Source organism: Bos mutus, chromosome 14 (genome assembly GCF_027580195.1).
Source record: "Bos mutus isolate GX-2022 chromosome 14, NWIPB_WYAK_1.1, whole genome shotgun sequence".
NCBI classification, from domain to species: domain Eukaryota; kingdom Metazoa; phylum Chordata; class Mammalia; order Artiodactyla; family Bovidae; genus Bos; species Bos mutus.
Window position 1 is genome coordinate 69,318,005 of NC_091630.1, and position 59,658 is coordinate 69,377,662.

A 59,658-nucleotide genomic window follows, 5' to 3' on the forward strand; every position below is an offset into this window, starting at 1 on the left:
CTGGGGGCTTTCATCCTGAGGTTATGAAGGCTGACAGTGCTCCCCAGAAGGGGGTGCCCACCTCAGGTGATCCCACCCTGAAGCAGCAGGTCTACTGCAGGTCAGGCTTTCCTGCTGTCCACACCAGTGGAGTCTGGTGGGCCTGTCCCCTGCCAGGGGTGCAGACAGCTGTGCTGGCCCTGGGCTGATCCAGTTTGACCACATGTCTGCAAAGATTTGGAGCCTCTTAGCTCATGCCTACCTACCTGGTTACCAAGGGCATTTGCTGGGGCAGGAGTCTATGTTCCTTGGTTGTCTGAGCCCAGCACAGCCCTGCCATTCATCTTTTCAACTTGACTCACCCTGTCTAGAGCCTAAGGGCTGGGGGTGGCCATGGGAGGTTCTTATTCCTTGGGTATCTCCTCCCCACAACCAGCCTGGTCCAGCTACCAAGGAAAGCCTCCTCAGTGTGGGGACATGTCCCCTGAATCTGGAAGTCAGGATGTGGAAAGCAGGCTGCAGGAAGGGGTCTGCACTTCCCATTTCTCTAGTGGCATTGAGGAAGGCTTGTTGTTGGTTGTCAGGCCTGTTGGGGCAGCAGGAGGTCTTAACAGAAGAGTGAGGATACCCCAGGCCACAGGATTTACAGGCCCTGCTGTACCCACTGTGGCCGTTCTAGATCAGTCCTGGGCTAGACTTGACTTAGGCTCCGCACTTCCTGGCACAGAGAAGATTTACCTGCCGTGGGAGGAAAGCCAGCTGCTTTGCCTTCAGGAGTGTCCTCTTGCATTTAGTCTGCCGAGCCGGCCCTCCAGGGTGGAAGACTGTCCTCTTGCCAAAGAAAACACATGCCCAAAAGGCAGCGGTGAGACTCCAGGGCTGCATGGGTAGACTGCCACTCCCAGCGCAGGGCCTGCACCTGCCTGGCCTCTGAGATGCTGCAGGCCCAGAAAGATGCCCCCCAGACTCCTCAGTGTCTCCTGCGGCGCGGGCCCAGCCTTGTATACATCAGCCCGACACTCCAAGTTCTATCAAGAGTGGCATTTATTCTCCTCGTGGAGGTGCGGCGCTCCGGGGAGCTGGTGCTATTGTGCTTAGGAAGGAGGTCTGTCCGTCCGTCCGTCTGTCCGGCCGGCCCGGCCCCAAACGGGGGCGGAAGAGGGGCGCAGCCCGAGTAAAAATCCCGGCCTGTTCCGGGTGGGAGTATGTACAAGGCGGCGGGGTGCAGGCGGGGGTGGGGGCAAGGCAGGCCGGCGGCCGCAGCCCCCACCCGAGGGCCCCCGCATCTCGGGCCCTACTTATAGAATCAGTACAAAATAGGTGCTACCTAAACGTTCCTTCTACCTGAATTCGCTAAGTCGGTTATTGTGCTGCTTAGTTACAGGGGCGGGAGGGGGCCCATGGCTTTCCACGGCGGCGGGGTGTGGGGAGAAGCGGGAGACCCTGGCCGGCCCACGGCCCTCCGGCCTTCTCCTTAGGTAGGTAGGTAGATAGGCGTGTAGGGTAGGGTGGGGCACCTGTGTGTGCCTGTGCATGCGGGTGTGCCCAGCACAAGTGGGCAGGCCCCGGCCTGGGAGCTGTGTGAACACTGAGCTGGGATGGAGGGGTCTTGGACATGAGCCCTGCTGTGCCGGGCCCTGAGGCCCGGGTCCACCCCTGTGGGAGCCGCTGGGCCTGGTACCCACTGGGATAGGGCTGGCCAGGTCAAATGCTCCAGCATGCACCTTGTCCTCTGACCTGGGACCCTGGCCTGACGTGACAAAGCTGCCATTGCCAAGGGATGGAAGGAATGGGATTCGGTATGGGTGGCACTGGGCCTTGGGGCCCGGGTCTGTGCCACCTGAGCTGAGGACCCGGGCCCAAGTCAAAGCAGAGCCCCCTGTGCCTAGCACTGGCCCCAGCTGGGGTGGGGAGGACTGAGGGGCCCACGCTTGGGTCTAGGGACCGCGGCTCTCTCTGCACCTGTGACCATCCCTGGCCCACCGAAGCCGGTTGGATCCCTCATCAACATGCACCTTCCCGCAGGTCGCCGCACCCCTGGCGGACTCAGCAGTGGGCCTGGCACATAGTAGGTGCCTAATGAAGTATGGGTGGGTGATGGACGACTGAAGGAGGGGTCTTGGGGACAAACACCCCGCCCCGCCCCTGAAACCATTACACCCGCCGGCCTCTGCCGTGGGAGGGGGGGAGGGGAGGGAGGGAAGAGCAGGAGAGGGGGGAGAAAGTCTGCGCGTCCGGCCCCGCGCAGCGTCCCTGATCTAGGGGCCTATGGGGTGGGTAGGGCGGGGGGATACCTGATTCTCAGTAACTCTAGAGGCGGCGGCAGCTTCGCATGCAGTGCGCATTATTGCTCTATAGTCGGCTTCGGACTAACTAAGAGGGACTGGGAGCGGGCAGCTCCGGGAAGGGACGGGAGGGGGACTGGGGCTGCATGCAGTGACGTCACAAAGGCGGCGGCCAATGGGGCGGGCCCTTGGGGCGGGGTCGCCGCCGAGGCTTTGGCATAGACGGGTGTAAGTTGGCAACAGAGTGAGGGCGGGGTCTGGGGCTCCGGGAGGGGGCCGGCCTTTGAGAGGCGGGCCTGCGGCTCCCGAGAGGCGGAGCCCAGGTGGGCGGGGTTCGGGGGCGGGGAAAGTGATCCTGGACATCCCAAGCCCCCGGCGTCGGCGGGAAGGATAGGGGCCTCTGTGCCCCTTCCCGGACCCGAGTGCAATCCGTTCATAAATAAAACGTACAAATACAGAAAGAAAACCCGACGCATCCGCAACCCCCCTAGGGGGCTTTACCCGCAAAGCGAATACAGAGAGGTGTGTAGAGGGCCGTGCCCAGGCCTGCCTGCCAGGCCCCAGGAATCCGTCCTCCAACACCGAATGCCCGGGTACGAGGGAGGGGGCCCCAGGGCAGGGCGGGAGCGGGATCTGAGGAGGTCGGATAAGTCCATGCGGTTTGATATGCGTCATTATTATTCGTTATGGAGGACAGAGCCCGGGAAGCTGGGCTGGAAGAATTCGGATTTGGCAGAGGATGCGAGGCAAGGGTAGGAAAGCGGCTCGGACTGAGGCCCCGGAAGGAACTCAAGGGAGAGAGGTGCCGCCGTCCGCCCCAGTCCCCGATCCGCACTCGTCTAACACTCCCGGGGCTCAGCGGACACCGAGAAGGAGGCGCAGGTAGCCTCTGCGCCCCTCACCCTGCTCCTCCCCCGTTGTTGCTCCCCGACGTCTAGGCCGCAGGCCGGGCTCTGGAAGGCTTGGGAAGGGGTGGGGAAGACCTGAGTCTCTGCCACGCGATCCAGGGGCGCAGAAGAGGGAGGAGGGGGCGCTCCCTACCTCACCCCACCCCGGTCTCAGAGACCTAACTCGGAGATGAGGTTCGGTTCTGGGTCTCCTCGACCCTATTGCTGGGAAAAAGCCTGGGGCACCCTGGAGGGGAAGGGAGGGGGCTCGGGGTGGGTCTCCCCTCGGGACCCTATTGCTTGAAGGGGCCGGGAAGGCCCCTGGCGGGCGGGGCGGGGCCGGGCCCCCTCCCCCTATTGCTGTGAGGAGGGGCCCGCCCTCCGGCCCCTCCGCCTGGTCGCCGGCGGAGACCTCCCTGGGGGCCCGTATTGCTGAGAGCCAACCCGGCTGGCGGAGGTACCGCCGCCCTAGGCCTGCACAGGGCTAAGCTGCGGCGGCGCGGTGGGCGCAGGGGCCGAGGGACCGCCGGCGGCGGCGCCCTTGAAGCAGGCCGACTCGTAGTGCTTGTTGAGATAGGACTTGAGCGCGAAGCTCTTCTTGCAGCGCTTGCACTGGAAGTGCTTGAAGGCGGAGTGCGTCTGCATGTGCGCGCGCAGGTTGGAGCGGTCGGCGAAGGCCTTGCCGCAGTGCGCGCAGCCGAAGGGCTTCTCGCCGGTGTGGGAACGCATGTGGCCCTGCAGCAGCCAGGGCCGCGAGAAGGCCTTGCCGCACACGCCGCACTTGTGGCGCAGGTCGTGCGTGAGCAGGTGCATGGCCATGGCCGGCATGGACACGTACACCTTGCCGCACGTCGGGCAGCGCCGCGCCAGCTGGCTGTCCAGGCTGCGGTGCGTCTGCTTGTGGCGGCTCAGGTTAGACGACGTGGCATACGTTTTGCCGCACTCGCCGCACGCGTGCCGGCCTCCTGAGCTGCCGGCCCCAGGCCCCGCGCGGGCCTCGGTGCCCGCACCCGCGCGCGCGCCGCCCCGACCCCCAGCCCCCGACCCCGCACCGCGCGTGCCCGCCCCGACCCCGCCTCCGCCGTCGCCGTCGGGGGCCGGCGCCGAGGCTGCGGAGGGGGCGGCGGCGGCGCTGGCGTTGGCTGCCTTACGACGGGAGCGCCCGTCGGTGATGAAGAAGGCGTCAGCTGCGTAGCCCTCGCTGACCGCCGCGTCGCCGTTGATGTAGCCACCAGCGGCTGTGGCCAGCTCCGGGCGCGGGGTGGGCGGCGGCGCCGAGCCCGCGGCCGCCGGGCCCAGCTCTCCCCGCACGGCCGCAGCGTACATGGGCTCCGGGGATGGCCCTTTGAGCAAGGCCGCCTCGGCATCGCCATCGTAGACGGAGGCGGGCCCCGCGTAGTCGTTGAGGTATCCTAAGGGCCGAGGCGGACAGACAGGCAGACAGCGGGAGGGGAACAGGGCAGCAGGCAAGACACACAGGAGGGTGGCAAGAGACACCAGGGCCGGCCAGAAGGGAACGGGGAGGACAAAGGAGAAGGGGCCGAGGGAGAGCGGGGCAGGGAGGATGGCGACGGCGGGGAAGGGAGGAGAGAGAGGAGAGATGAGCCAGGGCCCGGCCGGGCTGCACCCCGCCCTCGCTGGAGGAGGGAAAGACTCGCATCTTCGGGCGCGGCTGCCCCCCCCCCACCTTCCGCGGAGCTTCAAGGTCAGGGGGGAGGGGCGGCGCTTCCCTCGCCCTCCTTCCCCTCCTCCCCTCCCCCTCTCCCTCCCCCTCGGGTTCTCCCCACTTCAGCAGTTTTCCTTGATTATGCAACACACTGCAGAACCGCAGCGCACAAAGCCAGGACCGCCTGTCCAGGGACCCCGTCGCTCCTGCTCTCACGGTTCCCACTGGCTCATCCACCGTGCCCAGAGCCTGTGTCCAGCCTCGATGCTCACCTGTTCTGGTGCTCGGGGTCTCCCAACAAGCCCTGGAGAATTCTACCTCCCTTTCATCTTCCAGGTCTCCCACTACTCACTAGATTTGACCAGCTTCCGTTCCAGCCCTGTCTCCCTCCATCCACTCTTGTTTCTCCCCACCACTCCTTTCCGTCATCCTGCACCGTTGGGTACCACCTTGTTCCACATTACTCCCTCTCCCCAGGCCCTAATCCTTTGTGGGGCCTTCCTGAACCCCAGGAAAGGTGACCAGGAAGACACTGTGTTGGGGGCAGTGCCAGGGCACGCACCAGTGGACACCTTCACAGAGACAGGCTGCAGGCAGGCAGCATTATTCATGCCTGCAACTGCGGTTGTTCTCAAGGCATGAGATGGATCTCACAACCTCAAAGTCACAAATACACACCCCGCACGATGCAGAGTCTGGCTTCTTCAGAGTTACCCTCAGCCTCTCAGACTGTAAATTCTGGAGTCCCCTCAGGGTGGGCCGCACCCTGAGCCAGGCCTGCACCACCTACTCACGCAGGGTCAGACATGTAGCCAACCAGACACACTCTCAGCTGGGGTTGCCAATCACATGGGCACATCGCGGCCTCAGAGTCACATGGTCCCATGTAGTGGCACACAGACAGGCACACACTGATACAGGGTCACACACAAGTGCACATAGTCACATGGCCACACGCAGTCACATGTGCACACAGGCTTGAACACAGGCTTATGCTCCTGCAGGTCACACTTGTTTTTCCACCCCAGGCTGCTGGCACTCCCAGCCCCCTTGCCCACTTGCTAGCAATTGTCCTTGAATTTGGGCGCCCTAGCACAAAGAGCCTCCCCCTGCCTCCAGCACTTGGACTTCCCTGCCCACAGCCCACCTGCCCACACCCTTCTCCCTGACCCTGCTCCAGGGATGGGGGCACTGCTACTGCCTCTGCCCCGACAGGTGGGCGGCCCCCACTGGACCACATGGCTACTCCCTGGAGCTCCTAGCACTTCCCTGCTGGCCCTAGAAGAGGGGGCTAGAGGTGCAGCCAAAGAAAAGAAGAGGGTTCTGAGGCAGGCTGTTTCTGAGTGTGGTTTGCATACATTGCTGGTTCCTGACATGGCAGCAGGGTCCATTCTGTGTTGGTCAGGGCGCGGGTCAGTGTGTTCCTCCTGTTCCTGACCCCTGTTCCCCACATTCTTTCCTGCATCCATGTTCTCCCTGCTCAGCCTTGGCTCCGTTCTGGCCTACCTCTGCGTTCCCCTCTCCCCACCCCCATCCCCATCCCCGTCCCCTCCCAAGTCCGCTTCAGACACTGCCTCCTGCTGGTTCTGATTCCTCCGAGCCTATAGCCTGGGGTTCCTGGTCCCTCCAGCCCCACTCTCTGACCCTCTACCCCTTCCAGCACTGAGCCCCTCGCCCGCCGCCCCAGCCCCATCCCAACTCGCACCTTTCTCCTGCAGTCGCACGCCGAGGTCGCTCCGGGCGCGCCCGTAGGAGCTCTCGAGGTCTGCCGAGGAGAACGTGTCAAGTTTGACCTTCTTGACCAGGAAGGATCTGGGCATGATTCCTGCGGGGCTCCGGCGCTGTGGGCCTGCGGAGCCGGGACGCGGGGGGGCTGCGGCCGCGGCGGGGCCCCGTCACCATCCGAGGAGCGGCTGAGGCAGCACGGGTCCCCACTCTGGCCTCTGGATGCTGCCGCGCGGTGCCGTCCTCTCTCCTGCCTGCCCGTCCTGCGTTTCCTCCTCTGCTGCTCCGGACCCCTCTTTTTCTCCTTCCTTCCTTCTCTTCTTCTATTCTTCACTGCTCTTCTCTTCTCTCTTCTCTTCCTTCCTTCCTTCCTTTCCTCCTCTGGTCCCGGCTTCCCAGCCCGCAGTGCCGCCCCTGGACAGGCGGGGGAGGAGGCTGGGGGGGGGAGGGGGGGAGCGGCTCCGTCCCGGGCCCGGAGGCTGCGAGTGGGTGCAGGGCTGGCCCGGCTCCGCGGCCCCCTTCCCCCCCCCCGCCGCCGCGGCGGAGCTTCAGTCAGCGACCCCCCATGCCCCCGGAGGTAGCGGCGCGGGGCCTGGAGAAGGCGGCGGCGGCGGTAGCGCCGGCAGCTTCAGCACCGCGGCCAGCGCCGGCCCGGCCAGCACCTCGGCCAGCGACCGGGCGCGCACAGCCAGAGGGAGCGGCGAGGGGCGGGCCGCGGGGGCTCGGCCGCCGGGCGGGGGTCCTCTGCGGGGGTCTCTGGGAGCCTTGCTTTATTGTTCTGCAGCCGGAGCGAGCGGCGGCGGCGACGGCGGCGGGCGGGGGGCGGGGGTCCTGGGGGGGAGGGGTGCTCGGGGAGGGCGGGCCGAGGGAAGGTGGGAGGGAGGGATGGGGGCTTCGGGGGCGGGGCTCGGCGCTCGGACAGCTCCCGGGCCCAGCCTCCTGCGCCCGCGGCCGCCTCTGCCTGCGGCCCGGCCCAGCCTCCGGCTTTTAAAGCCCAGGAGCGACAGCAGGGGGAGGGAGGGATGGGGGAGAGGACGGCGGAAATGGCTGCGCGGGGCCTGGCCCCCGCCAGGGTCTCCTGGGAGGGGTCTTGGGGATGCCGCGGCTCCAGCTCGTGTGGAGTTCCCCCGAGAGGTTCCGGGAACGGAGGCCCAGACGTCCGCAGCATTGTGCGGCGTGGGAGGAGAGGTGGGAGCAGGCCTGGGGCCCACGAGCCCGGACTCGGGATCTTTGAGGGAAGAACACAGGGCGGACCCCAGAATGGTCGGTCCGGCCAGCCCAGCTGTCGGGTGTGGAGGCGAGGGATCTGCGGGGGCAGGTGGGGGAGGCGAGCGGAGAAGCAGCGAATGCTGAGGCAGCGAAAGCGCCGTGTGGAAGTGCTGCGCGCACCCCGTGCCGCAGTGTGTCCCTGCCGCTCGGTCACCCGGGCTGACCCCGTGCCCGCTGGAGAGGCCTTCTGCACCCCCGCCCTTCCCCCAAGGGGCGGAGGTCGAGCGCAGCGGCGTCGCAGCGAGAGGAGTGTGAAGGCGGAGAGGGGCTGCTGTGCCCTTGCTCCAGAAATTCGGTTTCACTGGTGGTTTTCCGCCCTCCCGCGCGCCTGCAGCTCCCCCACGCGGCCCCGCAACCAGGCGGATAACCCTTCCCCCGGCCGCCCGCCCAGAGTTTGCAGCCCGCATGACGTCAGGCCCAGCGACCAATGGCTGGCGCGGGGGTGCGGGGAGTTCCGGGCCGCACAATGGCCGCGCGCGGGGACATATGTCCCCAATTAGGGCCCGGCGCCGCCATTGTCCCCTCACGCACCCCCGCCCGTGGCTCGGGTCTCCCTGCTCCGAGCGCGCCCCCACGCGGCCCGCTGTCTCTGGGGACCAAGGTCGCAGGGGCGGCCCCGGGAGTGTGCGGGCGCGCCCCAGCCGGGAGCGCGTGCGAGGCGGGGGTGCGCGCACCCGTCGCGGCGAGCGGTGACCTTGTGTGGGGCTGCTGGTCGGGCCCGCGGACCCGGCCGGGCGCGCGGCTGGAGGGCCGCTCTGGAGGCGCGCTTTCGGCGGCTCCCCGCCCTCCGCGGATCTCTCGGCTTTACCTAGCGTCGCAACAGAGGAGCCGAGCGAGCGTGGCTGTAAGCGAACCGGCCCGGCGCGGGGCGCGGCAGGGACCGCAGGCCCGCTTTGTGGCGGCGGCGGGATATTCATCTTGCGTGGCTGGTGCTCCCGAGGGGCAGGGGCGGGACGCGGCCGTCCCCTTATCGCGGAGCCGCAGCCGGCGGGACCGCAGTGGGGGTGGGGGCAGGGATCCCCCTCGGCCGAGCGGTTCATCTCTGCCCCTTCCCGGGGGTCCCAGCGGAGGCGCAGCCGGAGGCGCGGGGCCAATTAGCATTTTGATTGCGGGACTGGGGGCCCATCTGGACCGAGGCCTAATTACCGGGCGAACCCTCGGGGCGCCAGCGGGACGTGCCAGGCGCAGTCCCTTCAGCCGGAGCTCCCCACCTCCCGCAAAGTCCGCCCCAACACTGCAGTCGGACCGCGTCCCTGTCCCCCTCCGTTGGTCCCATCGCCCGGTCGTCTGTCATGCGCTTTTGTTCCTCCACCTCGTCCTCTTTCACTCCCCTGGCCCACCCTTTGGCCCCACTCCGCCACCTCTTTCCTCAGTCCCATTCCTCCATCGCCCTCCACTTTTCCCTCATTTCTGTCTTCCTTCAGCCAACTTCTCTGTTTCTCCTTCCCCGGCTCCTGGTTGCCAGTTCCTGCCTCTCTGTCAATTTCCCATCCCCTGGCTCCCAACGCTCTTGATGACAGGGCGGTGTCAGAGCACCGACACATGTGTCCCCCGGCCAGGCGCTCCCAAGGGGATCGTCTGGGCCGCCCTTGCTTGCCCTCGTGTGGGTAGAGCCTGCAGCCCCTGGGGCGCCCAGCAGGGAGGGGCAGCTGGGCCTAGGCCCTGGCCATCAGTCCAGAACGGCCGTGGTGTGGAGCACACATGGGGCCCGTGAGCAATTACTTAGTCCTCCTTGCCTGCCTCTTTTCAGGCATCCTAAGGTTGAGGTCACTGTGCCCCACGATCGGGTCCAGCCCACCAGGGAGAGGCTGGGAAAGGACAGTTGGAGATACTAACACTTTTGGAAAGTTGCAGCCCCTTCCCCTCAGGCCACCATGAGTCTTCCACTGGGAGCTGGAGGTATAAGGGGCCTTGCTGCAGAAGAAGAGACCGGGGTCTCAGTGGCAGACCCAGTGGTTCCGCGCACTCCAGCACCCCAGGTGTATGCACATGCTGCGCCCCGAGGAGCCTCTCAGCCTGAAGGTCTCGGTTGCCCCGTCCTGTTTCACACTGCAGCAGCAGCTCCTCATCCATGTCAGATGGGAAGGATTTGGTGTTGGTTCTGTTCCTCTGCCTGCCTCTGCTTCTAGGCATGTGAGGCCTGGCAGGTCCCAGGTAACCAAAAAGTTAGACTTTAGCGGGACACTGCAGGTATCTTACTACACAAGAAATGAGACTTCACCAGAAAAGACATTAAACAACAAATATGCAAATTCAGGTTTGGGGGTTTGTTTTGTTTCTTTTTACATTTCATTATAGAAAATATTAGATATGCACAAAAGTGTAGAGCGTCAGACTGTGTGCCTGTCACCACCATCACCTAAGACCAGTTCACAGCCAATCTGGCTTCCTTTCTGTCCCTCCCCCCATCACAAAATGGCACTTTTCTCTTAGGAAATAAAGACATGAGAGCAGGTGGGTCTGGCTGTTGTATCAGAGACCCCCTGCCTCCTGCTGTGAGTCAATCTAGCCCTGCCTGGGGATACTAGGAAGTCCCACCAGACCCTGCCTGCTTCCTTTTTGGGCAGGAACATCCCCTTAGCCTGCTGTGTCCAGGGTCTGCAGCTGGTTATTGGAGAGGCCAGCCTCCCCAAAGTGGCCCAGGTCCCTCCTCAGTCCAAGGGATCCAGCTGCCAGAACTGCTCACAGCCTCTGTCTCTCATCCTCAGCCTGAGCTGTAACTCCCAGAGAACTGAAACATCTCTGTGTTGAGTTCCATGTGTTAACACAGTGTCTGCCCGATCAAGTCACGGGGCACTTGAGTCCAGGAGTGTTCTTTGGGGAGTTTTAAAGGAGACTCCAGAGCAGGGGCAGAGTGAGCCCTGGGGAGGAGGGAAAAGGTGACCGACCAGAGGAAGGCCAGCAGCGGGGCCACCAAGGTCGGCTCTGGCAGCGGGCAGCCGGCTGCCATCCCGCCTGCACTGCAGAGAGGCTTGTTGGGTGGTGGCCTGGCAGCCTGTACTTCCTGATACAGTGTGGGCCCCGTATGCTCGCTTCCCTGACTTTGCCATGGGATTGCCGCTTTCATTCAACATCTGCTCTGGAACTTCGTGCCCATGGCCTGGAGCAGGCTCCTCCCCCGGTCTCCCCAGACTGAGGACCAGGCTTGCGGCCTTCTCTCTGCTGCCGGTTTACCTTCTCACTCTCACAGGAACCTGAGACCACACTTCTCCACCAAGGGCACTGGTCAGTCTTCTGAACACTTGCTGGCCTATGTCCCACTCCCCATTGCCACTCCTGGGACTTTTCTCTGGGGTGCACATATGACACATGGTCTCTATTGTCCTCCTGGGAAGGACTCTGGCTCCACTGCCTACGGGGGACACCTTCAGCTGTCAGAGGCTCCAGGGGTTGCCTCTGGCCCCACATCCCAGCCTCCTAGTGGTGGCCAGCACCCAATGGCTGATCAATGCAGGACGCAAAGGCCTGGCATCTCAGCCTGATGCGTGACGTCTCTGGTGAGCCATTCTGACGCCTCAGCCCTCGCAGGGTGCTGGGCTGGCCTCGGCCCTCCTGCTTCCTCTCTTTCCTCCTTGGGGTTGACCAAGGGGCATGTCCTCACACTGCTGCCTCAGTGGTTCCCTCTTGGAGAACCCAGACAGGCATCAGGAACAAACACTCCAAGAAGGCAGGCAGCAGGAACTTGGGCAGACTCGCCTACTGCCTGGCTGGCAGCGAGGACCCATCCATGGTGCAGGCGGAACTCAGACAGGCGGAAGCAGAAGGCCGAGGTCCGATGGTTAGACCTTTGGCCAGTGGTGAGCAGGGATCACACAGCAGGGAGGAAACGCGGCAGCGGGCCCAGGACCTGGTGTTCGGGAAATGGAGGAGCAGCAGTCACCGAAGGGCTGGGGGTGGGATGGCTGTGGTTCAGTTCTACTGATGCCCCAGAGGGAGGACAGCAAGGGCCGGAGAGTTTTGTCTAGCCGCTGAAGGCCCAGCCCCTTGGTCGCCTGCACTGAGGCAGGCTCCCAGCTCTTCAGCCAAAGTGCAGAGGGTGGTGAGGGTCAGGCCTTGACTTAAGCATCAGACTAGTTGAGCTCCAGAGGAACTAAGGTGGCTGTCACTTCCAGCACAGAGTGCAGACAAGAACCAGATTTGCCACCCTACCTGGAACAACTAGAGAGCCAGACAAAATAGGGCTTCCCTGGTGGTCCAGTGGTGAGGAATCTGCCTTGCAGGGGACACGCGTTCGATCCCTGGTCCCAAAGGATCCCACACGCCACAGAGCAACTAAGTCCATGCAACACAGCCACTGAGCCTGTGCTCTGTAGCTCACAAGCCACAACTACTAAAGTCTGGCACCCTAGAGCCCATACTCTGCAACAAGAGAAGGTACCGCAATGAGAAGCCCGAGCACTGCAACTAGAGAGTAGCCCCTGCTCTCCACAACTAAAGAAAGCCCACACACAACAACAAGGACCCAGCGCAGCCAAAAATAAATATTTTTTCAAAACTGGACAAAATAAATGAAACAATGGGCCTCAAGACATTGGTACTGGGCAGCGAAGGACAGTGACCCCTGAGAGGGCCATACCCAAGAAAGGACACCTGAGAAACCTCATCTGTATGTGGACTTGACTTAGATGCAAGATCTCGGACTTGCAGTCTGAGCTGAGTTCTGGGATGGGAGGAGATGCTGGAGGTCTTGGGAGGAGCCAGATGGTGGACTGTGGTGGGCTACTTACATTCGTGGCTCCCAGGATCCTGCTGGTGTTCACACATTTGGTAGACCCTTCCCATTCTGGCTCTGGGTTTGGCCACATGACTTGCTTCTCCACTGGGATGTAGTATGAATGATGCATGCAGATGGTGCACACTATGGCCCACTGGGTCTTGTCCTCTTATAACACTCCCTCTTGCAAACCAGCAGCAAGACAGGCTGCTGAATATTGAGACACCACTTGAAAAGAGGCCCTGGAGGATGGGGGTCATCTTGGACATTCTGGCCCCAACTGAGATCCCAGCTGATGCAGCCATATGAGCAATTGCAGCTACACATACGGAGTGGAACCGCACAGCTGAGCCCAGCCAGCCCACAAAACCATGACAACAAGTACATCATTGCTGTTTGAAGCACCCAAGATCAGGGTGCTTGTTTGTATCCACTTGTCCTCCACCCTTGAGTCCTTCCTTCACTGTTCTGCGTGCCCAGCTCAAGTCCCACCCTGGATTCCTTTCCAGCCTGCATCCAGCCCTCCTGCAAATCCTGTCTGCTATGGCCTCAATGGGGCTCAGACCTGCCTACGATCCTCTCTGTTCCCCTGTGCCCTTCTCTCCCTGCACAATTCCTGCAGCCTCCTGGTCCTTCCCCACACCCTCCTCAGATGGCAGTGCATCTGTGCTTACAACTCCCCAGTGATTTCCCGAGGCCCCAGTCCCCTTCCTCAGCCCAGCCTGTCTTCTCATGTCTTCTCCTACATGTCCAGTTCTACCCTGCATTGCACCTCACACCTCCTCTTCCCAGAAGTCTCTCCCCCAGAGCTCCACAAGATCGCAATTTCTCGTATCAGCTCAAATGCTGAATCCTTGCAAAGCCCTGATCCCCTAGCTGAAGGAACACCACCCTCCTCCAGCCACTTTGCCAGCAAAGAAGTAGGTGCTTCAACCTGGGTCACCCTTAGGTCATCAGCTCCAAGTGGGAAGAGGCTTTGGGTCACTGGGTGGAAACAAAGCCCACCCTAAAGTCTCACTGACTGACCGAGCGGAGCCCAAGCTTTGGGAGCCCAGGCAGCTGGCATGCCTTTCTAGCCCCTGTCCACATCTGACAGGCAGCCTGGGCATCCCAGGCCTGGCTTGGTCACAGGCACTCACCCAGGCAGCCAAGCCCCTGGCTCACATTCCACACTCCATGCCTCCCTTGCTGCACTGACCCCCAACCTATCCCAGTACCTCCACAGCTGGGTTCTGCCCAACCTCTTGAGCCCATCTCCTGGTAGAACACCTCCTGAGAAGTAGGGGTTCCTAGCCTTGAGCCATGAACAACAATTGCTCCCTGGGATTGCCTAAAGCCATTCACCTAGCTTCTGGACTCCACTCCAGAGATGGGCAGAGATGCTGGCAGCCAAAAAGTGAGCAGTGCTGAGCCAGGGTTCCAGGCAGGGGCAGCCGTCACGAGCATGTGACATGAGGTCCAGGAGCCAGTGCTTGTTTAATGCTCTAGTGCTGCCATCTGGAAATTGATAACTTTTTAACAAGGACTTCTGCATTTTCATTTTGCATGGGGCCCTGCAAATTATGCAGGTGGTCCTGGTTCCAGGGACACTAAGCTGGCATGATGCACAAAGACCAGACCGGGGTCATGTTGAGCATGGCCCTGAGGAAAAACCCTGACAGGAAACCGAAGTGACTTCTCTGCTCCCACAGCAGCCTCCAACACCCAGGAAGCAAAAACACCCACTGCTCAGAGAACGTGGAACTGGGGCCACACAAGTCAGGCAGGAGCATGCTCCAGGGGCACCATGGGTCTGTCCTCCAGCAGGCCTTGAGCTCTGGCCTCGGGCGCAGCAGCAGCAACTCTGGGGAGTGGAGTCCACCAGAAGACACAGGGCTTGACCTTTGGCTGTGTCCTTGTCTCATTTCTGATTGGACTAGAAAGGGCATCTGGCCCAGACTGGACCAATCAGATTCTGAATCATGGATTCTGCTCATTGGTCAGCACTTCTACTGACCGTGAAAGGCAGTGTGTCCCACACATGTCCTAGATGCCTGACTGCTTGTCAGGCTCAGTCCCACTACTACCATCTTCCAACCCAAACTCCCCATTGCTTCCTGGCAGGCTCCCTGAGGCCCTGTGAGCTGTGCAGGAGGGGAGGATCCTGAAGAGGCAGCCCCAACTCGCACAAAGAAAACCCCCAGGCTTGAAGCAAGAGGTCACTTTATTGAGAAGAAGGCCAGTGGTGGGGGTGGAGGCGGGGGACTGGAGGGGAAGGCAGAACGCCTCTTGGGGTGGGAGAAGGGTGGGTGCCTGCTGGCAGCATCACACGTCCGGGTCCCACTGAGGGTTCCCCCCGTAGGCACCGGTCTTGCGCAGCACGATGCCCGGGCTGAAGGTGGTTCCCAGCGGCCAGTGGCGGACCACGTGCCGGTACGATGTGGCCAGGCAGTCAAAGTAGTTAATGTTGAGCTTCCGGGCAATGTACCGGCCCAGATATTCCATTTGCTGTGTGAGCGGGTGGCGAGTGGCAGTCAGGTCAGCTCTTGCTCGTCCCTCCCCTTGCCAAACCGCACCTCCAGCCCTGACCGTCAGCCCTGGCACCCTCTCTGCCAGCGACCAGCTTGAGGGCCCGGGCCAGGAGCCCGTTGTATGCACCATCCACCTGCGAAATGTCCCCATCTTAAGAGCCTAAACAGTGGTCGGAGTCCCGTTGGACCGAGAGGGGAGAGGAGTGTCTGTCGGACGCACCTCATAGCGCTCCGACAGCTGCACCAGCACTAGCGGCTCCAGCTTGTGGCCGCACAGAACCAGCTGGAAGAAGCACCTTCGATAGGCTAGTAAGGGGCAAGTTGCTCAGCTCCCGGACTCTGGTGAGCGGGGGTGGGGCTCCGGGGACGGGGTATGGGCCCGCGTGTCCGCCCCTCCCCACTCCACGTGGCTTCCCGTCCCTTGCGCGCCCTCCCCTAGTCCGCGGCCCTTCCCTCGCATCACCGTCCGAGTTGAGCGCCAGGCGCACGTAGACCAGGTGCATGGGGCCCTGACACACGGTGCGGCCCTGGATGGAGAAATGGTACACGCCACGCGCGTGGTTCAGCACCAGGCGGCGCCGCGGCAGCGACGAGATCATAAGCCACAGGCCCACGCCCACGCCGTAGGCAGGGAAGCCCCAGGTCTCCTGCTTCTGCACCTGCGGGCGCCGCGGGGACTCCCTGAGCCGCCGCGGGGCCGGTGGCGAGACGGGGCCGGGTCCCCGGGGTAGGAAGGTCGTGGGGGCGGGCCCGGGAGCTCAGACCTCGCTCACGAGACCGAAGCTGATGAGCAAGATGCATACTATGAAGAGCAGCGTCCCCTTCCACAGCGTGTCCAGGTAGTACTCGAGCACGAAGACTGGGGGCGACGCGGCGAGGACGCATGAGGACACCGGGCTCCTGCTCGCTGCCCGAGGTGGCAGCGCCAGGGCTCGGGCCCGGAACAGCCCGCCCCACGTAGGGCCCGGGCCTCGGTCATGGTCCAGCCTGCGGTTCCGGAGCCTAATCGGGCAGCAGCAGGCCAGGCCCGGGGCTCTGGCCCAGCCCCTCGCTTCGGCCCCGCCCCTCCCCGGGCTCTGGCCCCGCCCCTCGCGTCAGCCCTGACCCAGGCTCTGGCCCCGCCCTTCCCCGCCCCTCCCCTCCCTATTCGGATTCCAATCCCCGCCCCGCGTCTCCCCGCTTCAGTGTCGGAGTCCCAGTCCCTGACTTCGGTCCGCGCGCACCGTTGGGCTGCTGCTGCATGAACGGGTAGAAACTGTTGTTCTTGAGGCGCCTGGCGAGGCTGCGCTCGGTGCAGAAGAGTCCTTGGGCCCAGAGCTGGAAGGGCTTACCGCTAGAGGTCGTAGGCAGTCCGCTGAACCGGCCCTTGGGGGCCTGGGTCGGGTACGGACGGTCAGCTGGGCGGCTCGTCTGTTGCCACTACCCACTGCCCACAGCTACGCTCATACCTGGGAGAATAATGCTTCCAGGGCTGCGGTCAGGAAGGAGCAGGAGCTCTGAGGCGAAGACAGGGGAGCGACACCAGGTGGCGGTCTAGGCTGCGCGGCGCCGGGTTCTAGAAGCTCTGGGCAGTGGGTTCTAGAAGGGACTATTCTGTTGTGGTGTGCGTGAACTTCCCGGCTAGCCCCTGCCCCACTGGAAGCCCCCTATACAGCCTGACTCACATCACGTGCTCGAATCACTCCTGCCGGCCTGCACGATGTGCCATATCAGGGTCAGTGCTTCCTGGGTAGCAGGTGGGCAGGCTGGATGCAGGGATCCTTCCCCACCCAAAGCTCATGCCCACAACTCTCACCTCCAGAGCTGGAGCAGCTTCACCTGGGCCTGTACGGCATGTCAGACCGGCTGACTCTAGCCAAGGAAGGCAGCCCTCTGCTCACCCAGAAGTGGTGTCACAGACTGCGGGAGCTGGATTTGAGTGGCCAGGGCTTCAGTGAGAAGGACCTGGAGCAGGCCTTAGCTGCCTTCTCAGGCACCCCTGGGGGCTTGCACCCAGCCCGTGCTCCCTCAGGGCTCGGGCCCGGAACAGCCCGCCCCATGTAGGGCCCGGGGCCGCCTGCAGGCGGGTTCAGCCTGCGATTCCAGCGCCAAATCCGGCCACAGCTCTGGCCTGGCCCCTCGCTTCGGCCCCGCCTCCACCCCAGTCCCCGCCCCGCATCCCGGCCTTTTAGTCCCTGACTCGGGTCGGTCAGCCTTAACAGAGAGACACCCCAAGCCTAAGTTGGAGAGAAATCGGCAGGCAGGTGCCCACAAGGAGCCCATGACTGGGCGTGGTCACTCTCTCTCCATTGCCAGCTCTGTCCTAGTCAGCCTCACATACTATCAGAGGCAGCTCACCTTAGTGCCCTAGGATGGGGCACACAAGCACAGGCACTCAGTCCAGGAGTGAGCTGGCAAGGCACAGCCTCCCTCAGGGACAACCCTTGTCCCCTCACTCTGATCCCAAAGACCACACAAGAGTTCCAAAAAGGGTTTTATTATAACAAAACACTCAAATATCCAAAACTGGGAAAAGAGGCAGAGCAGGGCTGGCTGGCAGAGGGGCCTGAAGCTGGCTAGCTGGGGGAGGGGAGGCTGGTGAGCAGCTGCTCCAGGCACCATTGGACTTCCTCTGGGCCCCTGTAGGCCCGCTTCAGGCCCCGGGGAAGGCAACGGCAGGACTCCAGGTTGAGGTACCGCAGACCTGGGCAGCTGCTTATCACAGAGCTGTGGGGGCAGGGCAGGCCACAGCAGGTTAAGCACCAGCAGGGCTGAGCCAGTCTAGGGAGCCCTCGCTGCCCTTGCACCACAGCTGGCTATGCCCCTTACACCTATCAAGGCCCACCCTCAGTACCCTGGGTGTCCCTGAGGCCAACCCCAAGCAGGGACTTGGCCAGTATGGGCTCCGTTTTCTGACTCCTGGAACTGGCAAGCCACGCAGGATGGGGGCTAAGCTATACTGGCTCCACGGAACTAGGGGGTTGCTAACCTGACTGTGCCCGGTGTGACCCGAGTGCCCCTGAGGTTGAGGGAGCACAGGGCCAGGTGGGAGCCCCCAGGGGTGCCTGAGAAGGCAGCTAAGGCCTGCTCCAGGTCCTTCTCACTGAAGCCCTGGCCACTCAAGTCCAGCTCCCGCAGACTGTGACACCACTTCTGGGTGAGCAGAGGGCTGCCTTCCTTGGCTAGAGTCAGCCGGTCTGACATGCCGTACAGGCCCAGGTGAAGCTGCTCCAGCTCTGGAGGTAAGAGGAATGGGCATGAGCTTTGGGTGGGGAAGGATCCCTGCATCCTGCCTGCCCACCTGCCACCCAGGAAGCACTGACCCTGACACGGCAGATCGTGCAGGCCAGCAGGCGTGATCCGAGCACAGCCGCGCAGATCCAGCAGGCGCAGGTGAGGGGAGCCGTGGAGCAGGCGGCCCAGGACCTCGTTGCTCACAAAGTTACAGGTGGAGCTAGCAAGGCAGAGCTCCTCAAGGCTGGGAAAACCTGGGCCAGGAGTCATCGCTCGCCCGGAAGGCTTGGGCAGCCACATCAGGTTCAACAGCCGCAGCACCTAGGAGCGAGGCCCAGGCTGCAGATGGGGAGGGGGGTGACAGGTGCAAGAGGTGGGGCGTCAGGTACCTGCAGCTGGGGGCAGCCTTTCTGCAGGGCCTCTACAGGCAGCTGGAGGGGAGTGATGTTGTGGTTGAGGCCAGTGCTCACCTCCAGGACCTGGAGCTGTGGGCAGCAGCTGCCCTGTAGAGGTGGGGAGAACACGAGGTCGGGCGTCTGGCAGTCCCTGGCTTGGCACCCAGCTCTGCTCCTGGCTGTCACCAACCTACCAGCAGTGCACCCAAGATGGCTGTTGTCTGGGAGTTGTAGGTCAGCCACAGCTTCTGCATTCGGGGTCCAGCTTCCTCCAAGAAGCTTACCACAGCCGTGGACTCCACCTAGGGACCCAGCACAGGGGTACCTGCCACCTCAGCCCAGGCTTCCTTGGGGCCCCTGGGGACATAGGGCTCACCATTGAGTGCTGTATGTCCAGGCTGTGGAGCTGAGGGCAGGCTTTGGCTAGCATGATCAGAGCGTCAGGGGTCACACCATGACAGTCAGAAAGCTTGAGGAAGCTGAGCCGAGGACAGGACTCGCTAACCAGCTGTGGAAGACAGAGGGCCAGCTGGGGGTTGGAGAAGGGAAAGAGACCAATGGCTGGTGCCAATGCCACTTCACTGTCTCAGCAATGAGCTCCTTTCTGGCCATTCCAGGCCTACCTGGGTGCTCCCACTTCTCACTCCTCCCTCCTGGAGGAGATGCCAGGAAAAGAAAACCAAGCAGGCATCCTCATGGGGCATCACTGGGCCCCCACGGTACCTGACTCACTTCCTGGAAGTACTGGGCAACCCCAGAGTGTCATGGCTGGCGTGCAGGGCAGCCTCACGCTCTCACCTTCAACACAGAGTGTAGCTGGGACTTCCAGTGGATGAGAGTCAGCCTCTGGAGCTGTGAGAACCTGGGCCGACAGCAGAGGCAGAGCTGCAGGCCGTTTCCTTGCTTCCCTTCTGCCAGCGTTCTCCCCGCCCATCCCCTTGGTGCAGGAATGCAGGAAGGGGCCTGGAGCTTTCACACAACACAAAAGTGACGTGAGGGAGTAAGAAAAAGATGGAATTCCTCACCGATTGGGCATAAGCCACTCCAGGGAAGAAAGGAGCTTTTTCTCAGCCTTGGCCCCACTCTTAGCGGGGCGGCCAGCCAGCGGGGGAGACAGGGTCAGGGTGTGCCAGAGTGCAGGCTGGGAGGCGGCCTCGTTCCAGCGGCGGCACACGCGCGCAGCCCTGGGAGAAAGGATCTGGTGAGGGGCCGGGCTTTCTGTGGCCGACGCTCGCCCTCATTGGCTGCCGCTGTGGGGTTTCCTAAGAGGGACCTGCCCCTCCCAACTCTCACAGCGGCGCGGTCAGTTCAAAGTGTGGCCCCGGGTGTTCCAAGTAGACCCTGAGAGACTGCTGCCGTGGACACGTGTGTGGGCGCTCGGGCCCCCGCTGCGTGCCTATTCGGTCGGCCTGAGCTACGGCGCTGCGCGCAAAGGGTAGGGTACCTGCCGAGAAATGGTATAGGCCCATCAGCCGCCACCAGCAACCCGAAAATTTGCAGCAGGATTTCCAGGGGAACGCGGTCACCCCAGCCCGGGTCGGGCTCCTGCAGCGGCGTGGGCGCGGGCGCGGTCCTGGGTTTGGCCTCAGCCGCACGGGACCCCGGGGACCGCAGCCGCTGAGCTCGGCGGGCGGCGCGCCTCTGCGCGCGGGGGCGAGCGGGCCCCGGGCCTGGCAGCACCAGCAGCATGCTGTCTGACTGCAGCAGGTGGTACCCTGAGCCGCTCGGAGCAAGTCGATCCCACCACCAGTCTTCCGCCGAGCGGGTCCGCGCCGCGGCCGGGTGCACGACCCGGACTCTGCGGCGGGCCCGCCCTGCAGTCCCTGAAGCCATAATCGCCCGCCGCGCTCCAGATTCCGCGCCGGGGACGGAAGGGGCGGGGCCTGAGGCGGAAGGGCGTGACCGGGGCGGGGCCTGGACATCGGGCCAGCCCCTCGCTCGGGCTCAGCATCTAACTTCCGGGGCGGGGCTTCCGGCGCTGGGGCCGGTCGGGAGAGCGCGTTCGACGAGTCCGGGAGGGTGAGTTGAGGCTCTCGCTCCGGCTCAACTGCGTCTTAGTACTACTGTCGTGGCCCTGGGCGGAGGCGGCGCCCTCAGAGTGTGGCTGGACGGACGGCCGCCGGGCCTGGCAGCGCGCAGGTTCAGGACCGGGAGGCGCGGGACCTGGGCGCACCGGTCGGCACTCCGCGGCTCCCCGACGTAGGGCGGGGCGGTGCCCGCCGCGGTCACACCGCCTAGCCCCGACTCGGCTCCGACTGTCCCGCGGCTCGCAGAAGCCGCAGCGGTGTGCGGTGCCCTGTCCCGGAGTCCTTGTTCCGTGTCCATAGGTGCGAGTGTGGTGGCGGCGGTCTCGGCCACTCAGACCCGAAGGTCATCCTCCCTCTTTTACTCATTCTGCCCTGGGCTTTGGCGCTTCCCGCTACTCTGCCTGCCCGCGGGGGTATGTGTATCCTGGTGTCGTGTCCCGGGTTTGCTTGGCCCCTCCTACCTCCCATACCCCACCCCTGGCACCCCACTCAGTATCCCTGGTCTTGGCTGCTTGGTCCTCTCCTTACTCCGGTTTTGTGTTTTTCTGTCGTGATCCTGCATGCGAATGTGTTCCCTTCAAGCCAGACCAGGTTTTCAGTTCCCAGAACCGAAGCATCTTCTTTGGACCTAGGTGGGGAAAAGAAGAGCTGGCTGTGACCTTTGCCCTGTCCTGGAGGCGCCAGCCTTGGTCTGAATGGCAGCACCCCCGCTGGGCCGTCTGGTGTTGACCCACCTGCTCGTAGCCCTCTTTGGCATGGGCTCATGGGCTGCAGTCAATGGTATCTGGGTGGAGCTCCCTGTGGTGGTGAAGAACCTACCCGAGGGTGAGTGGGGGGCGGGTTGGGGGGTGCCGAAGCTGCAGCTCCTTTCCTTTCCTGGGCGTCCTGCCTCTGATACAGCTGCCTCCTTTCTTTCCTTGCAGGTTGGAGTCTCCCCTCCTACCTCTGTGTGCTTGTGGCTCTGGGGAACCTGGGTCTCCTGGTGGTGACCATGTGGAAACGGCTGGCCCCGGGCAAGGGCGAGCGGGTCCCCATCCAGGTGGTGCAGGCACTGAGCGTGGTGGGCACGGCCCTGCTGGCCCCGTTGTGGCCACAGGTGACCACAGTGGCGGGGCAGGAGCACTCTGTGGCCTTCCTGGCACTGGCCTTCGTGCTGGCGCTGGCCTGCTGTGCCTCTAACGTCACTTTCCTGCCTTTCCTGAGCTGCCTGCCGCCTCCCTTCTTGCGGTCCTTCTTTCTGGGCCAAGGCCTCAGCGCGCTGCTACCCTGCGTGCTGGCTCTAGTGCAGGGTGTGGGCCGCCTCGAGTGCCCACCAACCCCCACCAATGGCACCCCTGGCCCCCCCCTCTACTTCCCAGAGCGTTTTCCTGCCAGCACCTTCTTTGGGATCTTGTCCACCCTATTGGTCATTTCAGCTGCCGCCTTTCAGGGTCTCCTGCTGCTGTTGCCACTGCCGCCGTCTGTACCCACGGGCGGCCCAGGGCCTGGCCTGCGGGTGGGAACCCTAGGAGCGGAGGAGGAGGAAGAGGAAGAGGCCTCGCCCCTGCAGGAACCCCCCAGCCCGGCGGCAGACGCCACCCCCAGCCCAGAACGTGTGGGCCCCAGGCTGCTCTCCACCCACGGTGCCTTCCTGCTGGGCCTGTTGGCCGTCACCAACGCTCTGACCAACGGCGTGCTGCCCGCTGTGCAGAGCTATTCCTGCTTGCCTTACGGGCGCCTCGCCTACCACTTGGCTGTGGTGCTGGGCAGTGCTGCCAACCCACTCGCCTGCTTTCTAGCCATGGGTGTTCTGTGCAGGTACACAGGGAGCCCAGGCCCCTCGGGATGGGATTTAGGGGTTAGGGCCTGGGCCAGGCACAGCCAGCTCTGAGTTTTGACTTGCCCTTGGCAGGTCCCTGGCAGGGCTGGGCGGTCTTTCTCTGCTGGGCATGTTCTTTGGGGCCTACCTGATGGCACTGGCAGTCCTGAGTCCCTGCCCACCCCTGGTGGGCACCTCTGCAGGGGTGGTCCTTGTGGTGAGTAATTGGGACAGGGCAACAAAAAGGGTGGCCATCAGGAGGGGTTTGCCTTAGAGCAGGGCATCTCCGCTCAGCCTGCTACTATGTTCACCCTCCCAGGTGGTGTCGTGGATTCTGTGTCTGGGCGTGTTCTCGTATGTGAAGGTGGCTGCCAGCTCGCTCCTGCATGGTGGGGGCCAGCCGGCGTTGCTGGCCGCTGGCGTGGCCATCCAGGTGGGCTCCCTGCTCGGCGCCGTGGCCATGTTCCCTCCCACCAGCATCTACCAAGTGTTCCACAGCGGGAAGGACTGCGTTTACCCCTGTGGCCCCTAAGCCTAGTGTTGGGGGGGACTCTGCTCCCCCCACCTGTCTTCAGGGTGCCACAGAGACTTCCTGTCCGCTGCCTGGAGAGGCCCACCTCACATGCGGCCTGCTCACGGACAGTTGCACACTCCACAGGCGAACCTGGCACTGCAGGCAGGTGGAGGACACAGCAGGCTCAGAGCCATGGCCCATCTGGAGACATGGACTTGGCCCAGGATTTGTGTGGGGTTTGTACAATAAAGCATTTTTATTCCGTGAGTTGGAGTCGATCCCAGGAACAACTTTTGCGGTGCAGATGGACTTCCTCTGATCTGGAGCCTTGGTCTGACCTATTCAGGAGGGGCTGCCGCTCCCTGGGGCAGTGTCTGGAGATCCCGGGTTCGTGGAAGTTTGTCCTCTACACACAGAGAAGTGCCCAGAGGGACAGAGAAGGCCTGCTCCCGGGGCCTGGGGTCTGGGCCAAGGACCCACACAAGTTACAGCAGCCAGAGGCTTTGTGGTGGGCCAGGCCAGCCAGGCACAAGGGCCCGACCGCATGGGCTGCCTGCTGGTCGCTGGGTCTGTGGCCCAGGTGTGGCAGCATTTCCCTGCTGCTTTATGGAGGATCCTGGGGGGGATTTACACCAGGGGCTTGTTGCCAGGTCCCTGCATGGAAAGGGCTCTGTGAGCGGGACTCAGAAGACTGGGATGTGAGGGTCTAGCCAGTCTCGGGATCCTTCTGCCCAAGGATGTCACCCCCTCCCCCAAGCCACCTGTCCCATTTTTAGCTCCTGTGATCAAAGCTGCCAAGCCCCAAGCCATTGTTAGGTGAACGTGACAGCGGCTGCCTTCTCTCTGGGTTGCTGGCAGATGGCCTTGGCTTTGCACAACCCACACTCTGCCCCCGAGGCCCCAGGATGGCCGTTTGGGCCTCTGCTTGTTGGTGTCTGTAGGGAGCCAGGCTGTCCTGTACTTGCGGGCTCCCCCACTCAGGACTGGCGCAGCCTATAGAGAGCCCTGAACTGGGAGGGGCTGGGAGGGGATTTGGATGGAGGCTGCTGTGGGGCTGGGCCTGGGCTTCCTCTGTCTCCTCTGTGCCTCTAGGGCAGGTGGGGAGCAGAGAGAGGCCTGTGGAGGACAGGCTCCCAGCGGGGCCCTGAGCTGTGGTCCAATGGGACCGGCCTGGTATGGAGACCCTGTTCTCACAGACCAGGCACCCGCTTCCACAGGGGGCCCTGAGGCCTAGGGTGTGGACTCGAGGCAGTGGTGCTTGCCTTGCCACCCAGCCCCTTCCGGATGCCCTTAACTTCAGAGGCTGGCTGTCCTTGACTCGGGAAGCACGTGGGCTTCTCAAGGCCCCGGCCTTGGCCGGACCAGCTGAGCAGGAGGAACTTCCTGGTGGGAGGGAAGAATTTCCAGGCCTTGACCCTCCAACAAGCATTCAGCTGGGCCACACTCCCATGGAGCTCAGACAGCCCAGCCCCGAAGACAGGCCCTAGTGGTGCTAACCACCAGGCCACTTGACCTGACGGGACTGGGTAGGGGGCAGCAGCAGCTTGACTTGCCTCTTGCATTTGGGAAGCAAGGTGACAGGCAGCTGTGAGTTAGGGACACTGCTTTTGGTTGCAGCGAGCAGAGGCTGAGGGCATGAAATGGGTGGTGTATCCTTCCCCGCACCCCCTGACACTGCCCTTGTCCCTCCCTTGCCCACCCTGGAATGGCTCCCAGTTCCTTCCTGCCCGCACCCCCTCCCCCTCCACGTTGGGAGTCCAGGGAGCCTCTGCCTGCCTCTGTGTCTGCCAGATGTGCCAGGCTGCATAGAACGTGCATGGTCTCCCGAAGAGGAGGGGGGCAGGGGAACTGGAGGGGGTTTGAGGAAGCAGCCGCCCTTTGAAGTCTCCAGGACATTCCGGCCAGCGTCCCCGAAGCAAACAAGTGGGGGCCCAGATGACAAGGGGAGGAAAGGCCACAGGGCCAAATCCTGGAGAGCCACTCGCTTGCTCGGCACACCCTTCCCACTCTCAGCCACCCAGGGATGAGGGCCAGAAGCGGGGCAGCCCACCAAGCCAGCCCTTCAGAGCAGAGTGTCCCCCAGGACTGCACCCAGGCATGATGCCTCCAGCTGGATGGCATGTGGCCAGTCATTCGGCCTCCCAGCCCTGCCCAAAGGGTGTCTCAGACTTTGAAGGAGACCCCAGACATTCTGTCCACTGCACTTTCCAGGGGTCTCGGAGGCAACTGTAGTTCTAGTGGGTTATTAATCACAGACCCCTCTGGCCCACACCCTGTGGCTGGGTGGGTAACCCAGCTGATCCAGCCATGGTGCCCACACCAATTGAAATGGGGGAGGAGAGGTGACCCTGTGGAGCAAATGAGGACCCAGTAGATTGGTATTAGGCGTGTCAGTTGTTCCAAGAGTTGTAAAAACTACCCAAACTACTCAGTGCACACCAGACGGTGAAGATACCACAGAGGGAACAGAGCAAGGGGTGGAGGGAGCCAGACCCTGACATCATCCTGCAGTTGCCTGGATCCAGCTGTACCTGAAGCTAAACCCCTTGGACTTACAAGTTATGTCAGCCCAAAATTTTGTGCTTATTTTAGTTGAGTTGTCTTCTATCTGTCACAGCTGCAAGAGTTGTGAGGTCCTCTCTCGTCTCTGAAGCATCTGGGACCATCCAGAAGTTTGCATGCCGAGCACTGGCTGACCTTTCCGTGCCTGGGGGAGGATCAGTCACCGTCCTGCAGACTCTCCCGTTGTACTCCCCATGTCAAGAGCCCTAGGCTCCCCCACCAGCTCCTGAGCAGGATGCTTCGCTGACCACTTCCACCCTGGAAAGGAGAGTTTCCTGGAGATTGGACCCTCTCAGAACACCTTGAGCCAGGCCGGGCAAGGAAGGAGGCAGGACCTTCTTCAGCTGGACTATCTAGACAAAGCCCTGGAGGGGGTTTCTGTTTTCATGTTTCCTCTCCTTTGCAAGTGTGGCAGGAGAACTGAGCTCGTTAGAAAGCAGACTGCAAAAGGGCCCCTACCTGACCCCTCACAGGCGTCCTGCTACCCATGTCCCCCTGCAAGTGCCCACCCCACCCCACATGGATTTAGGTCAGAGGGATGTGAAGAGATGCAGCGGCCAGGGTGCTCAGGCATCCAGAGGAGAAACAGACAGATCCCCAGATGAAGGTGTCTGCTCTCTGTCTCCATTCAACGTTGCACTGCGGGTCCTGGCAATGATGGTTACACAGGAAAAAGGGCATCCAGGTGGGAAAAAAAGTAAAACTATCCTCAGATGACAGGGTTCTATGTATAGAAAATCATAAGGAGTCCACAAAGAACTTGTTAGGACCAAAAACAAATACAACCAAAATTTGCAGAATACAACATCAATATACAGAAATCAGTTGTATCTTTATACATGTTCAGCCGAAGATCTGAAAGTGAAATTAAGGAACATTTTTTTACAGTAGCATCAAAAAAAATAAAGTACCTCGAAGTGAATTTAACAAAGGAAATGCTAAACTTGTACATGGAAAACTACAAAATGTTGACAACAATGAAAGACATGAGTAAATATTCATAGATCAGAAGACTTCTGTTGTTAACTTGGCAATACTGATCTACAGATTCAAGTAATCCCTATCAAAATCCCATCTGGCTTTTTTTTGAAAAAAAAAAAAAAACAACTAATCCTAATATTCATAACAAAACAAAATGCAGGAGACACGGAATAGCCAAAACAATCCTTTTTGTGTGTGTGCCATGCCACATGGCTTGCAGGGTCTTAGTTCCTTGACCAGAGATTGAGCCTGGATCTTTGGCAGTAAAAGTGCTGAGTTTTAACCACTGGACCGCCAGGGAATTCCCCAAAACAATCTTTAAAAGAATATAGGTGGCTACAAAACTACAGTAATCAAGACAGACATATAGGTCAGTGAAACAGAATAGAGAGCCCAGAAATAAACCTGCACACTTACGATCAATTAATCTACAAGGAAAAGAGACAAGAATATTCAAAGGAGGTGGTGGTGGGGGGGGGCTTCCTAGGTGGCAATAGTGGTAAAGAATCTGCCAGCCAATGCAGGAGAATATACAAAGGGGAAAAGGCAAACCTCTTCAGTACATGGTGTTGGGAAAACTGGACACTGCAAATGGTAAGACTCAAACTGGAGTACTTTCCCATTCCAGATACAAAATAAACCAAAAATGGATTAAAGACTTAATGTAAGATCTGAAACCATTAATCTCTTAGAAGAAAACATTGTCATCGGCTTTGGCAATTTTTTTGAATATGTCTCCTCAAGCAGGAGAAACAAAAGTAAAAATAAATAAATGGGACTACATCAACCTAAAAAGCGTTTGTACAGTAAAGGAAACTATCAACAAAATGAAAAAGCAGCCTACTGAATGGACAAAGATATTTGCAATGGTTATATCCAACCAGAGATTAATATCCAAAACATTCAAAGAACTCACATGATGCAACCTCAGTCAAACAAACAAAGCAGTTAAAAAATGGGCAGAAGACCAAAATAGACAAAAGAAGACATACATATGGAGAGCAGGCACACGAAAAGATGCTCAACATCATCAGTCACGAGAAAAATCAAAGCCACAATGAGATCTAAGCTCACACTCACCAGAATGGTCATTATCAACAAGACAACAAATAAGTGTTGGAGAGGGTGTGTAGAAAAGTGAACCTTGTATGCTGTTGGTGGTTACGTAAACTGGTGCAGCCACTGTAGACAACAGTATGGAGTTTCCTCAAAAAGTTAAAAATAGAGTTACCATATGATCTATCAGTTTCACTTCTGAGTATTTATCTCAAGAAAACAAGAACACTTGTTCTTAGAAAACATACATGAGCCCCTATGTTAATTGCAGCATTATTTACAATAGCCAAGATACAGAAACAATCTAATTGTCCATTGACAGATAAGTGGATAAAGAAGATGTGCCACATATATTATATATATATACACACAATGGAGTATTAGCCACAGAACCCTGTCCTTGGGCTTCCCTGGTAGCAGAGTGGTAAAGAACCTGCCTACTGATGCAGGAGACACAAGAGACGCAGGTTTGATCCCTGGGTTGGGAAGATCCTCTGGAGTAGGAAATGCCAACCCACTCCAGTATTCTTTTTTTTTTTTTCCCACTCCAGTATTTTTTCATGGAAAATCCCATGGATAGAGGAGCTTGGTGGGCTACAATCCATGGGGTCACAGGAGTCGGGCACAGCTGAGCAACTGAGCACAATTAGCCATAGAACAGAATGGAATCTTGCCATTTCGACAACATGGATGGACTGAGAGGGTATTTTGCTGAGTGGAGTAAGACAGTGAAAGACAAATACTGTATGATTTCACTTATAAGTGGAATAAAAAGCATAACAAGTGAACAAACATATGAAAACAGAAACAGACTCATAGATGCAGAGACCAAACAGGTAGTTGCCAGAGGGGAGAGGTATGTGAGATGAGTGAGATAGGTGAGGGAGATTAATAAGAGGTACAAGCTTCCAGTTACAAAATAAGTGAGTCATCAGGTATGAAATGTACAGGAGGGAATATAGTCAATAATATAGTAGTAACTTTGTGCAGTGACAGATGGTAACTAGACTTACCCTGGGGATCATTTTATAATGTACAGAAATATTGAATCACTACATTGTTCACCTGGAACTACTGGTGGTGTAGGTCAACTATGCATCGAGAATAAATTCATAGAAAAGGAGGTCTGATTTGTGGTTACCAGAAGCAAGGGGTGGGGGAGGCAGAACTGAATAAAGGTAGAAGGGGCAAATTTCCGGTTGTAAGGCAAGTACTAGGGGGACTTCCCTGGCCGTCCAGCGGTCAGGGCGCCTTGCTTCACTGCAGGGGGTATGGGTTCGATCCTGAATTAAGAGCTTGCATGCCCAGCGGCAGGCTTCCCAGGTGGTGCTACTGGTTAAGAACTCTCCTGCCAATGCAGGAGATCTAAGAGACATGGGTTTGATCCCTGGGTCAGGAGGATCCCCTGGAGAAGGGCATGGTAACCCATTCCAGCATTCTTGCCTGGAGAATCCCATCAACAGAGGAACTTGGTGGGCTACAGTCTATAGGGTCACAAAGAGTTGGACACAAGTGAAGTGACTTAACATGCATGCATGCCGAGTGGCACAGCCAAAAAAAGGTAAGTATTAATATTAGGGATGTAATATACAGCATGATTAATTAACTGCTGAATGTTACATATGAAAGTTTGTCAGAGTAAATCCTAAGAGATCTCAACATAAGGAAAAAAATTGTTTACCTTTTATGTTTATACAAGATGATGTTCAGTGAGTGTATTGTGGTGACCATTTTATGATGTATGTGAGTCTAATCATGCTGCACACCTTAAACTTACACAGTGCAGCATCAGTTACATCTCAATAAAACTGGAAGAAAAAAGCATTTTATTTCAAAAGCATATATGTATGTGTGTGTGTATGTATGTATATACATATGGGCTTCCCCGGTGGCTCAGATAATAAAGAATATGCCTGCAATGTAGGAGACTGGGGCTCGATCCCTTGGTCGGGATTTACAAGATAATGTAAAAATACGTAGTCATATATTTCATATAATATACATACACGCAATAACATTTTAAAAGCACTAAAAAAAAGAATAAAGTTTCAGGAATCTCTCACACTTCCCAATTACAAAACTTACTACAAAGTTATACTAGCAGAGCCTTCCCTGATGGTCCAGTGGTTAACACTGTGCTTCCAAGCAAGGGGCGCAGGTTCAATCCCTGGCTGGGGAACTAAGATCCCACATGCCACAGGGCAATGGAAACCCTCCGGCTGCAATGAAGACCCGAATCAGCCAAAAAATGGAATCAATCTGTAAATAACACTTGCTTCCCACCAACTTGCATCCCTGATTCTCACACTGAGACTTTTACTGAGTCTTACTCTTCACAGCAGCATAGATGTACATGCACAAGTTCAGTTAGAGTCTATCTTTTTACCAAGACAGAATTGGAGAAATTTGCTGTGTGCAAGAGGCCTTGTAAATGGCCACACCAAGAGGGTGGCTCATTAACGGGAGTGAGTCACTTCTAGGGAACATGGGTCGACCTCCTGGAGCGAATGCCTACAGAACACTACCAGGGTTTCGCACTCCGTGCCTTATAGGCAGTCAGGAAGGCCTCTTTCTAGCAGGCTCACAAACAGAAATTCGCTCATAAAATATACATTATGTTTCTCACCTGGGATAACAAATAATGGAGGCCTTTGAAAGTCCAATCTGAGAGTTTTTATAATAACTTCTAGCAAAGCAAACTTAAGGTGGCCTGCGTGGTATCTTAGCATCCTTAACTTGTGAGCCAGGACCTCATTTTGCAGCAAGAAAAGCGAGGCTTGAGCAGTTAGTCACCCTAATCCATCGCTTGCAAGTGCTGGGCTGAAACGGCTGCCCCTTCCCCGCCCTGGGTTCAACTCCAGCTGCCGGCGCTGAGCCCCTAGTGGGGTCTCTTCTCCCTCCCGGCTTCCGCCTTTGCTGTGAACTCCTGGGGCAACAGGTGACCTGACCTCCCCAAACCTCAGCTTCCACTGGGGGTGGGAAAAAACCCTAGCAGCAGCAGGGTCTGGGGACGACAGAGGAGGAGATGGTTGATGGCATCACCAACTCGATGGACGTGAGTTTGAGCAAGCTCCGGGAGTTGGAGATAGACAGGGAAGCTTGGCGTGCTGCAGTCCATGTGGTCGCAAAGACGTCCACGACTGAGCGACGGAAATGAACTGAGCGGTTTCAGACCGCGTGCCTTGACCGAGCGCCGGTACTGGCCCTAAACCTAGTGGGCCGGGAGCCGCCAGGGGGCGCTGCTCCACCGCGGCGGCGGGACTACTCGGGGCGTGGCCTCCAGTCCCGCCCGCCCATCGGACGGTGCGCGCGTGCGCACTGTGCCCCTCCCGCAGTGCCTGCTGGGCCGGCGGAGGGTGTGCGGCGTGTGGCGAGCGGGAGCTGAGCGACGGACCGAAAATGTGGAGACCTGTGAGACCCCGAGCGCTCGCGCCCCTGCCGCGGCCCGGGTCGCCCAGCCGGGACCCGCAGGGCCCAAGACTCGCCCCCCAGGGATCCTCCCGGCTGGCTGGAGCCCGTCACAGCCGTCAGGCAGCCTGTCCTCGGGTCCCCGCTTCAGCCCCCAGGCCCTGTGAGGGAGACATCGGGCCTTCCCTGCCGCACGCCGCAGCTCCGCTTTTCCGAGGCTGCTTCTTGGTGCGGGAGTCTTGTCTCAGAGGCGACTCTCCAAAGCCTCCTTCCCCGCGAGGGACGACCCTCGTCCCTTACGGACGTTCCTCCCCAGGGAGACGCCCTTTCCCGAGGCGGCTGCCTGGCGCCTGGCGCCTCCGCCTGCCCCGTGTCTGCCTCAGACCCCTCGCCGCTGCAGGCTCTGCCCGAACGAATCGCAGAGCGGACCCCGCCCGCCCTTTCTTCACCTGATCCCTTGGACACCCTTTTCTCCTTGTCACCAGCCCAGCCCGGGTCATCCCGGGCTGACTGCTGCCCCCCGCCTCTGGGGAGACAGGACTTGCGGGGGCGGCAGGTGGGCTGACAGCTGCTGCGGCCTGGCTGTGTCTCGGGGTCACCCCTCCTCTCAGGCCTTCCTAGGTTTCTGCCTGGCCCTGGGCTGCCCGCCTAACTCAGCTTCTTTTGGTCCCGAACATGGCACCTGCCTTTCCAGTCTGCGCCCCGTGGGACCTCCCGTTTTATTGCATCTCTGCCGTTTGAATTGGCACCTTTCAAGCAGGGTGTCATAGTCGTTGACCCAGGTCTAAGCCACTCCCTCTCCGAAAACCTAGCCCCTTGGTTTAGAGGTGAGGAGACTGAGTGGGGCTCATCACCATTTTCAACATGGAATTTTCTGTAGACCTCATAGTTTTCTAATAAGCCTAGCCTTGTGGGCTTAGGTGTCAATACAAATGAATGTCCATTGGCGTCTGTGGCTTGTAGAGCATCTCCATTACACAGGGGTGTTTTGTGGGTGAGATGATGAAGCAGCGTTAGTCTGAGAGTCAGGCAGAGACAGTGAGTTGGTCTTTTCTAGTTTATAAAGCTGCTTCACTCCTTCAGATCACTCCGTCCTCTAGGCAGCCCTCGGGAGTGGGCAGGCGGGCTTTGGCCCTTGAGCAGGAGATGCTCATGAGCAGTAAATAGAGCAGGGCCCAGTAGGCTTCTGAGTCCTGACTGGTGCTGAGAGGGTCAGAGACCCGAGAAAAGCAAAGGACACGGTGTTCAAGGTCATCTCCACTCCCTTTCCCGGGCCCAGACACCCAGCCTCTCTTCCTGACCTTAGGAGCAGTTCGGGCTCAGAGCTTGCTTACTCTCCTGCTGTGTGCGCAGGGCTGTTGACCTGCCCTTACAGTGCCCAGATTCTTGTCACCTCTTTGTAGTTTCAGGTCTCGTGAGATTCAGCACATGCTTCTTTCTCCTGGGGTCCGGCTTATCTGCAGTGACTTTTCAAATCTGCTGTGTCTAATCTACAGGGTGTTAGGAAATCCAACAGCTCAGCTGTACCTAAAGCATGAGTGCAGGTGCTCGTGGCTCGGTGTTGATGTGCACACAGAGTTTGTGAGCTCTGTAGTGTCTGTCTGAGTGACACTGCTGGATAGATTGTTAGCTGAGTTCCGGATGAGCATGGTGCACCTGGGCTGAGAAAAGGGCCCTCTCATCTTGTCCCAAAGCGGGAGGCTTCGGGAGTGAGAGGACCGCCCCAGGAAGGCTGCGTGTGTGTTCATGCTGCTGAGGAGGCGCCCTCTCTGTACCTGTTTGCTGCCGCTCTGGGTGTGGTGCGGGTTACATGTGATGCGTGGATATTGCCCTGGACTGGCTCCTGGGAGTTCTGGCTGCTGGCTCTGCCGCATTTATAGCTCTGTGACCCTCGGGTGTCTCCTGGGTGGTGGGGATATTTGGGGAGTCCCCGGCATCCAGCTGGCATGAGCCAGCAGGGCCCCGTGAGGGCTCTGGTGTCGTCAGCAGAGGCCTCATTCTCCCGGGGAGCTGCTGCTGTCTCTCTCCTGACTGCGGCCTTCCACCTGTTGCTCAGCACATGGCCTGGGCCATGTGGGGTTCTGCATTTATCTAAGGTCAGCAAGTGTTTATGATAAAGAATTTCTGCTGTACCTTTGAGATGATTAAGAAAGAGATGGCCCTGCCCAGCCTGGTGGGGAGAAAGTCTGCAGGCTAACCTGTGCTCCTGTGATAAGGACAGTGGAGTGGGGTGGGGGAACAAAGAGCCCTGGTGAATGGGGGCGGGCTTCAGGCACAACAGCGGCCTGGAGAGCAGGCCTGGGCCAGGCTCCTCGTGGCTGTGCAGGGTCTGCCAGAGGGATGTTCGTCTTGGGCGATTGAGTGAGGGGTCAGGGCTGGGAATGAGGCAGTGTGGCCAGAGCGCCTGCTGTGGTGCTGATTCCTCAGAAAACGACAGAAAGCTGCTCTGGGGGCTGTGGTCAGGGGCCATTACTTTTCTGGCCGTGCCCCCTTGGCATTGGCCAGGTGTCCGGAGGCTGTGGACGCTGGTCTTCAGCTTCCCTTCCAGAGCCCCAGCCGGTGGTGGACAGTGGTCAGGAGGCTGTGGGAGCAGCCAGGGCCCTGAGCTTTAGAGTCAGTGATTCAGGTTTGGCCTTCTGTGAAAAGAACTGTGTTTAGTAAGAACGTGATACGTAAACTTACTTGTTAGGTGATTTGCCTTTTTCTCACTGGACTCTCCTACTAATGACTCCAGGGACAGTGTGCTCCGCCTGGTGGCTGGTTTGGGGATGGGAAGGGTATGGGCTGGGGAAGTGGTTCGATTTCCCAGCCTCTGGCTTCTCTGCTGTGCTGTGGGCCTCGTGAGGAAATAAGCCCCGCCTCAGAAATGCGTGCATTTTATTGAGCACCTGTTAGGTGCCAGGCCCTGAGCAAGGCGCTTTATTTCTGCCATCTTCCACCTTTCTAGCTTGGCAGGGCACAGCAGGGAGCCGCCCCGCAGGCACAGAGTGCGGTCAGTGAGGCGGCTGGGCAGGCCTGCGGCGCAGTGCAGGGCTTGGCCCGCGGGCACTCTGCCCCGCTCTGCAGCCCCTGTCGGCCCGGGGCGCCGTTCCCCTGGAGGAGCACCGACTGGGGCTGCGCCTGCTTCTCCTCTGGCAGTGTCCTCGCCATGTGCCCCGCCGCATCTCCCTGATGGACTCTGGGCCTTGCCCAGGTGGAGGCCTTGATGGCAGTGCCCTCTCAGGGCACCGTCCTCGCTCGCAGTCTCCTGCTGCCCCTGAAACACACCCGGAGCACGTGTGCGGGGTCCCTGGCGGAGGAGATGTGGCCCTGGGCTCAGCCGTGGTCTTGGAGCTGCTGTGCCTGCCCTTTGGTGTGGCAGCCCCTTCAGGCCTCACCTCAGCCTTGGCGCCGGCAGCCTTGGATCTGCAGGTCGTTGGCATTCTGGCTAGAATAACTTGTGGATCTGTCCTTTCCTTGCCTCTGAATGGGAACATCTCAGGGTAATCGTTACCTGTCAGCTTTGGCTGTTTTCCTTCGCTGTCTTGTGTGCGTCCCCACCGGGACTTGGCAGCGGCCCATCCGCTCCAGAGCTGAGGATTTCTTTATCAGCGTGTGTAATCTGCTCCACACTTTCTACCTGTTGATCCCTGACTCATGATGGTGCGGAAGTGATGCACAGTCAGTAGAAAGTACTTCCAGCTTTGAGTTTGGCCCTTTTCTGGACCAGTGGCGGGAAGCGGATGCTCTCTTTGATGTTGGGCAGCGGCCGCAGCAGCTCCCCGTCAGCCTGCAATCTCCAGGGCACACTCGGGTGCCCTGACCGCGTCCTGTATTCACCGTCGGCGCGGTGTGCAGTCAGTTACAGAACTGGTCCCCGCTTCAGTGTGAAACAGGCTTTGTGCTAGATGGTTTTGCCCACTTGTGAGTGTTCTGAGCAGGTTTCAGGAAGACCAGGCTAAACTTTGGTAGGTTCAGTGTATTAAATGCATTTTCGACTTTTGACATTTCTCAACTTACAATGGGTTTAACCCTAACCCCATCGTAAATCAAAGAAGATCTGTAGTCTGTTTTCTCAGCTTAGTTCAACCCAGCAAATAAGTGCTTGTTTGTGTTAGGTGGGGTGGCCTGCGGAGCTGGGAGGGCAGGGTCGCTGGGAGGAGGGTGCCCAAGGGAGCATTGGGGACCAGCGGGCAGTTTCTTGCAGCGAGGAGCACCTGGAAGGGCCTGCCCTCTCCTTGACCACAGGCTGGCCTTGGCGGTGCTTCACCTGCCCCCACACTGGGCACTGCCCAAGGGCTTTCCAGATGTCAGTTCACTCACCCGCACTGCAGCAGTGCAGTGGTCCCCACCCCGCAGACAGGGAAACTGAGGCACAGAGGAAGGAACTTACCTAAATGGCATGGCTGGCAAGTGCTTCAGCCCAGATTCCAGCCCCAGCTGTGTGGCCCCAGGGTCCGCCCTGAGCCGCGGCCTCGGCTCAGCCTGAGGCTCTGGGGAGCCCAGCCAGTGGCTGGTGGTGAGCGGTCCCCTCAATGCCGGGAGTGCCTCCGCCCCAGGTCGTGACCGCTCAGCGTCTCCGGGCAGTGCCAGGTGTGCCTGGACCCACCGCCTCCCGGAGAGTGCGGCAGACGCGCTACCCCTGTGACTGCGAAAACGGTCAAGTGTAGGGTCCCCGAGAGTTACTTACCCAGGTGCTTCCACCTAGGTCTACCCAGTGTTAGCATCTGGCTCCAGCTGATTGTGTCCGTTTGAAACCATACGTATTTTGAAAGTAAGACACAGACTTCTTGACGCATAATCTCGACACTTCATTGTGCACCCCTAAAGGAGGAGGGTATCCTCTGATGTGACCATCAGAACCATCTCACCTCAAAATCCTGACTGTGGCTCTCTGCTGACTGTGGTCCCACAAGTGTTTCATAGGTGTTTTCTTTCAGAGATTCAGTTAGGATTCATGCTTTGCATTTGGTGCAAGTCCTCCCAGGATTTTTCTTGTGACTCTTTTTTAAAATTCTAATGAAAACTAGGCAACATGTACAACAAGGAGAGAGAATTGATAAGTGCTTGTACCAGGTACCAGTAGTTGTCAACGCGTGGATCTGAACAGGTTTCGGAGAGGCCAGACTGCTGTGTAAAGAGTACCCCATGCTCAAGAATCCTCTGGGTCACAGATAATGAACCAGAAGCCCCAGGGCTGCTGGCTGCCGTCATTTCTTTTTCCGTGGGTTTGTGGTCTCTCTGAGAAGACCGAGCCGCATCAGACTGCTCCCTGGCGGGAGGCGCAGGTGGCTGGTATGAGGGGAATGGCAGCCTCTCGACTCAGGCACCGGCCTCGGCCCTCGTGCTGGCTCCTCATGCCGTCTCCCTGATCGCCCCAGAGGCCCAGCTCTGCCTCGGGCTGCAGCCGGTCTTGCTGGGCATCTGGCCCTGCCTGCTCCTACGGCCTCCCTGCATGAATCCCCTGGGGTCCCTTGGGACACCCCACCTGGCTGAGGCTCCAGTGTTCCAGGACCAGGCCTTGCGGCTGGGCCAGCGCAGCACACGGGGGCATGCACCTCCTGCTGCAGGACGATGGTGGTGAGAGGGCTTGAGGGGGCCTGCGGCCAGCGTGTCTCCACCGGACACGCGCAGAGGGCTCTGCTGGGGAGGAGACGGGCTCGTGTTGTCAGCGGGCTGGGGGTGGGGGATAGGAAAGGGTGGGCACCGTCTGTGGCGGCTGGCCCTTGCTGCCCGTCTGCCCGAGGCTGCCTCTGTGGCCCCTGCGGGGTTTTCCTCGAGGATCTGCACTCACTGCGGGGGCCTTGGGGAGCAGCGCTCTCTGTCAGCCCTGGTCTCCTCTGAGGACAGTGGGTCATTGCCTTTTCCTTTGACTTCTGTGTTGTTTTGTATCCTTGAAATCGTCTCCAGGGCTGTGTGCTTTGGCCAGAAAGTGATTGGAAAGTCAGTTCCTTGTTTGGCTCAGATTTCATAATAATAACGTTAACATCTGTGCTGTGGGCTATGATTTAGTTTGCGAAATCTTTTTTTGTCCCCAAAACTGAGACTGTTTACAGTTGGGGAACCTGAGGCTGAGAGCCCTTCAGGTCTTACTCCAGTAAGATCGGGAGACTAAGGCTGACCGTGGCGTGCCGTGGTTTCTTCCGTGCCCCTCAGCCAGGGCAGCTCGTGGGGCCTTGCTTCTCTGCCTGCCCCTGGCTGTGCCCCCCTGCCTCCCACCCCAGGTCTCACCATGGGGCTCAGAGACACAAGTTCTTGTGTCTGTTTACTTGCCCAGTGCCAGTCCCCGAGGCCCTGCCTCCTTTCTGATCCTGACCCTTCCCTGGGAAGCTGCTGGTCTCAGAGGGGAAACAGGCGGTGAGGGCGCCAGGACTCTGCCGGGAGCTGGGGGCAGGGCCAGTGGGGGGCGGCCTCCTGGTGCAGACGCGGCCTTGCTTCCCTCGTGTGACACTGCCCTTGCCCGCGCTCTGAACCTGGAGCTGTTGCTGCTCCCGAGTCAGACGCGGGCCCAGGAAGCACTGACGCTCCGCAGTGATGGGTCGTGCGGGGCAAGGGGGATTCCTGCCGCCAGCCCTGTGCCCTCTGCTCTTTGCAGGCACAGCTCTGCCACTTCCACTCGGCCCTGCTGCAGGGCAGGCCCAAGCCCTGGCCGTCCCCTGCCACCTTCTTCAGGAGGAACCTCGCAGCCCCGCCAGCAAGGTGGGGAGCTCGCCACAGGCACCCTCTGGCACATGCCCCTCATCATACAGGGTGCCCTCCATTGGGGGGCGTAAGGCTGGACCTTCTCTGCGCACCCTTCCCACGACGGGCTGTGCCGGCCCCCCACCGCCAGGGCCCTGGTCTGGGACCTGGTGGGGGCTGTGGGCTGAGAGTGGTGGGGGGGCACGCCTGTTGGAGACCAGGGGGCAGCGAGGGTGGGGGTGGGAGGATCCAAGGCCTGGTGGACAGTGGGCAGGATGGAGCCCATGTGGGGTCCGGGTGTCTGGGGGGCTCAGTGGGGTGACCTGGACCCGCAGGTCAAGCGCCCGAAGTCAGTGCCGCCTGCCGAGGTCCTAGTGCCGCTGCAGCGCCTGTGGCCTTAGCCAGGGCGGAGCCGCCCGGGTGACTGGGCCGTGCGCCCGTGTCTGTGCAGGCCCCTGAGGCCCCAGCCCCTGTGGAGGAAGGCGCTGTCGGCCGCGGCCCTGGGGGCGCCCCTGCTGCTCGGGGTGCGATACCTGACGGCGGGAGCCCAGGAGAGGAGGCGGATGCGGCTGGTGGTGGACGGCATTGGGCGCTTCAGCAGGTAGGGCAGGCGCGGCCACGTCGGGGGCTGGGGCTGCAGGTTTCTGCTGGGCGCTCTGATGCTGCCTCCCTGGGGCGCTGTTCTGCCCCGGGGCGACTGAGCACCGCAGGACCGAGCTGTCTGCACAGGGTGTGGCCCCCACAGACCCATCTCTGGCCGCTGCCTTGTCTCCCTTCTGGCCACCCCTGCTTTCCCAGGGATAGCTCGGGGTCGCGGGGGCTTCCTCCTTGCCTCCACTAGCAGGTGCCTGGACCAGCACCACGCCCTGCTGGTCACTGGAGCCTGGGGCTCCTTAAGCTGAAGGCTGCCTCACGCTCCTGCATCTCCTAGGCAGGATTCTGGGGGTAGTGTGGGCAGTCTTCCTTCTGAGAAGCCTGGGCAGGCATCCTGCTCCAGCCAGGTCTGAGCCTGCTGCCCACAGAGGCCTGAGAGCCAGCTTCCGTAGTGGGAGACCTCAGCCCACCCCACCCTACCGAGGGGCCGGGAGGCGATGGCCCGAGGCGGCTCCTGCGCGGCCTTGCGTGTGGAGGCCACAGTGGCTGTCCTGCTGTGCCAGCTCTGAGCCCCCAGCCCTTGGGCAGCCCGGGTCCAGGCCTGGTGGAGGATCAGGATGCCTAGGACAGGGCCGTTTGGCTGCCTCTTTGTTGAGATTTACCCCAGCGGCAGCTGCGGGTGGGCAGACAGACAAGCACCTCACCTCCACCCTCCTGAGGGTCTGCCTGAACTCCTGGCTGCCCTCCTGGGCAGGTTCCAGGCAACGGACTCTGTGTCCTACAGGGTTTCCCAGGCTCCACAGCCCGCGGCCTCAGCGGGTCCGGGCCGTTTCCCCTTCCAGCTCGCATGTGCTGCTGTCCCCGTGTTAGCTGCAGGCTCGGCGCGCCCACCCGCTCCTCTTCCTTCAGGGGGCTTTCACAGCCAGTTTTCAGAAGCCAAGCTGGGACCGAGTGAAGGAGCGCTAGAGAGGTTACCTTCCCCACCAGCTGCGTGGCCTCCTCAGCTCTCAGCCCTGACAGTTGCCAGAACGGGTGGGCCTGGCCGAGCCCTGGTGGGTGCAGGGCAGCCACGGGGCCCCTGGAGACCCGGGAGCCTGCAGTGTGCTGGCAGGAGCCCAGGAAGTCGGGCCTGGCTCGCCCAAGGGTGGCGGCTGGTCCTGCTGTGGCGGGGGGGCTGGGACGCAGCTCACGCGCCAGGCCTGCTCACGGGGCCGGGGTGCTTAAGGGTGGTTTCTGATCCCACCTCTTACTTAATTTTAACTTTACAAACCCTGTGGGGTTTTGTTTTTGTTTTTTTTTGGACACAATTTTAAATGTCCAAAGAAGTTGGACTAGTAATACAACTTTTTTCTTTTTGAAACATTGACAAGTATGTTGTCAACATGCTCCATTATTCCTGAAACCTTGAGAATTTCCTAAACAAGGATGTTCTCCTCCACAGCCACAATCAGGGAGCTGACAGACACATTGTGACCCTCTAACCCTCAGACCCCGTCCTGTGTCACCAGGCCCTCCAGTAACAGCCATTTCCACATGAGGTCTGGGCCCGTGTCTAGCCTCCTTCAGCCTGGAACAGCTCTCAGAGTCTCCTCGGCTCTCGTGGCTAAACTCAGGCTCAGGACACGGTCCCCAGACCCCCCTTGCCCAGGGCGTCTGACAGCAGCTGTGAGTCCCAGCGTCCCCAAGGTTCCCTCCCCTCAGACCACGGGCTACACACGGGGCGGTCCCCACCCTCCCTCAGTTTTGATAGTTTCCTAGGATGGCTCAGAAAACACCATGTTGGTTTTGGTGTTTTTACTACAAGAAGGTGAAGTTAGACTCAGCACGAGAACGGGGTGCCCAGGAGGGGTCTGGGCGGCCCCGCCTCAGAGCTCCCACACCCCTGGCCTCTGACTGTGGTGTCCAGAATCTCTGCTGGGGCTGCACTCCGTAGGCCTGACTGAGCGAAGACCCCCAACTCTAATGCCGTGGTTGTCCTTTCTGGCCGCCATCAGCTGCCTTGCTCGGGAAACCTCTAGGTTTACAGGAGCAGGCTTACATTAATTCTGCATCGTATGATGACTTTGACATGTCTGCGGGCCGATAGGCCTTATGACACCATCAGGTCAGCACCCTGGCCCTGTGCCATATACAAGGTCCGAGGTGCTGCCTGCTCTGTAGAGCGAGCTCCGTGAAGGACATCCCTGCCCCTTCTGAGGCTGCCCCTGAGGCCCAGTGTTCACTGTCTAACCTTTCCAAGAAAAGCTTTGCCGAGCCCCGACGTGTGTACTTCTGATGTGTGCTCGTGGTTTGTCCCACGTTTGGCCTTCGGCTTCCCTCATACTTTGACGCCGGTGCCCTGCCCTCTCCTGTTGCTGCTGGTTTAGCGCCTTCCCTTCCGGTGCTTGTCCGGTGAGCTCGTCCTCCTGGCTCAGCCGTCCTATCCACCCCCAAGGGCTGTTCTGCCGTCAGGGAACCCTGTCCTCCTGTGTGTCTCCCCCAGCCCTGCTCGCATCAGCCTCTACCGGACACATGGCGTCACTGCCGGCTTGTTGCTGCAACTCTTGAGGGTTGTTTTGTAGGAGCTCCTGCACCTGACTTGTGACCCTCTCTTTTAATCTCTACAATTTTATTGTAAATCATTTCAAACGTACAACATTTTATTTCTGACATTTCTGAATCCTTCTGACGTGATCCATCCTTCAAGCATTTTACTCCCGCTGGCACCACAGTCACTCCAGGCTCAGCCTTGTGACCATCCACCCTCAGGATGGGCAGGGACCCTGGCGCGGCGCCAGTGTGTTTGCCGCTCCGGGCTGCATGTACAGTCAGCTGTTTGCCGTTGTCAGAGGTAAACGTGCCGTTCCATTTTCAACGTGAGTCCTCCAGATTTCCGCTCTTTCTGTGTCTGTAACCTTTTCTCTACCTGGGAGACACCCGGCTGCCCTTGTCCCTAAATTAGTGACTTATTAGGTCACCCCCATGAGTGTAGACCTCACCCCACCAGCTGCACCTCACCATCAGCCCCTGTGCAGACCTTGCGTTGGCTTTTGGACAGAGTACTCAGGAAGGAGTGCAGCTCCCTCGGGTCCCGGGAGCTCAGAGAAACGTGTGTCCTTGCTCACCCTGCCGTGCTCAGACAGCCCTTCTTGCTGGAGTGGCTGGGTGGACCTGGTTTGTGGTGCTCAGTGAGGGTCTGGAACCTGGTTTTGGATCCTCCCCTCTCCAGATCCGGGGCTTCCATGTCCACAGCCTGGGGTGCAGAAGGGAGTGATGACCTCAGCCTGCACCAGAAGGCCAGGGCCCGTGGGACTGCTCGGGGTGCACCCGCAGCTCCGGGGTTCGACCCAGGGCTCCAGTCCACAGGGCGCAGCCGAGTGCAGAGGAGGCTGGGCCGCTGTGCAGGGTCCGCTGTGCACGGACACGAGTGTGTCCACAGACGGAGCGGCTTTACTCGAGGGTGGGCTTTCCTATTAACAAGTGCTATCAAAGAATGAAGGAACATGTCTGCTTGTTAGGGACTGCGCCCCCTGCTGTCCTGGGCACCCCTCATCTGCATACAGGGACCGGGGGGTGGCATGCGTGCAGGCTGCCCAATGCCCAGCCCAGGAGCTGAGATGGACCTGCTGGCCGTGCAGTCCCGAGAGCCCCGCGGCATCCCCTAGGTGCTCACAACTGTCCGAGGTGCTGGTGGGGTGCCTGCTGCACGGGCCAGCTGGGGCTGAGGGCGTCCTCTGCCCGCAGGTCTCTGCGGGTCGGCCTGCAGATCTCACTGGACTACTGGTGGTGCACGAACGTCATCCTGCATGGGGTGGAGGAGGTTTGTACCTGCGTCCTGGCTGGCCCGTCCTGTGCCTGTGGGGTGGGCATGCCTGGGGGGCCCAGGATCCTGCCTGCCCCCATCCCTGTCCTCTCTGCCTGTGGTCAGAACAGCCCGAGGTACTTGGAGGTGATGTCTGCGTGTCATCAGCGGGCGGCTGACGCCCTGGTGGCGGGGGCCATCAGCAACGGGGGTCTGTACGTGAAGCTGGGCCAGGGGCTCTGCTCCTTCAACCACCTGCTGCCCCCCGAGTACATCAGGACATTGCGGGTGCTGGAGGACAGGGCCCTCACGCGGGGCTTCCGGGAGGTGAGCCCACCCCCCGAGGCGTGAGGCGGGGAGTGTGGCCCCATGGTGTCCCCCACGCTGCTCAAGGCGTGTTCCTCCAGGTGGATGAGCTGTTCCTCGAAGACTTCCAGGCCCCGCCCCACGAGCTCTTCCAGGAGTTTGACTACCAGCCCATTGCTGCAGCGAGCCTGGCCCAGGTGCACCGTGCCAGGCTGCACGATGGCACCGTGGTGGCCGTGAAGGTACGAGGGGTCCCCAGGGCATGTGGGGGGCGCGGTGCCGGCAGCCGGCCCTCCCTGAAGCCTCCTGTGCAGGTGCAGTACATCGATCTGCGGGACCGCTTTGACGGCGACATCCACACCCTGGAGCTCCTGCTGCACCTTGTGGAGCTCATGCACCCCAGCTTCGGCTTCAGCTGGGTCCTCCAGGTACCGCGGGGCAGGGGGCTGGGGTGGGCCGGCTCCCAGGCTGGACCCCCAACTGCCCGTATGGTTCCCAGGACCTCAAGGGGACCCTGGCCCAGGAGCTGGACTTTGAGAACGAGGGCCGCAACGCTGAGCGCTGTGCACGGGAGCTGCAACACTTCCGCCACGTTGTGGTGCCCCGCGTGCACTGGGGCACGTCCAGTAAGGTGGGCTGGGCCCCCCCGGGTGGTGCCCACGTGCACTGGGGCACGTCCAGTAAGGTGGGCTGGGCCCCCCCGGGTGGTGCCCGCGTGCACTGGGGCACGTCCAGTAAGGTGGGCTGGGCCCCCCCGGATGGTGCCCACGTGCACTGGGGCACGTCCAGTAAGGTGGGCTGGGCCCCCCCGGGTGGTGCCCACGTGCACTGGGGCACGTCCAGTAAGGTGGGCTGGGCCCCGCTGGGTAGGGGACCTCTGACGCCTGCTCTCTCCCAGCGTGTGCTGACGGCGGAGTTCTATGAGGGCTGCAAGGTCAATGACGTGGAGGCCATCCAGAGCATGGGGCTGGCGGTGCAGGATGTGAGTGCTGTGGGGCTGGACTGGAGGGTGTGACCCGCGTCTGGCGTGATGGCGTGTGGTCTGACCCCATCCCCACTCCTGCCTGTCCTCGGCCCAGATTGCAGAGAAGCTGATCAAGGCTTTTGCCGAACAGATCTTTTACACGGGTTTCATCCACTCTGACCCCCACCCCGGCAATGGTAAGGAGAGCCCCACGGCTGGGGGCGGGGTGCTGGGGGTGCACCCCAGAACCAGGGAACTAGAGCCCGCCCCTCCCCAGTTCTGGTGCGGAAAGGCCCGGACGGGAAGGCTCAGCTGGTGCTGCTGGACCATGGGCTCTACCAGTTCCTGGACGAGAAGTAAGCGGGTCTGTGGGCTGGGTGGGCACGCCCCCCGACTGGCCACCACCCACTCCCCTGCTCATTGCTGGGCCTGCAGGGACAGGCTCGCCCTGTGCCAGTTGTGGCGGGCCATCATCCTGAGGGACGAGGCGGCCATGAAGGCGCACGCAGCTGAGCTGGGAGTGCAAGGTGAGGCCGGGGGGTGGGTGTGCAGCCCGGAGGGGGCACAGCCTGGCTCAGGCCCCCCCAGACTACCTCCTGTTCTCCGAGGTGCTCATGCAGCGGCCCGTGCGCCTGGGGCAGCTGTGGCGCTCGCGCCTGCTGAGCCGTGAGGAGGCGGCCTACATGCAGGACATGGCCCGCGAGCACTTCGAGGAGGTCATGGCCGTGCTCAAGGCCCTGCCGCGCTCCATGCTGCTCGTGCTGCGCAACGTCAACACGGTGCGCTCCATCAACAACGCCCTGGGCGCCCCGGTGGACCGCTACTTCCTCATGGCCAAGAGGTAGGGCCGCGCAGCCTGGGGCGGTGGGGGCGGGAGGCCGCGCTGACCTCACGCGCGGTGTCTGTGCAGTGCAGTCCGGGGCTGGAGCCGCCTGGCAGGTGCCATGTACCAGAGCATCTATGGTGCCAGCATCCTGCGCCACATCAGGGTCATCTGGGAGACGTTCAAGTTTGAAGTGGCCCTGAGGTGAGCTGGCGTGTGGGGGTCGGAGGATGGGAAGCCAAGGCCCACTCCCCACCTACCTGCCCCCCGACCCCCCCACAGGCTGGAGACCCTGTCGATGCGGCTCACTGCCCTCCTGGTTCGAGTTCTGGTCTACCTGGGCATCATGCCTGACACCAAGGGGCTGTCCAAGTACCTGGAGACCTAGGCATCCTGGACAGGAGGACCATAGAGCTCGTCCCACAGCGCACCCAGCCAGGGCCAAGTGACTGTGATTTGTTGGAGTAGGGGATGCCCTGGGGCCCCGAAATAATCACAATGCTCTTCTGAAAACAAGTGTTTTTTATTTTGTACAAAAAAGGGGTGGGGTGAGTGGCAGTATCCAGGGGTCTAGAAGTGGGCGGTGACTCGGTCCGTCTCCAACAGGTCATCTAGGATCTGCAGAGAGAGGGCTGGGTGAGGCCGGGGGGCCTGCGGGGGGTGGGCGGGCAGAGGCCGGTGGGGGCGGCTCACGATGTCGGGTGTGGTGCCGATCTTCTTGGCCAGCTCCCCGCGCTCCATGGTGCTCAGGTACAGGTAGCGGTTGAGCAGCTCCCCGTCCAGCACGTTGCGCACAGCGTTCTGTAGGACACGCCTGTCCACATGCAGCATCCTGGGGGGTGCGGAGGGCACAGGCCATGAGGGGGTCTGGGCTGACCCAGGGGGTCTGGTCGGGCTCGGGGGTGGGCTCACCGGAAGGCGCGGGGGTTGAGGCCAGCGTGGTGGGGCAGCATGGTGGTCAGGGCGTTCTGCAGCATCAGTAGCCGCCGGTAGGTCTTCTCTTGCATGGGCAGCAGCAGCCCGATGCCACCGTCCAGCGTGGCTGAGGGGACAGGGAATGAACCCAGTGCACCCGCCACGGCCCGCTGCCCCCACCCCGGCCCCATGCTCACCGAACCACGTGATGTGCTTGTTCTCCCACACGACAGACTTCTTGCTGGGCCCCTCAGCGGCCCCCCGGCATGGGGTCCTCCAGAACGTGTTCACATGGGCACCCACGTGGAAGTCCGCCCGGCGCAGCAGCCTCATACCCCCAAAGCTCTCCTTGGCTGGGCCACAGGGGACCTCAGGTCACTGCCTGCCTGGCCCCCGCCTGACCCCACCCGGCAGAGGAGGGAGGGAGCACTCACCTTCTGGCAGGTACATGTAGACCATGAGGTTGCGGTCACGGTCCGACACTGGGGATCAGAGCCGAGTCAGCCCCTGTGCACACCCAGGGGTCTCAGGGACCCCAGCCCCCAAACTCACCCAGGAAGCCCAGCTGCGCATTGTCCACCATGAAGTCCACACTGTACACCTCCAGGGGCTTGGCATCCTGAGGACAGGAGGGCCATCAGGACGGCCTGGGCCAGCCGCCAGCCCCAGCCCCCACGGCACGGCACAGCCCCCTCCGCACCCGGGACACGAGGCTCAGTGTCTTGCTCTCCTCCTGGTAGCGCAGCAGCGAGATGCTCTTCATGACATCCGCGGCCAGGATGAAGTTCTTGACGCTGATCATCTGGTGGATGTACAGCTGCGTGTCGATGAAGGCCATGCCCGTCAGCTCGCTGGCCCGCAGGCTCCACAGGAAGATCTGGGGGTGGGCGGGGGAGTGAGTAGCTGGGGGGTGCCTGGGGGGTGGCGATGGGGGCCGCGGGGGCGGTGCACACCTTCTGACCGATGGCCGACACCAGGTGGCCATTGCAGTGGCACAGGGCGGTCACGGGGCCCTTCTGCTCCTTCTCGTACAGGACCTTAAACTTGTTCTTGGTCAGGGGCTGGCCAGGCTCAGGCACCACCTCGATCACATCCATGATCAGGATCTGCCGAGGAGATGGGTGGCTGAGTCAGGGTGCTGGGCACTGCCTGCTGTGAAAGCCCTGCTGGCCACTTACCCGCCCTCGGCATGTGACCTCCTCCCCTTGCATGAGGCAGGTCCCAGCAGCCACGTAGCCCTTGAGGCCCGACACAGTCTCCTCGCTGCGCAGCGACACGGTCTTCATGCAGGTCACGTGCTCCCACTCCTCCAGCTCGATCCTGCGGGTGGAGCCCCGGTCAGAGCCAGCCCCGGTCAGAGCCAGCCCCGGCCCGCCCCACCACGCCCCGCTCAGGCACAGCCTCACCTGGCGTTGGGGATGGCCTCCCAGCTGACTGGGGAGATGAGCTGGATGCAGAAGGCCTCCTGCTGAGGGTGGACGTACCGCTCGTCTGTAAGGACAGAGGGGGACCATCAGGGAGGAGCGGCCCCCAGGACAGGCCCGGCCTGGGCCCCCGCGCACCTCTCTCGATGGTCTCAAACTCCTTCTCCTCGCCCGTCATGCGTGGAACGCGCGTGCAAGGTGTGCTGGTGCTAGTGGCGACGGCGTACACCTTGGGGAGAGCAGGGTGTCAGGAGCCAGAGCCCACCCCAGCCCCGAGAGTTCCTGGCCGAGTGGGGGCGGACCCTGGACTCCACGTGGTCCAGCCCCAAGGGTCACCGGCCGAGTGGGGGCGGACCTTGGACTCCACGTGGTAAGCCACGTAGTGGGCGGTGCAGCGCAGCGGGATCTTCCGAACAGGCCATGGGGCGTCGTAGGACAAGTAGGCGGGCAGAACGCTGATCCTCAGCTCGCCCTGGGTGGGCACAGGGGTGAGGGAGGCCTGGTGCCCACTGAAGGCCGAGCTGGTGAACCCAGGCCTCGAGGGCTCCCTCAGGTCAGCCCTCGGGTCCGCTGGAACGGGCAGCGACAGAGGCTGTGGCCCACTGTCCTGCTCTTTGCGGGCTTCCTGTCCCTTCACCCAGGTTTGCCCAGGGCTGGCATGGGTGTGGCCTGAGGCTGCAGGCACAGGGTGGGACGCGCACGCCACGCCAGCACCTGCACACAGGGCCCAGCGGCTCCCCTCCAGCCCAGGCCTAAGTGCACTGGCGCTGCCGAGTCCTCGGCGGCCCATGGGGCTACTGCTGTCATCTCTGTGACACGAGGAAGCTCGGTACGTGAACATCCCAGCCGGTCACCCGGCGCCTTGAGCAGAGCTGGGCACCCAGTGGGCAGACCAGCGACTGAACCCGGCTGGTGCCCTTGTGGGCCACACCCTCCATTGCCAATCTCCTCGTCCTCCAAGCCTCTCCAGCGTTCAGCCCCACATCACCTCCTTGACCTTGGCTCCCACCACCCACCGGACAGCCCGACTCTCCACGCCACGGTGCCCCCATTCCCAGCCATGGGTTGAGGGCCTCATTCTTGGGCCCCAGCACCTGGTCCTGCCTAGTTGTCCTCGGAGGGGATTGGCACGCCTGGCCGGGCCTCGTGGGGCCTCCCTACCTGTCTGTTGAAGTACAGGAACCCTCGGGGGCAGTTGATGTTGTGGAACGGGCAAATGAGTCGATGGGGCCGTCGATGCCCATGGGGTGCAGCCGCAGGGCCCCCCGGCCAGTCACCAGGAGCCAGTGGGGCGAGGGACCGCAGATGAACACCTGGGGGCAGACAGTGTGAGGAAGCCCCTCACACTGTGGGGAGGCCCTGTGCTCGCCAACCCTGCTCCGCAGAGCAGCTGGCCTACCCCGGAGTAGCCATAAATGTCCTCGAAGTAGCGGAACCGCGCCACGCGGCCTCGGGGCCCTGTCCCCTCCTCCGTGCTACCCCCTTCCGCCTTCTTCTTGGACGGCTTTGGCTTCTTCTCCCGGAAGTTGATGTTGTGGGGGACCTGGAGGGTGCTGCAGTTAAGGGCCGGGACCCCTAGCCCTGCTTCACCGCCCCCACACCCAGCCCTGCCGGTCACTGCACCTTCTTGAAGCGAACTTTGAGGTTCCCCTGGCCGAGCTGTGAGTCGTGAGGGAAGGCCTCATAAATGAGGAGCTCCTGGTCCACGTGCACCTGGGGACGGGGGACGTCAGGGGGCAGGGCCGGCAGGCGGGCCGGGTCAGGGCGGGCAGGTGGGCGCACTCACCAGCAAGTAGGGCCTGCGCTGGCGACTCCCCAAAGCCACCAGCAGCACCTCCTTGACCAGGGGCAGCTCGCCCTGGCGCGTGGCCTCCTCCTTCCGGGCCTCGCCCTGGGTGGTGGGCTGGCCAAAGGAGCTGTCCACCAGGACGCGCTGGCCCACAGGGAAGTTCTTCACCAGGAACACGAGCCGCCAGTCGGGGAGCTGGTAGATCTGTGGGGTGGTGCGGTCAGCGGTGGGGCGGGCGCCGGGCAGGCCTGGGGGGCGTGGGCACAGGGTGCCACCCACCTCCATGGCTCCGTTCTCCCGCACCAGCAGGCACCAGTGGGTGGGCTCGGCCCGGAAGGGCGCTGGGTCCCGGTCGGCGGGCGGCTGGCTGCTCCTGCGCGCCTCCTCCTTGCTGGGGCTGAAGAGGGAGCCTGAGTCCCCGTAGAGCATCTCCTCCTCGTCGTCCACCGTGGGGCTGCGAAGGGCAGGTGTCACAGGTCACAGGCACAGGCGCGCGGCCTAGCCTCCCTGCCCCGCCGCCCTCGCACACCTGGTCTCTGCACCCGCCCCACCCCGCTGCCCTCACACATTTGGTCTTTGCACCCACCCCGCCCTGCTGCCCTCACACACCTGGTCTCTGCACCCTGGCCTTCAGCCTCAGGGCCGCCGCGGCCCCCCAGTTCGTCGCGGACTCCTCCCAGGCGGCTCTCGGTGGTGAACATGCCGCTGACGTCCCGGTATACACACAGTGTGATCACCTTGGACTGCTGCGGGGAGAGAGAGTGCTCAGCTGGGGAGGGGGCACGCGGGCAGGGGTCAGCAGGCCCTGGGACAGAGCAGGGCGCCTACATGGTGCAGGGGTGGCTTATGCAGCGCCAGGCGGTGATGGCGGCCCCCGTACGAATCATTCTTGAGTAGGAACATGGTGACGTGGCCCTCAGCGCTCATGATGACCACGTAGGGGTCAGCCACGGCACACTGCACGATGGGGGAGCCCAGGTCCACGGGGATGAAGTGCAGCTGGTTCACTGTGGACACAGGCCAGTCAGCCCCGGGAAGGGGGCATGCGCCAGCCCCGGGCCCGCGCCCTCCCGCCCGAGGCCTGGCCCACCTCCTTCCAACAGGCGGATGCCGAGCGGCGACACCTGCACGATGTAGCGATTGTCCCCGATGTTGCCAGCAAAGACCGTGGGGCCCTGCGTGGCAAAGCCGCTGGCGTCCAGCTCCATGATCTCCTGCCCCGTCTGCAGGATCTGTGGGCAGCGGTGCGTGAGGGGCATTGCTCACAGTAGGGCCCCAACCCGGGCTCCGGGTGCCTCACCATGGTAGAGTCTTCCCGGCTAAGAATGAGGAACCCGTGTCTCCGCCCGTCATCCTCGGCCTCAGGAGCACCAGGCTCTGGCTCCGTGCCCTCCCCTTTGAGGGTCTCCTCCTGTGAAGGCAGAAGAGGGCAGGGATTCCCAGCCCAGGCCACGCCACCTGAGCAGCAAGCCTGAGCGGCACAGAGCCGGGTCCCGGGCCCCGTGGCCCCTGGGCACCCGCCACAGGCCAGGCGCAGGCCAGGATCGCTGGCTGGGTGTCGCCAACCTGGGCGCACTCACCTGCTCCTTACGCACGGGGGCAATGACGGTCCACATGTCATAGCAGCCAGGGAGCTCAAAAGTGGTCACCACCTGGGGCCGGATGCTCTTCTGGAAGGACAGGCGGGGGTCAGCAGGTCACCCAGGCCCCACCAGGAGGCGCCCCCTCGCTGCCCCTCACCTGCAGCACCGACAGGGCCCCGTTCTTGCCATAGCCGGAGCACACCACGATCTCCAGGTCTGGCTCCGGACTGTTCTGAAACTGCACGGGGCAGGGGCAGGGGTGAGGGCCGGACCTCTGCTGTGCAGCCTGCCCCGCCCCGCCCTGTGCCCCCCTCCCCCAGTGGGCACCTCTTCAGAGAGGAAGGCAGGCTCGCCCATGGCGGCGTTGGCACAGGGTCCAATGTTGAGGATGCTGTCACACACCTGTGGGCACGGCAGTGGTCAGGAGGCAGGCTGGCCAGGACCAGGCAACCACTCTGAGCCCCACCTCACCTCAAAGGAGTACGTGGCCAGCTGTGTGCCTGACTGCGCCTCGCTGCCATACACTTCAATCTCGTCCACCTCGTCCTGCGGCACTGACTTGCTCCCTGGAGCATGACGAGAGCCCACCTGAGCCCACCTGCTGGCCCGCACCTGACCAGCCTGACACTCAGCCCTCCCGCACCCAACCAGCCCCTCACCCAATGCTCAGCCCGCACCCGACCAGCCCCGCACCCGACCAGCCCTGCACCCAACCAGCCCGCACCTGACCAGCCTGACGCTCAGCCCTCCCTCACCCGACCAGCCTCTCACCCGAACAGCCCCTCACCTGACGCTCAGCCCACACCCAACCAGCCCCGCACCCGACCAGCCCGCACCTGACCAGCCCGTGGTGGCGTCCACACGCTTCTTCTTGGAGGGTGGCTCTTCCTGTGAGGTGGGAGGAGTAGGGACTGAGTACCTCGGAGGGCGCCTGTAGGGGCTGCATCCCCACGGGCCTGAGCTTACCTTGTCGGCAGCCTCGCGGGCGGTGCTGGCCGGGGGCTCCTGCAGCTTCTCCGTGTACTTGAGGAGCAGCGAGTTGCCGAGACGAGAGCCGAGGAACAGATACCCAGGCTCCATGGTGACCATCTGGGGGCGGGATGGGTGAGGGTGCGGCCTGCCCAACCTGGGGCCCGGGGCCGCCCTCCGAGACCCCACTCACGCTGGTGGTGAGGACACTGGCAGCAGCCTTGTCGAAGTGGAAGGCCCGGACGCTGCGCATGCCATCCGTGATGAGCGTCAGCACGTAGCTGCGGGGGCGGGGGTGGGAGGACACTCAGCTGGGGCTGGGGGACCACTCCCCTGCCAGGGAGGACGGGCCCCAGAGCGGGGACTCACATCTCACCGCCCTTGAGGGAGATGACCATCTTGTCATAGGAGATGAAGGCCGCCTGAGCACAGTCCAGGGTGATCCGCACACCTTCCTGGGTGCCTGTGGGCAGGGGTGGTCAGCCAGGCCCAGCAGCAGCCCCCGCCACCCCGGGCCCTGCTCCCCAGCACTCACGCAGGGGGAAGGCAGTGGTGCCGGTGGTAAGGCTGTTGAGAGCCACGCCGTAGGGAGGGACGCTCTGATTCAGGTACAGCAGCGAGTTGACCGCGAAGATCACCACTCCACCTGGAACAGACACGCTGGTGGCAGGGCCCAGCACGCTCCACACACACCCCACCCCCGCCGCCCCAGCCCAGGCCCCTGTCACCTATGGGCTTGGGCACCGCCAGGGCCTGGGTACAGTCGAAGGGCAGGCTGGTGAGGGACCAGATGACGGGGTGCACCTTCTGCGTTATGTTCAGGGAGATGGCCACGATAGAGCATGTGTCCTGCCGCACAGCCACCCGCCTGGGGGCCAAAAGGAGTCAGCGTGGGGCCGGCATAGCAGGCCCGCTCCCCCGGAGACCAACCAGGTTCCTCCCCCGCAGCAAGCCCTGTGCACAACCAGGCCACAGGCCCTCACCCAGGCCACGTCTGGTTGGGCTCAAACAGGATGAGCAGGGTGGGCTCGTAGTAGCCATGCAGGAACTGCAGGTCGACGATGTTGAGAAGCTTCTCATCCAGGGCCCGCACGTCGATGATGTAGCTAGGCAGGAAGCTGGACCTCTGCCTAGGGGCAGCAGGCGTCAGTGGGGGCAGTGTGGCGCACACCTGGACTCCGTGGGGCCCCCACCCCGCCCCCACACTCACCCCTCTCCCACGAGCCCCTCGTGCTCCTCGGCCAGGCTCTCCCTGCGGAAGGGCAGGACCACCAGCCGCGTGCCGTAGATGAGCATGGCCGCGCAGCGCCCGTCGGGGTCCACACGCACCCGTGGCGTGTGTACGTTCTGCACGAAGCCGTCCTGCAGGAGAGGGGCGTCAGGCAGGAGCACCCCCCAGAGACTGGGCTGGGGCTGGGCTGGGGGTGGGGAGTCGAGCCCTACCCGCAGCTCAGGCTCCTCGAAGTAGTGCAGAGACAAGGTCTTGAGGTCGTGGGTGCCTGGGTCGTACTCCACCACCGACAGCTGGGGGCGGCAGGTCAGAATGGGGCCCGCCCCCCACAGCCCCCAGATCCCACCCCTGCCCACCCCACCCCCGCCCCACCTTGGCATCCTTGAAGCTCAGGAGCAGGGCATCCCGCTTGGCGCCGGCCAGCTGCACGCTGGCCATGGACATGACGTTGCCAAAAAAGGAGAAGGAAGCCACCAGCTCCAGCTTTTCCCGGTGCTCTCGGTGGGCCTTCCCATCTGCGGAGAGTAAGTGAACAGGGCCTGGGGCCCACGTCCAGCCCCCGCTCCCGGGTTCACGGCTGGGCAGCCACCCTGAGCTCACTCACCTGTGCTCCTGTCATTTTTGGTCGGCGCCTGGAGGAGGGAGGAAGAAGGAAAAAACTGTGAGGGGCCCACCTTACCCACAACCGGCCCTGTGGCCAAGAGCCCTCAATGGGGAGCGGGCGACCAGCCCGCAGGAAGCACCCCCAGCTCCCCCAACGCTGGGGCTCTCAGGGTCGAAGGCTGGACAGCACTGTATGTGCCCCCCAAAACCACTCAGACTCACCCTGGGCCAGCCAGCGATGACACGTGCTTGTTAGGAAGAAGGAACCCCAGCTCTGCTGAGCCCAACTGGTTGTGACAGTGACCCTACCGGGGCCGTGGCCTCACCCCATCTGCATCCTCCAGGTAGGCCCAGGGCCCAGGACTCTGGTGAGGGGAGGTGGCCACACCAACCCTGAGCTGCATCCCGGGAACGCCCCTCACTACAGCCCACTGCACCCAAGCAGGGAGAAAAACCATCTACTGTTTTCAGTGACTATGTCAAGCACTTGATAACAGACGAGACCCATTCATGACAGAAACCCCTTGCTGACCCAGAACACAACTTCCTTAATCCAGAAAAAGTCATCCCCGGCGGGTCTCTAGCAGGGACACACTTGCACTGAACACGACAGTCGCCCTCAGCGATGGGTCCAGCCCAGGGCACCGCCCCCTTGGCCAGACACAGGGTCAAGATGAAGACTGACTGCCACTCTGGGCAGTAACAAGACACAGAGGAAAAACATAACAAATTTTAAGACACACATGGACGTAATTAAATAATCTAACACACCACTGGCAATTTAGAAGGCAGAGGCAGGATAAGGACAGAACCTCTAACTGAAGACATAACCGAAATATCCTGATGAGAAGCATCAGCCTACAGACTCAAGGTCAGTAAGTCCCAAAGCAGGACAAACACAAACAAACTACAGCCAAGCACATCGCAGTTGAAAGACAGAAAATCAAAGACAAAGACAAGTATCATAAAAGCAGTCAGAGAAGAACAGAAATGCCACCTTCATTAAAACTGACTATAGGAGCCAGAGACGGTCTTTAAAGTGATGAAAGAAGAAAACAGTCAACTTAGAATTGTAAACCCAATGAAAATATCCCTCAAAAAGGAAGTTGAAATAAAAACGTTTTCAGACAAACAAAAGTGGACCAAGATCAACATCAGAAACACTCTTCAACAATTACCAAAGGAAGGTCTTCAGGCTGAAGACCCCAGATGACAAAAAAAGACTACAGCCTCCTGCACAGAGTATGAACTGCTGAACGTGTGATAATAAATGAAGGAAGGACTCAGGGGAGGGAGGCAGGCGCACCTGGAGGTGGGGAGAGGGTGAGTGAGGTGCGCCCCAGCCGCCCCGCCACCCCACAGATGCCAAGCGCAGAGGAAGGTCTGAGCACGAGATGGCACCTTCCACCTCAAGTCCGTGTCATAGTGGGGAGGCTACCACCCACCTCTCCAAGCCACTGACACCAGTGCCCAGGACCACACCAAGGATCTGACCAGGCCTGGACTCTCACAGGCCTGTGGTCCCAGCAGGGACTGTGGTGTTGCCTGGATGCACAGGTGTACTGACCTCTGGGAAAAGCCAAGGGGATCCTCCAGGCCCAGGGAAAAAGCCAGAGATACAGCAACACGTTCAGGACTGTAGACGAGGGTATGCAGGAAATTCTGGTGCTTATGCAGCTTTTCTGAGAGTCTGAATTTATGTAAAATCAAAATGCTAACAACAGTATAATGTTCTGCAGGAGCAAGCCTGTGACAACAGAATGCAGCGAGCAGGGAAAGAGGGTGAAGGGTTTCAAGGATTCTAGGCTGTCTGGGCAGGCTCCCTCGAGCCAGAGACTGCTGTGACCTCAAATGTAAGACAAAATGCACAACCCGAAGTCAACAGAAAAGATGAAATGAGGGACTCCCCTGGTGGCCCAGTAAGTAGCTAAGACCCCATGCTTCCAATGCCAGAGGGCCAGATTTGATCCTGGTCCCACATGCCACAACTAAGACCCAGCATCGCCAAATAAATAAAACTAAAAACAAGTGAATAAATAAAATATTTCTTGAAGAGATAAAATGAAACAAAATAGCTGATCAATCCAAAACAATAAATAAAAGAATAGTAAGATGCAAGATGGTGATTCAAACCCAACTACACGAGAAATTACTTCAAATAACTAGACCAGATCAGATCCATTCGTGACAGAATAAATAAATAAACCAAACATTCAGGCCAGAAGACAATAAAAATCGTCAGAATAATAAACAACATCCAACTATTTGCTATTGGTTCACTGAAAACATAACAACACAGATTTTAAAAAGATGCTCTACGCAAGGACTTAAGAAAACAAACAAACGAAAAACGCGTAGCCAAGTTACTACTAGACAAAGTAGATCTTAAGGCAAAAAGTATTAAAGGGGGACGTTTCCCGACAAAAAGCTCAGTTCAAAAGTAACTCTTTTTCGGCCTCACAAGCATGTGGAGATGGTTCCCCAACCAGGGGTGGAACCTGCACTCCCTGCAGTGGAACCACCATGAAGTCCCCCAAAGTGACTTGTAATTTGTCTTTCTGTACCTAATAATTCAGCTTACACACTTACACACACACACGATTCCTGACAACCCTATAGGGCAAGTGCTCCATCTTGTTCATTTCTAAAATTATACGTTCTTGATTTTTGGCTCCTCCATGTAAATCTGAGAATCACGATAGATTAAACTGTTGAGAAACTTTACTGCAACTTTGAGAAAAAGGACATTTAATTAATTAAAAGGACAAAATTAATTAATTAATTTTGGATTAATTTGTGCGGGGCAGGGCGGGGGGGGTGACATCTCTACAGTATTGAGACTTCCCGTCCATGATACCTTTTCTGTTTACTTGGGACTGTCATTAATTTTAGGAAGTGCCCTACATTTCCTACATGTCTTTTCCTCTCAAAGGTCACAGCTGCCCCAGCCAGCACTCACCCGCTTCCCACACACAGCTACCCTGCCCCGGCCGCTGTCCGCGGTCTGCCAGCCCAGGACCCGAGCCAGGCACACACCCAACGCCAGGCCCACCACCTGCTCGGGACCCTCTCCCTTCCCTGCCGCCACCCTGAAGACCTTGCCCATGAACCTGGCTCCCTGGCGGAGACTGCACATGGCCCGTGGGGCTCACCATCGTCTCTTCATCCCAGTTGGGGGCTGCTCTGAAGGACAGGAGCCTCAAAAGGGAGGCAGTGCCCTGTGAGTGGTCTGGCCCTGGCCTCGTCTCACCACCCAGGAAGCTCAGCCACCGCGAGGCCACCGGTCAGACACCAGGCTAGCCCCGTGGAGAGAGAGGAGACAGGCCCTTCCCGTCACGCAGACCGGGCCCAGGCCGGGCGTCCGTCCGCATGGTCCCTGTGGTGCTGTCCTGGCTCCCGGCTGCCCTCAGGACTGTGCCACCCTGGTGACAGTGTGTCTGGGGCTCCAGGCAGGCTGTCCTGCAGCAGTGACTAGGCTGGTCCCCGACGGGCTCAGCCACTGAGGGCTCTGCCCAGGCGCCACACTCCCTCCTGCCACTACACTCTGTGCTCTGTCCAGGAGCTGGAGGCTGCCCTACGCTGAAAGGCTGTGGAGCAAACACCTGACTCAGGCCTGGCAGCCACATCCGGTCTGCTGAGGGCCTCCTGTGGGATTCTTCACAGCTCTTGAAAGGTGTGCAGAGCCTCTGAGGGTCTCGGTGGGCTCCATGCGGGGGCTGCCCAGTGCTCCTTCCCTTCAGGGCACTAATGCGCCCTCACTCACCTCACAAAACCCTGCTTTTCCTACCAGTTCCTGTTCCATTCCTTCCCTTCCCTTTGCACAGATCTCCCCCATGGAGTTGTCTCTGTCCACTGGTGCTAACTCTCCTGCTCTGGGCTCCTGGCCTCACCAGCCCACATCCTGCCTGACGCCAGGCTTCCTCGTCGGGGTCGCCAAGCGCGTCTAGATCTCAGGACCCATCTGAGGCTCAGAAACACAGGGCCCAGCATCCAGATTAGGCCATGAAAGGCTCCACGGCTTCCAGCGTGGCAGGTCTCTCAGCCCTTGTCCTGGGGGAGGCGGTGATGCAAGGCTGGACGCTTTCTGCAGTAGCTGCATGCGTGCATCGAGAGATGGTAGAAACCATACCCCAGTGGGGCCTGCAGATGGCAGAGCTCCTGGCTTCCTGACGACAGACGCTGAGGCGCCGGCGGCTGCTTCAAGCTGCTAACAGCAACACATACTCCAACAATGTCCAAAGTGCACTCTTGCCCCTATGCCCCTCACCCCGCAACCATCTCCCCTGCAGGTGCCAGCAACTTCACTTGCAGGGTTAGTCTGGCCCCAAACCCAACTCTGGCAAAGCCTCTGCACAGCCCACAGCTCCGCTCCCTTGCGCGCCTCACATCCTGTCTATCCTGCCTCCTTGCCCCACCAATGACCACCCAGCCCAGTCGCCTTCTACTTGTCGCAGCCACGGTGACCCCAGGACACAAGGGTCAGATCAGCTCACTCCTCTGCCCAAACCTTAACTCACCATTGGCCTCAGGTCAACACTCAGCTCCCAAGACTGCCCTCAAGGCTACCCTGCTGATGCCCTGATCCAGCCTTGCAAGCCCTGTGACCAGCCACTCTTCCCTCCCTACTGCCCTGGCACCTTCACTCCGCCTCAAAGCTCTTCTCCCCCCCACACCTACAAGGCTCCCCGCATCAGCTCCTCCTCACCCACTCAAATCTCACCTTTCCAAGGAGGTGAGCTTTAGACCTCGCCTGGCTCCCCACTCCCCATCCCATCCTGGTGGTATGCATGGGCACTCTGGCCTTCAGCAAGTGCTGCACTGGCAGCGTGTGGCCCCCTACCCCCAGAACCACAGCCATGAGGGCAGCTCATCAACCCCTCTCAAGATGCCCACACAAAACAGGCTCTTAACAGATGACCCCTAGAAAGAGAAGTGAGTGATCGCTAAGAAGGGGCTGCGAACCCAAGTGCAAAACATATACAGATGTAAAAACATTCAATTTGTCCCTCAAAGTTGACTGAAAGCCAGTGTCAGATATAGTATATACAGCAAAGATGCTCTCATTCAATGTAGAGCCGTATGTATTTATTAGCAAAATTTCATTTTCAGTTTTGATTGAAATGTCGACAAAAGCCAAATACTGATCTCAAAACTGCTGTATCACAAAAGCTTAAACTAATATTATTTACTGACACAAACAGTCACTAACCTCTCACACATTCTTCTGTATTTTGCTTGCTTCATCACGTGTGGATTAGTACAGCTGTACACACATTTAACATAAAACAAACACTAGTGTCCTGAAGTAAGTGCCCGGGGAAGGCGGCCTCCTCCCTGCTGCCCCAGCCCTTACTCAGAACCCTGCCCTGCGGAGGACAACCCTTCCTGCCCCACTTCCACTCTGCACCCCAGTCCAACCCTGCCTGCCCTCAGATGCTTCTGGCCCGCACGCTGTCCTTGCATCCACGTGGAACCCACCTCTCCCTATCCTTGCATCTGGCTCTTACTCCCCTTCCAAGAACACATGCGAAGATGCCTCTTGAAGAAGCCACCCCTCACCACCAAAACCCTCACACCTCTGGCAATCAGAGCACCCCCGGTGTTTCCCCCACCGAGGGATTCATCACACCTCACTGACCTCCAACCCACAACCTGCCCCCACCCTACACCCAGCCTTGTTCCCTTTGCCAGGAATGTTCTTTCCCCAACGAATTCCTACTCTGTCTAAAGGAGGTTCCTCTGATCCCTCAGCCCTCATCTATTTCCTTCGCTGTTTCTGCAGGGTGTCCACAGGTGTGTGTTCTCACGCGTGTATTTAGTCAGTAGGTGTCCTCCTGCTCCAAGTGTGTGCAGATTCTGTTCTCTACCGTATCGCTAAAACCGAGCACACGGTACATATTCATGCGATTTGTTGAGAAATAGAGCAAATGAGATGCCCAGGGTAGGCCGCCGAGCCCAACAGAGCTTCAGGAGGTCGAGGAACATGGTTCCCGGACACGACCAAGCGCGGCGCTGTCGGCCCGATCGGCCTCGGGCCGGGGCACCCCCTCGCCGCGGGGCGCAGCGGCCCCAGCGGGCCTGCCTACCTCGGAGTCCCGGTTGAGGCGGTACACGTAGAGCTGCGAGGTCCCGGCTACCACGAGGTTGCGCTCGCTGTTGTTAAAGAAATTGCAGTACATGGAGAACTCGAGGCCGGTGGGCGGATGCGCCTGCTTGTACACAGCGTACATGGCGCCGCACTCGGGCTGCACAGGAAGGGGACAGGGTGAGCAGGAACGCCCGCGCGCGACCCCGGGCCCGCCCGCGCCCACCCGCCGCCCACCTTGCAGTTGGAGCCAGCTGATGGGGAACCTGTACGGCGCCGAACACGGCCCGCCCGGACGCGGAAGCCGCGCGCCACGGTTCCGGGTCCTGCGCCTGCGCAGCGCCACAGAGGCGCGGCGGCCGCGGGGGACGCAGCGGCCCCTGGCGGCCGGGGGCAGCCTCGCGGCTCCGCTCCCGGGTTCCACATACAGCGCCCCGAAAACCCAGCTCGCGGGAGATCCAGGGTCTCACTGCGGAGAATGCAGAGCCGGCTGGAAGCCGGACGGTGGCTGGGCGGCTCAGGGCTGGCTGGTCAGGACCTGCTTGCCCCCCGGATCCCAGAATGGGGTCACTGCAGAGGGTCTCTCCCGCAAGAAGAGGCGAGGTCTCAAGCACCCTGCTGGATGCTGGCAGCAGTGTGGAGGCCGGGGGAGCAGAGACCCCCGGGCCAAACACGCGCCGAATTAGGCCCCGGCGGCTGCCGGAAGCCTGGCGGAGCCCGACTAGCACAGGGGTCTGGAGAGCTTCCTGGAGGCGTCTTGTCCTGTCTCTGCTCGGCGTTGCCCCCGCAGGACGACCCCCCCCCTCCGCCCCCCGCGACACCAGCACCAGAAGGCGAGCTCACGACGCGGGGCCCTGGACTGTCCCTCTACGAGCCCCTCCCCTGAGGACACCTTTTCGCCCGTCTTGCCCACTGCTCCCTCCCCAGGCCTGGTAGTTGCCC

General features: G+C 60.8%; 7 protein-coding genes across 20 annotated transcripts; 2 read left to right on the forward strand and 5 right to left on the reverse strand.

The window, feature by feature from the left end:
* Positions 1-3,619: 3,619 nt before the first annotated feature.
* SCRT1 (scratch family transcriptional repressor 1) lies at positions 3,620-6,637 on the reverse strand. The gene is made up of 2 exons (XM_070382664.1): positions 6,523-6,637; positions 3,620-4,563 (listed from the first exon to the last, which is right to left on the reverse strand). The coding sequence occupies exons 1-2, from the start codon at positions 6,635-6,637 to the stop codon at positions 3,620-3,622; spliced, it is 1,059 nt and encodes a 352-aa protein (XP_070238765.1).
* A 457-nt stretch (positions 6,638-7,094) lies between these two features.
* LOC138990738 (nascent polypeptide-associated complex subunit alpha, muscle-specific form-like) lies at positions 7,095-8,728 on the reverse strand. The gene is made up of 2 exons (XM_070382804.1): positions 7,700-8,728; positions 7,095-7,373 (listed from the first exon to the last, which is right to left on the reverse strand). The coding sequence occupies exons 1-2, from the start codon at positions 8,726-8,728 to the stop codon at positions 7,095-7,097; spliced, it is 1,308 nt and encodes a 435-aa protein (XP_070238905.1).
* A 5,988-nt stretch (positions 8,729-14,716) lies between these two features.
* TMEM249 (transmembrane protein 249) lies at positions 14,717-17,074 on the reverse strand. The gene is made up of 8 exons (XM_070382805.1): positions 16,936-17,074; positions 16,831-16,853; positions 16,484-16,531; positions 16,259-16,409; positions 15,800-15,894; positions 15,499-15,694; positions 15,256-15,341; positions 14,717-15,012 (listed from the first exon to the last, which is right to left on the reverse strand). The coding sequence occupies exons 1-8, from the start codon at positions 17,072-17,074 to the stop codon at positions 14,830-14,832; spliced, it is 921 nt and encodes a 306-aa protein (XP_070238906.1). The 3' UTR covers positions 14,717-14,829.
* Positions 17,075-17,238: 164 nt separating this feature from the next.
* FBXL6 (F-box and leucine rich repeat protein 6) lies at positions 17,239-20,576 on the reverse strand. Of its 3 annotated transcripts, none has more exons than XM_070382620.1 (9): positions 19,937-20,576; positions 19,669-19,827; positions 19,442-19,505; positions 19,020-19,151; positions 18,838-18,945; positions 18,719-18,751; positions 18,338-18,569; positions 18,004-18,250; positions 17,239-17,741 (listed from the first exon to the last, which is right to left on the reverse strand). In XM_070382620.1, exons 1-9 carry the CDS (start codon positions 20,563-20,565, stop codon positions 17,591-17,593), a joined length of 1,755 nt encoding a protein of 584 aa, XP_070238721.1. In that variant the 5' UTR covers positions 20,566-20,576; the 3' UTR covers positions 17,239-17,590. The 3 variants fall into 3 exon arrangements, with proteins under 3 accessions (XP_070238721.1, XP_070238720.1, XP_005897943.2); XM_070382619.1 differs by having other exon boundaries at positions 17,242-17,741; positions 18,638-18,751; XM_005897881.2 differs by having other exon boundaries at positions 17,249-17,741; positions 18,638-18,751; positions 20,088-20,532.
* Positions 19,961-23,707, forward strand: SLC52A2 (solute carrier family 52 member 2). Of its 7 annotated transcripts, none has more exons than XM_070382650.1 (7): positions 19,961-20,078; positions 20,971-21,083; positions 21,303-21,495; positions 21,594-22,467; positions 22,562-22,685; positions 22,788-22,901; positions 23,127-23,249. In XM_070382650.1, exons 3-7 carry the CDS (start codon positions 21,366-21,368, stop codon positions 23,229-23,231), a joined length of 1,347 nt encoding a protein of 448 aa, XP_070238751.1. In that variant the 5' UTR covers positions 19,961-20,078; positions 20,971-21,083; positions 21,303-21,365; the 3' UTR covers positions 23,232-23,249. The 7 variants fall into 7 exon arrangements, with proteins under 7 accessions (XP_070238751.1, XP_070238756.1, XP_070238755.1 ...); XM_070382651.1 differs by lacking the exon at positions 19,961-20,078 and adding an exon at positions 20,626-20,662; XM_070382652.1 differs by lacking the exon at positions 19,961-20,078 and having other exon boundaries at positions 20,629-21,013.
* Positions 23,708-30,917: 7,210 nt separating this feature from the next.
* Positions 30,918-44,628, forward strand: ADCK5 (aarF domain containing kinase 5). 6 transcript variants are annotated; one of them, XM_070382621.1, is made up of 15 exons: positions 30,918-30,992; positions 37,564-37,667; positions 38,101-38,250; positions 41,967-42,042; positions 42,151-42,351; positions 42,432-42,572; positions 42,633-42,758; positions 42,830-42,961; positions 43,229-43,312; positions 43,410-43,491; positions 43,572-43,650; positions 43,730-43,821; positions 43,883-44,135; positions 44,205-44,321; positions 44,400-44,628. In XM_070382621.1, the coding sequence occupies exons 1-15, from the start codon at positions 30,981-30,983 to the stop codon at positions 44,503-44,505; spliced, it is 1,755 nt and encodes a 584-aa protein (XP_070238722.1). In that variant the 5' UTR covers positions 30,918-30,980; the 3' UTR covers positions 44,506-44,628. The 6 variants fall into 6 exon arrangements, with proteins under 6 accessions (XP_070238722.1, XP_005897920.1, XP_070238723.1 ...); XM_005897858.2 differs by having other exon boundaries at positions 42,645-42,758; XM_070382622.1 differs by having other exon boundaries at positions 44,210-44,321; positions 44,400-44,537.
* On the reverse strand, positions 44,622-59,058 carry CPSF1 (cleavage and polyadenylation specific factor 1). Its single transcript, XM_070382592.1, is given in 39 exon segments — positions 44,622-44,735; positions 44,811-44,949; positions 45,030-45,159; positions 45,230-45,385; positions 45,467-45,514; positions 45,585-45,651; positions 45,733-45,909; positions 45,986-46,138; positions 46,211-46,352; positions 46,439-46,523; positions 46,595-46,685; positions 46,812-46,928; positions 47,618-47,670; positions 47,673-47,769; positions 47,856-47,999; positions 48,080-48,169; positions 48,243-48,449; positions 48,525-48,699; positions 48,855-48,991; positions 49,074-49,252; positions 49,336-49,477; positions 49,546-49,656; positions 49,826-49,915; positions 49,986-50,066; positions 50,156-50,230; positions 50,300-50,394; positions 50,665-50,716; positions 50,795-50,917; positions 50,991-51,078; positions 51,167-51,260; positions 51,333-51,443; positions 51,526-51,665; positions 51,781-51,927; positions 52,008-52,159; positions 52,241-52,321; positions 52,401-52,543; positions 52,633-52,660; positions 58,718-58,876; positions 58,954-59,058. Coding segments are annotated over 38 exon segments (4,332 nt in total). The 5' UTR covers positions 58,862-58,876; positions 58,954-59,058; the 3' UTR covers positions 44,622-44,687.
* Between the last annotated feature and the right edge of the window lie 600 nt (positions 59,059-59,658).

Coding starts and splice junctions, on each gene's coding strand:
- ADCK5 (XM_070382621.1), top strand. Junction 43,651..43,729: donor TACCAGTTCCTGGACGAGAA/GTAAGCGGGTCT, acceptor CTGGGCCTGCAG/GGACAGGCTCGCCCTGTGCC. Junction 44,322..44,399: donor AAGTTTGAAGTGGCCCTGAG/GTGAGCTGGCGT, acceptor ACCCCCCCACAG/GCTGGAGACCCTGTCGATGC.
- LOC138990738 (XM_070382804.1), bottom strand. CDS start 8,728: ATGAATATCCCGCCGCCGCCACAAAGCGGGCCTGCGGTCCCTGCCGCG. Junction 7,374..7,699: donor CGCCGCACAATGCTGCGGAC/GTCTGGGCCTCC, acceptor CCTCCCCCCCAG/GACCCCCGCCCCCCGCCCGC.
- TMEM249 (XM_070382805.1), bottom strand. CDS start 17,074: ATGGGGCGGGCTGTTCCGGGCCCGAGCCCTGAGGGAGCACGGGCTGGG. Junction 15,695..15,799: donor GCTTCGGTCTCGTGAGCGAG/GTCTGAGCTCCC, acceptor CGGCGCCCGCAG/GTGCAGAAGCAGGAGACCTG. Junction 15,342..15,498: donor CCTGGCGCTCAACTCGGACG/GTGATGCGAGGG, acceptor GCCCCTTACTAG/CCTATCGAAGGTGCTTCTTC.
- SLC52A2 (XM_070382650.1), top strand. CDS start 21,366: ATGGCAGCACCCCCGCTGGGCCGTCTGGTGTTGACCCACCTGCTCGTA. Junction 21,496..21,593: donor GGTGAAGAACCTACCCGAGG/GTGAGTGGGGGG, acceptor CTTTCCTTGCAG/GTTGGAGTCTCCCCTCCTAC. Junction 22,686..22,787: donor CTGCAGGGGTGGTCCTTGTG/GTGAGTAATTGG, acceptor TCACCCTCCCAG/GTGGTGTCGTGGATTCTGTG.
- FBXL6 (XM_070382619.1), bottom strand. CDS start 20,565: ATGTCCAGGCCCCGCCCCGGTCACGCCCTTCCGCCTCAGGCCCCGCCC. Junction 19,828..19,936: donor TTTGAACTGACCGCGCCGCT/GTGAGAGTTGGG, acceptor CCTTTCTCCCAG/GGCTGCGCGCGTGTGCCGCC. Junction 19,152..19,441: donor AGCTACACTCTGTGTTGAAG/GTGAGAGCGTGA, acceptor TGTCTTCCACAG/CTGGTTAGCGAGTCCTGTCC.
- SCRT1 (XM_070382664.1), bottom strand. CDS start 6,637: ATGCCCAGATCCTTCCTGGTCAAGAAGGTCAAACTTGACACGTTCTCC. Junction 4,564..6,522: donor CGTGCGACTGCAGGAGAAAG/GTGCGAGTTGGG, acceptor CTCGGCCCTTAG/GATACCTCAACGACTACGCG.